The 72,089-nt window shown below is 36.8% G+C and overlaps 7 protein-coding genes and 1 pseudogene across 7 annotated transcripts in view; 5 read left to right on the top strand and 3 right to left on the bottom strand.

Annotated features, from left to right (window-relative positions):
• The window catches only part of LOC141684663 (putative aspartic proteinase GIP2), a 1,757-nt gene extending 1,510 nt beyond the window's left edge, over positions 1-247 (bottom strand). The window contains exon 1 of the mRNA XM_074489737.1: positions 1-247. This exon is cut by the window's left edge and continues 1,510 nt beyond it. The gene's annotated coding sequence lies outside the window, so the exon portion shown is untranslated.
• Positions 248-14,262: 14,015 nt separating this feature from the next.
• LOC141687370 (uncharacterized) lies at positions 14,263-15,606 on the top strand. Its single transcript, XM_074492614.1, has 2 exons — positions 14,263-14,730; positions 14,822-15,606. Exons 1-2 carry the CDS (start codon positions 14,287-14,289, stop codon positions 15,302-15,304), a joined length of 927 nt encoding a protein of 308 aa, XP_074348715.1. The 5' UTR covers positions 14,263-14,286; the 3' UTR covers positions 15,305-15,606.
• Positions 15,607-17,880: 2,274 nt separating this feature from the next.
• LOC141686973 (putative aspartic proteinase GIP2) lies at positions 17,881-19,270 on the bottom strand. The gene has a single exon (XM_074492090.1). The coding sequence runs from the start codon at positions 19,229-19,231 to the stop codon at positions 17,909-17,911; it is 1,323 nt and encodes a 440-aa protein (XP_074348191.1). The 5' UTR covers positions 19,232-19,270; the 3' UTR covers positions 17,881-17,908.
• A 4,089-nt stretch (positions 19,271-23,359) lies between these two features.
• LOC141686006 (uncharacterized) lies at positions 23,360-26,068 on the top strand. The gene is made up of 3 exons (XM_074491073.1): positions 23,360-24,262; positions 24,437-25,000; positions 25,220-26,068. Exons 1-3 carry the CDS (start codon positions 23,360-23,362, stop codon positions 26,066-26,068), a joined length of 2,316 nt encoding a protein of 771 aa, XP_074347174.1.
• A 2,488-nt stretch (positions 26,069-28,556) lies between these two features.
• Positions 28,557-30,468, top strand: LOC141686007 (protein FAR1-RELATED SEQUENCE 5-like). Its single transcript, XM_074491074.1, has 4 exons — positions 28,557-28,596; positions 29,062-29,899; positions 29,997-30,273; positions 30,400-30,468. The coding sequence occupies exons 1-4, from the start codon at positions 28,557-28,559 to the stop codon at positions 30,466-30,468; spliced, it is 1,224 nt and encodes a 407-aa protein (XP_074347175.1).
• A 119-nt stretch (positions 30,469-30,587) lies between these two features.
• LOC141682815 (protein FAR1-RELATED SEQUENCE 7-like) lies at positions 30,588-31,782 on the top strand. Its single transcript, XM_074487508.1, has 2 exons — positions 30,588-30,958; positions 31,103-31,782. The coding sequence occupies exons 1-2, from the start codon at positions 30,710-30,712 to the stop codon at positions 31,322-31,324; spliced, it is 471 nt and encodes a 156-aa protein (XP_074343609.1). The 5' UTR covers positions 30,588-30,709; the 3' UTR covers positions 31,325-31,782.
• A 7,257-nt stretch (positions 31,783-39,039) lies between these two features.
• LOC141686008 (flotillin-like protein 4) lies at positions 39,040-47,964 on the top strand (annotated as a pseudogene).
• Positions 47,965-52,453: 4,489 nt separating this feature from the next.
• On the bottom strand, positions 52,454-53,989 carry LOC141683120 (putative aspartic proteinase GIP2). The gene has a single exon (XM_074487812.1). The coding sequence runs from the start codon at positions 53,915-53,917 to the stop codon at positions 52,610-52,612; it is 1,308 nt and encodes a 435-aa protein (XP_074343913.1). The 5' UTR covers positions 53,918-53,989; the 3' UTR covers positions 52,454-52,609.
• Between the last annotated feature and the right edge of the window lie 18,100 nt (positions 53,990-72,089).

The following is a 72,089-nucleotide window of genomic DNA, read 5'->3' on the forward strand; positions in this document are numbered from 1 at the left end:
AGTGTTGTTTGTAATTTATATAAATTCTTGGACATGGTTTGGAAGCTGATGGTCATAGATTGATTATAATGGGTCACTTTTACAGAGTCAACAGAAAATTTAGGAAGGAGATATTGAAGGTTCTTTTTAGTGTTGATAGTGTTCGAAGTCTAACTTCTCAGCATACAATGTATAGTATTTAATGGTATTTATCTTATTTCACCAGCAAACTTGCCGGGAAAACCGTATAATATCAGTGGCATTCCACAATAAGAGAATGGAGATATTAGTATAGATGCGAAGACTTTCGTAGCAACTAGCAAGAAGACGTAGGAGTTTGATTTACCTTGCTTGAATCTAGTAGTAAATCACATGCTATTATCGAATGGGTCAGCCATATCTTATCGAACCGAATCGAGTCAAAGCTTTGTGTTGTCTATTGGGGTTGAGCCTATGCATTTAATAACACAGATGATCTGCTATCACTGGAGTTTGAGTTTAATGAGTTGAGGCAAATTTGAGCTGATTTTAGAGATGTAATATCTTTAATATTGAATACTCATTTTTCTTATAAGGGGAGAGAGAGAGTAATAATATATGTTCAAATTTTTTGTTGTTTTCTTTTTAAAGGGAGTCGAGTACATCCGGTTGGACTACAGCCTGCTCCCATAAATTCATGAACGGCCTGTGAGTATTAAACTTTTTTTATACTGTAAATTGGCCTACTACCACATATTTAAAGTTAATGTTGCCATTGATTTTGTTGGATTTGCCATACTTATTTTGGTTAATCCAGTATTTTAATTTTTTTATTTTCATAGACATCAAAACTCTGTTGCTAAGGATTTAAATATGGTTATGTTGTTGTAATTCTGATAAAATGTTACCATATTTTTTTAATAAAAAAATTAATTAGCCTTGTCGAGTTCATAATGATATTAATTTTTTTTTTCAAATTTTAATGTTTGTAATTAAATATTTCACATATAAATGCATCATTCATTATTACTAATTTTATATTTTTTCATAATTAATACATTGTTGTTATTAAAAAAAATATTATTATAATTTTTGTAAATAAATAAAAATATTCAACTATATTACTAATATCATATAAATAATGAATTAAAATTGAAAAAAATTGAAATATTTTTATAAAAGAAAAAATCTTATATTTTATATATATGTTATGTATGTACGTGTAATTGAAATAATTTCAAAAAGATGAAAAATGCGTGAGCGGAAAAATGAAAAATAGTTCCCTTACTCCCATTTCACTTCACTTTAATTTTTTTAGATCCAATTTTCTTTTTCCGTCTTCTCTTTTCCGGTTCTCCTCTGTTCATGTCTGTGTTTGTTGGTCTCCAACACACACAATCTCTCTCTATGCACACACTATACACACACAGACTCTTTCTCTCTATCCACACATTCTTTATACACACTCTCTCTCTACACACACTGTTGTATACAGTTATCTCTATTTTGAAGGCTTCTATTATGGGTTTTTATTTTTGCAATTGATTTAGGCTTTCTTTCTATCTCAGAAATGATTTCGAAATTAGGGTTTTAAATTAGAGTTCCAATTAGGGTTCAATCCGCGTCTTCGCAATCAGAGCTTCAATTCAGGTTCAATTTGGGGTTTCAAGATTAGAATTTGAGGTAATGGGTTCTCTACTCATTGTTTACATATTTTATTTTTGTTTCAATCTGAATGATATTGTTGCCGTTTCTCACGGCTAATTTTGGAATTAGGGTTTCAATTTGGGACTTCAATCATTTTAATTTTTGGCTTTGACTTTAAGGTAATTCTATATCTTGTTTTTTATGCAGGCTTCGATTTTAATACATATGATTTGTGTTTTATGCTTGATGTTCAATCTCTCCCCAATTTTGTTGGGAAGCATAGGATGACTGCAGTTTCTTCAGGTTCATCTTCAATCTTGTTTTAATACTATAATAATATTATTTTTTTTGTCAAATATTATTAATTATTTTTTAGTAATTTAAAGATAAATGAAGTTATATGATACAATGTTTCTTTTCTATACATTTTATAGGATACAATGTTTCTTTTCCCTAAATTGATTTTTTTGTTATATGTAAATAACCCGTTGTTTCAAAATAATTACATTTCCCTTTTCAGTTGTATTCAATCATGACAGCAAATATAGTTCTTACAAATGTGTAATACTTGGTCATTTATTATACTTAAGCCTTAAGCAACATCAGGTTAAGTTTTATAGTTAATGTGGCTGTTCAGACAACTTGTCCTACTCTAGAATTTTCACTATTGAATAGTTTATATGCTTTATAAAGCTTTATTACAATAAATTTGTCACATGGTTGATGATTCCCAGTAACCATTTTGGTATTTTTGTTTTGTCATACTTGTTAGCCGCTAAATAGTGACCTTGGCAGCATTGTTACTATTATATAGGTATTGGTTTCTGTGGTGCATTTCTCATATTTAACTGCACTATTATCTAAAAGCTGAGATCCAAATATCATGAAAATATTCTTCTTTGATTATCCGTGTTTTTCAGGTGACTCAGATATTACTTGTTGCATTTAGTCTTATTGTTCAACATCCCACAGCTGATAATATTGGACAATGCAAATCAAACGGGCCTCCAAAACACCATTTTCTATCTCAAGTCCTTTGCAGACAAAGGTGGTGCCCAACTTTATGTCCCATCCGGTAAGCGGCTCACCGGAAGTTTCAACCTTACCAGCCACTTCACCCTCTTTCTGGAAAAAGAAGCAGTTGTTCTTGGATCATAGGTGATATATTCTACTCATTCGTTGTGAAATATGCATATAATATTGCTACTATATATAACTAATTTCAAGCTCATTTCTGCATTATGAGGTTACTATTGTGTATTTACTGCTTATCTGCTCACACTTTTTAAAATTAAGATGAACTGACGAATGATTGGTTCCACGGTGATGACTCGGTAATGCAGTTATTGTATTGAATAGATTCTGTCATCTGTTACTTAGCATAATTTTCCTTAAAGGGTTAAATATCAAAGTGGTCACTCAACTTAACGCCATATATTGGTTTAATCATCAAAGTTAACGGGGTATCATTTGAATCACTAAAGTCATAATAAATATCATACATATACCTCAAAATATGTGCTCGAGAATTAAAATTTATTTTATGGAGTTCTATATATTTTTCTTGAATCCTATTATAACCAAATGAAAATGTATGAATTCTAGTATTTTCTATAATATAATAAGATTTTTTAAAATTTATCTACTATTTATTTTTAATTTTATAGTCATTTGCTTGATTTAAATAAAAATAATTAGTAGATAATTTTTTAAAATCTCAAAAAATCATCTAAAATACTATGTATTCATAACTTTTCATTTGGTTGTAATAAAATTTTAAAAAAAAGTTTAGAACTCCATAAAATAAATTTTAATTCTCGAGCACATATTTTGAGGTATCTGTTTGATATTTATTATTACTTTAGTGATCCAAATGATACCCCGTTAAGTTTGATGATTAAACTGATATATGACCTTCAGTTGAGTGACCACTTTGATATTTAACCCTTTCCTTAAACTTATACTATGCCTTCTCTTCTTTTGTCGAAATATGAATTTATGATCTTTGGTTCCTCCTATTTGTTATATACAGATTAAGTGCAAGTGTTGTGTCCAAGTCTGATGCTCTGCTTCCTGTGTAAGACAATTTATATTATGTTAATTGTTTATCTCGCCCTTTATCTGCTAGATAAATATTTTATGAATTGATATATTTTACATTTGCACCGCAGTACATACCCCTTAAATAATTTGACATGCAGCCTTGTCAGACTCAGAGGTATATAGAATAATTTTGGCATTACGAGTAACTGTAATGAATTAACTTGTTTTAACAAAGAGAAAAAGATAATTTTACTAATACTAGCAATGGATCCACGAATATTGATAGTTTACTGGGACAGATTCGAGACGCCCAGCCGCCTCCCTATCTCAACTATTACACAAAACAATTCATCAACCAAACCCTAGCTTCTCCCCCCCCTTTTAACTCTCTTCCCCCTTCAATTACTACCTTGCCCTTTGACCCCTTTCTTTTTATCCCACTGTTCACCCAAATTAGTATTTTACTCTTTTGCCCTTCCAGCTTTGTTTTTCCTCCTCGAATACACCATTGGCTGTTTAACGGACACTTGGGGTATCACATTACCTCGCCCCCAAAGATTCACCTTGTCCTCAAGGTGGAAAACAGGAAATTGCAATGCTGTCCGTTCCACATCTTCCCAGGTGGCCTCGAACCTTGGTAATCCCTTCCATTTGATCAGAGCCTCCATCTTTACAATGGGGCCTTGTTGCACTTGCCGCACCTCCAATAATTCTTCAGGTTCGACCATCATCTCCAGTTCTGCATTCAGCTGGTATGGGAGAGTTGGGTTTACTGGGACATGGCCTACAGCTCTTTTAAGTTGCGAGACATGGAAAACTGAATGTATTTTGCTGTCTTGTGGAAGATCTAACCGATAGGCCACTGCTCCTATCTTCAAGATAACTTTGAAAGGCCAAGATAACTTTGAAAGGCCCGTAGTACCGGGCTGCCAACTTCTCAAAAGGCCTTTTTGCCAAGGATTGTTGTCTATATGGCTGGAGTTTGAGAAATACCCAGTCCCCAACCTCAAAACTTTCCTCACGTCTATGTGCATCAACAACTTGCTTCATACGTTGTTGAGACCTGTGCAAATGAAACTGCAAATCATCTAAAATATGGTCCCTTTCGAGAAGCATTTTTTCCACACTATTCACTGTTGCCTGACCTCTGTCGATTCTCAGCACGGGTGGTGCCTCTCTGCCATACAATGCTTTAAAAGGGGTAATTTTAGTGGAGAGATGAGGGGCGGTGTTGTAAGAATATTCTGCCCAGTGAAGCCACTTGGCCCAAGTTTTAGGCTTACCCCCTACGAAACATCGAAGATAAGTTTCCAACCCTTTGTTCACATTTTCGGTTTGCCCATCCGTCTGGGGATGGTAAGCTGTGCTGCGCTTCAATGTCGAGCCCTGTAGCTTAAACAGCTCTTTCCAGAAAGTTGAGATGAAAATACGATCTCGATCCGACACGATTGATCCTGGAAACCCATGCAGTTTCACAATCTCCTTAATGAAAACTTTAGCAACAGAGAAAGCATCAAACGGATGGCGAAGACCCAAAAAATGTGCATATTTGGTTAATCGATCGACAACCACCAATATATCATTGTAGCCCTGGGACATTGGTAGTCCTATAAAATCCATCGTTATATCTTCCCACACCATAGTTGGAATAGGCAGGGGTTGCAATAGCCCTGTTGGTGATTGCTGCGAAACCTTTTGTTGTTGACATGTCATACACTTTTTGACGTAAGCTGTCATATCCTCTCTCATCCCTTTCCAATACCATTCACCAGCTAGCCTCAAATACATTTTTACTTCTCCTGCGTGACCCCCAACAGGTGAGTCGTGGTAAACTTCCAGCAGTTGAGTTACGACCTTTGAAGATCTTGGCACCACTATTCGTCCCTTATACCTTAACTTCCCATCGACCAAGTGGAACTTGCTGGGTTCTGGGTTAGCTTTCTTTAACCCTTGCATGATTAATTGCAGATCTTTATCAGCTGCAATCTCCCTATCTAACTGTTCCCACGAAACCCCATGTATCGACACCATTTCCCTTAACACTACCTCTCCTGTTTTCTTCCTGGATAGAGCGTCGACCACTCGATTTGCCGCCCCAGGTTTAAATTGTATTTCGAAATCAAACCCTAACAACTTAGCAACCCATCTTTGGTAATCTGCTTTAATTTCTCGCTGCTGGGTTAGGAAATGAAGCCTCTGTTGATCAGATCGTACCACAAAGTGCCTTCCCAATAGGTAATACTTCCACTTTTGGACTGCCAACACAATAGCAATAAGTTCTTTTTCGTACACTGATTTTTGCCGCCCTCATGTCCCCAACAATTTGCTAAAAAAATGCTATAGGTCTGTTCTGCTGCATAAGCACCGCACCTACCCCATATCCCGAGGCATCAGCTTCGACAATAAACGATTACAATAAACGGTTGCTTGAAATCCGGTAATAGAAGTACTGGGGCATGGGTCAGGGCTTCCTTGAGGTGGTTAAAGGCTTGCGTTGCAGCCTCACTGCAGCCGAAATTGTCTTTCTTAAGTTGTTCGGTGAGGGGTTGAGCCAACTGGGCATAATGTAATACAAATTTTCGGTAGTAACCGGTCATCCCCAGAAAACTACGCAACTCCCGAAGATTAGTGGGTTGAGGCCAGTCCAGAATTGCAATGATTTTATCTTGATCCACTTCCACTCCTTTGTGTGAGATGACGTGCCCGAGATATCCAATTGACTCTTTACCGAATTCGCATTTCTTTCGATTTGCTACTAGACTGTGGTCCTTCAATTTAGCCAAAATTGTTTCAAGATGGGTGGATTGTTCCTCCTTATTTTTGCTATACACCAAAATATCGTCGAAGAACACCAACACAAACTTCCTTAAAAATGGACGGAACACATCATTCATAAGTGATTGGAAGGTGGCCGGCGCATTCATTAGCCCAAATGGCATCACCAAAAATTCATAATGCCCATCATGTGTTCTAAAAGCCGTCTTATGAGTATCCTCCTCCCGAACCCTTATTTGGTGGTACTTTGCCTTCAAATCTAACTTCGAAAACACGGTTGCTCCATTTAATTCATCAAGTAGCTCATCAATCACCGGAATTGGGTACTTATCCGGAACTGTTTCTTTGTTCAATGCCCTATAATCAACACAAAAATGCCAAGACCCATCCTTCTTTACTAAGAGCACCGGGCTTAAAAAGGACTTATTGATGGTTTTATGATTCCCGCAGCCAACATGTCCTTGATGAGTCTCTCTATTTCATCCTTTTGACTCTGGGGGTATCTATAAGGCCTAACTCCCACTGGACTACTGCCTTCCTTCAATCTTATGGCATGCTCATGAGCTCGTTTTGGTGGCAGACCCTGAGGCTCCTCGAATACTCGGTTATACTGCTGCAGACTTTTCTTCAAAAATTCTGGGACTCCTGATTTTTCCTCAGTTGTCTGGGGAGTACATGTCTCTGTCTGTTGTAACGCAACAGCCTCCATCTGCCGGCATTCTACAACAAATCCCCCACCTAGTTTTTGCATCGATTTAATCATGGCTTTTAGCGAGATCTTTGACCACATAAGGGAGGGGTCCCCTGTTAGAGTCACTGGGTTTCCTTGGATGTTGTAGGTCATCTCCTGCTTCTTCCAATCTGTCATTACCACCCCTAAGGTTTCTAGCCATTGCACCCCTAGAATAATGTTTGAGTTGCCCAATCCTAGAGGTAAGAAATCTGATATCACTTCTACACCCCCTTCCAACTGTAACTTCATCTTGCGGCATATGCCATTTCCTTGAACCGAGTCTCCATTACCCAAACACACGCCAAAGCTTCCCGTTGGTTCCACGGGAAGGCCCAACTCCTTAATCAACTCGAGTGACACGAAATTGTGTGTCGCCCCAGGATCAATTAACACTACCACTTCATAATCACCTATTGTTCCATTTAGCTTCATGGTCTTGGGGTTCGACAAGCCCACCACCTAGTTCAAAGACACTTCTGTGATGACTTGCTCTGGGGTTGAAGGTAGGCTTTCCCCGTCTTCCCTTTCGAATTCACCCTCTTCTTCTATTAGCAATACACTCAACTCCCTTTTTTGGCAACGATGCCCAATGGACCACTTGGCATCACAACGATAGCACAAACCTTTGGCCCTCTTCTCTTGTAGTTCCCTTTCTGTTAGCCTTTTAATTTCTCCTGGCACATTCCTGGATGCGGACTTTTCACTTGGGAACCGGACAGAGGCTTGGGACTCATGAGATCTTACACTCTAAGGTCGAGACACAGGGGGGCTGGTAGGAAAGCCATAGGATTGTTGCGAAGTTGATGACGTTCCTTTAGAAAAATTCATAAATGACCCGGTACGAATAGCACCCAGCCCGGATTTTCTCCCTCCCGCCACACGATTTTTCTCCTCCACCCGCATAGCCACTTCCATTGCCTGCTCTAAACTCACAGGGTTTATCAATCGCAGCTCCATTTTCACTTCTTCTTTCAACCCATTATTGTACTGCCCCAACAAGATATTCTCAGGAACACGATCTAACGGAGACGCCGTCTCAATGAACTTTCGGTTGTATTCACTCACAGTAGTTGTTTGCACGGTGGAGAGCCATTGTTCATATAGTGATCCCCCACTAGCTGAACGAAATTGTCGCAAAATGAAAGTTTTCAAATCAATCCAACGACGAATTGGGTGCCTCTTGTTCTCCCACTGATACCACCTCAAAGCATCACCTTCAAGTGCTACTGCTACCGCATCTAACATCTCCTCTTCTGCTAATTTATAAAACTGGAAATAGCGTTCCACCCTAAGAATTCAACCATCTGGATCACTACCATCAAACACTGGCATATCCAGTTTACGAAACCTCCAATTTCCAGGACCTCCTCCAGAACCATTGCCTTCGTTCCTACCCACACCTCCACCATACCCGTCCCAATGTCGAACACGAAAACCTAATCCATTATCATCAAAACCCAGTAAAGGAGTAGGAATACCTTGGACAGGAGTGTTCACACCCATAATCCCCGAGCCTGGTTGATTTACACTGCCTTCAAGCTTCTCATTTATAGGTACGTGGATAGCTTGAAGTTCCGTCAAAGTGCTGCGTATCTCGATTTGGAAGAGCCCCCAATTTTTTTGTGGCTTGGTTGTGTCCTTCGATTAAAACCTCGATCAACGAATGCTTCATAGCCTCCACCGCCTTTTCCACGGCGTTCGAGACCATCGTCGACACCGTCGTCTCCAGATCTGCTAATTTTCCTTCCATTTCCTCTACTCTTTGGTTCATCGTCGGTGGTCCCATCGGAAAGGTGCTCTGATACCACTTTGTAATGAATTAACTTGTTTTAACAAAGAGAAAAAGATAATTTTACTAATACTAGCAATGGATCCACGAATATTGATAGTTTTCTGGGACAGATTCGAGACGCCCAGCCGCCTCCCTATCTCAACTATTACACAAAACAATTCATCAACCAAACCCTAGCTTCTCCCCCCCTTTTAACTCTCTTCCCCCTTCAATTACTACCTTGCCCTTTGACCCCTTTCTTTTTATCCCACTGTTCATCCAAATTAGTAGTTTACTCTTTTGCCCTTCCAGCTTTGTTTTGTTTTTCCTCCTTGAATACACCATTGGCTGTTTAACGGACACTTGGGGTATCACAATAACATGGAACAGTCAAGAAAATTAGAGTTCAAGAAAATTAGAGTAAGTGAGAATCTTTAATGCTGATTGTGCTTTGGAAAATAGAGTCTTTCTTTTATGAGTGTTCTTAACTATGAAAAGTAGGGACTTGAAAATTTATCCTGGGATGTTCAGTGCTTTTCTTGACATGCATTTTTCTGTCCCGAACTTATTTCCCAGACTTATTTCTGATCTAATAAAGTCAATAAGTAGCTCGATCTCCAGGGCTCTAATGTTGATGCATTGTACTATTTTTCATAAAAGTGTTTTGAAATGATTGGTGATCTTAAAATATTTCATATTAATTACATAGTAAAATTGAATCTCTTTGAATAAAACTATAATTTTTGCAATAAAATTACGCTAGACTAGTTAATTTATAATTACATTTAATATGTTAACATTTGTCATATCAATTTCTATACTTGCAGTAGCTAAACCACAAAAGTGCATGGCCGATGAATAAGTGGAATTTGCTGATCTTGGTGGCCGGTAGAATGTCTCAGAAGTTATTTTAATCTATTTTTGTTCGAAGATACTTTTCATTTAGTAATTCTTTTGTTGTATGTTGGAAATAAATGATTACTGAAAATTAGGTAAAAGTTACTCTTGTAATTAATTAAGTGAATTGGAATCAAGATTGGTTTGGATTATTATACAGTAAATTGTTAATGTGGATTTAGCTTTCTGAAAATCATGCAAATCAATTGTGATTTTTTTTTGTAAAATAAAAATATTTCATTGCTCTTGTAGTGTTGAATGATTGCCCCACATATGCTGTTGTGGCAAAGGTGGACCCCAAATGTGCTAATGTGTCACATGTGACAGGGCACAGTTGATAGCTTACGTGTCATGTGGGACCCACTAACTTTTTCAGGGTAATTCAATTCAAAGGCAACATATAACTATGTTGGTATTGGATACCAATATTGTTGTTGTTGCTCTCTGTTTTAACATAAAAATATATGTTGGCATAGAAATTTGTGGTGTTGCTATTGACCCAAAGGTAACATCGAAAAAATCAGCACCAGAATAGTGTTGTCTTTGAATATTTTGGGCCTATAGCAACATATTTTGGACCTATAGCAACATTAATTTTAGTTGTAATAGGCTGTTTATGGTGTAGTGTCAACCTCAATGAAATCATGAAAACAGGTTCTAAACATAACTACCACATGGGTGACGGAAGAGGGATGAGGAACTGAAATCTAGTCTTGAATCTTGATGCTGCAAGATCAACTGCAACAAATTGTCCTCAATTTGATGCCCACCTATCACAGGTCCTAGGATTCACATATCTGTCACTATCCCTAGACAAATCATATCATTGGTCACTTGCACTATTAAATTTGCACCAAATACCCTCGAATACACACTCCGCCTCTGCAAAACAAAGATCAATCGGAGGCACAGCTGGTCCAACATGTGTGTTATCCCTGTTCACTGAGCTGAAACATGTGCCAAAAAAGCTCCACTGATGCAACTCTTTTGACACTAGAAAGCTCTTCGACAAAGCATTATACATTGAAGTGTCTAAGATGATGTACAGGTCAACACTGCTAATTTTGCTTTTACCATTTCCTTCTTTTTCATCAGAAGTAGCTTTAATTTATTGACAAGTTTTTGATTGATCATGATGAAATTTACCCCAATAAAGTTATCAGACGTAAGGGTTGCCTGTAAAAAAGATGCCTTGGTTGATAACTCTGGTGAGCGGGCGGCTCCGTCCGGCGGCGTTCCTGGACCTTCTGTGCGGGGGTGAGGTGTAGCTGCTGGTTGGGCGCCTGCAAAACAACACCGGAAGGGGGGTTTGGCTCCCACGGCGCCTCCGGTGTGAGAATGAGAACAGGCTTGGAGAAGATGAAGGGATATATGTTTATGTAATTTAGAGGCTGCTGTGTATGTGAGTTTATATGTGATGGCTGCTGTGTGTTTTTGAGTGTATGAGAGTGTGTGAGTGCAAGAGTAAAAATGTTTTCCAACCCCTAAACATAGACCCGGGCCTGGGCTTCTATGTTTGATTGGCCTGGGAGAGGGGGGTCTTAGCAGGTCGGTTGAGCCTGACCCCTTTAGTCCAGGTTGACTCCTGCCCGGGTCTCTTATGCCCTATCATTTGCCCCCCACTCCCTTATGCAGATTTTCTGTTTGAGGGAGTAGAGTAGGGTTGTATATTTCGCTTAGTAAAGAAAAATTCCTGCTCCTGTTGCCCCCCAATCCGGATCTGGTGTAATGAATACCAATCCGGATTAAGGTAGAATAATTGCTTCAGAAAAATTCCTGCTCCTGGTTGCCCCCCAATCCGGATCTGGTGTAATGGATGCCAATCCGGATTAAGGTAGAATAGTTCAGAAAAATTCCTGCTCCTGGTTGCCCCCCAATCCGGATCTTGTGTAATGGATGCCAATCCGGATTAAGGTAGAATAGTAGAATAATCCTGGTTGACAATGATCCGGATTTATATTATTGATCCGGGTATTGGGCTGTGGAATTTGAAAAGTTTGAGATTTGTAACGTCTTTTAGTTTATTCCCTCCCACGAATTTGAATTTTTGGGCAGTTATTTCCTAAAAACTCGGCCCATAATCATTATGGGTTTAATTTGCATTTATATGTGTGTAATTACACATATATATGTATAAATTTTTTTTTTGTAACTGCTTCTGGAACCAGTAGGATCCTGCCACGTGGCAGGGGAGTTACTCTTTCCTGGGCCTATAAAAGGCTGCCTCCCCTCTTCCATTTCATTTTTTATTTTCACAAAAGAAGCTCAACAGTCCTTTGTTTTTCTCTTCTCTCTCTCGGTTTTCTGCAAATCACCGTGTTTGTGGTTGATTCTTCCGCCGTGTCTCGCCGGTCTTGCCATTAATCCTCCATTAACTTGTAAGATCTTCACTTGCTTTTTTTTTGCTTTATTCCTCTGTTTTTCTTTTCGATTTTGTTTTCATTTCCTCCGAGTTTTTGTATGCCTTGATTTTGCTTTTTCATCCGCGCATAAGTAGTAGGAATCATGATTTTTGGCTTAGTTTTTGTTGCTCGTTGGTGCTCGTTTCGTGTGTTTATGCTTAGATCTGTAGGTTTTCCTTGTGTTTTGGTTTGATTTTTAGTTTTTGGGCTCGATTTTTCTGGGTTTTCTATGTTTGTTCTTCGTGTTCTTGGCTAAAATATATGTGTGTATAGGTAAAAAGGGTAGATTTTGCTGTTTGATTCTTGGGTTGACTGTTTGTGGGTTAGGGTTTTGATTTTGATCCGGGTTGAGGTGTAGGGTCCGGATTTGGGGGAGGTTTATGGTAGGATTGTATTACTTAGGTTTTTTGATCTGTTCTTGGTTGCTTTTGATCCGGGCGTGGTTGTTTGTCATTGGGATCCAGGTATACGGGCTTTGCTTTAAGTTTTTTGTTGTTAAGGATCCGGATCTGGGTATTTGCCATCAAGATCCGGGTCCATGGTGGTTTGCTTTTGTGGATTGTAGTTAACATGATCCGGATCGTTGATGTTTTTCCGGGTTGGACTTGCATTGGTGGTCCGAATCATTAGGTTATGCTAAAACTAACATAACGCACCTGATCTGGACCGCCTAGTAAGACAAATAAAATCTGTAGGGTCCATACTAACAGACCTTCATTTTAATAGGTATATGGTCCGGATCAAAGAGCGAGCAAGAAAAGTATACAACTGTTATCCCAACTTTTCTGACGAGGAGAGTGATCCGGATTCGACTGGTAGAGAACAGATCCGGGGCGAGATGGTTAGAAAGGGGTCCGGGTCCGTGGGAACAATTACGAGCTTCCGGTTCAAGAGGCTTCCAGAGAACTCTGTTATTTTCACCCCGGATGGCCGCTGGTCCGATATTAAATATCACTTTGTTTGAAAGCCACCCGGGTTTGAAGATAGCATATACTATACCCGAGTCAGATATGAGAGGCACGAGGATGGCCACCCGGGCGTTTATGATCAGGGCGCCCTAGAGGCAGCTTTTGCTTCATTTGGGATCAGCCGGGATCATTACCAGCTGAAGGATTTTTATGCTGAAGCTGACCCGGGTGATATGGACAAGGCAATTCGGGCTGCTTTTCAATTGACAGCCGATATCGCTTGGAGGTGGCCCTAGCCGTATGAGAGGATCTTCCATCGTCCTGCGGATGGTTTTGTTCCGGTCTGACTGGAGCATTTAAGGTCCGGGTGGAGCCCACGCTGCCATATTTTTCTCAAGCACCTGTACAAGTATGTCTATAGGATATCCCCCATGCAGATAACCCCAAATGGAATAAAGTCTATGACTTGGTTCATAGCTTGCTGCAACAAGGCCGAGCTCATGCCGACCTTCAAGTTGTTCCACCAGATATTCTATCTTTCTAGGTCAAGCCAGAAACCTTTTTACGAGCTGAGATTTCGGGCAACAGAGTGCGGATTTGGCCCGGGTAGGTCCAAACCGGTTATGCACCAGACTTCTTTGAAACATTGGAATGGGGAGATATTGATGTTGAAGGGATACGATTTGGAGTATCTTCCATATTTCACAGCTGGGGAGGTTAAGACGAAGTTCAACCCGGAGGTCTTAGAGGGGGAGGCTGTAGATCAGATTAGAAAATTTTGCGGTAGTCTCGGGTTCCAGCCAACCCGGGATACGTTTATGAACCATAAACTCCTGTTCCAACTTGGCTGTAAGTTTTCTTTAATCTATTCTGTTAGTGATCAGGGTTCCCGTCCATATTCGGAAATCCGGATTGCGTATATTTTGATATTTGATCCGGGTCTCTCTGCTTTCCCTGATGATCCGGATCATCGTATATTTTGCTTTTTTACTTGTCGCTTATTTGCATAAATCGTCTTCCCATGACCCGGGCATGCTGCAGTGTTTTACTCCTGGATTTGGTAGTATTTGTATTTTTATCAATCCTGTGCTTATAGTTTTCCTTTTCCATTTTTCAGGTTTGCCGCATTACAACCCTGCATCCCGGGCCATAATGTCCTCTTCAGCTTATGCAGCAGCTTTTAACTCGTTGGGGTTGGCATACAAGACAACCAAGGGGGCGCCTGGTACCGGATCCGGATCTGCTGATATAGAAGGCGGTGCCGAATCTTCTGCTCCCCGGAATGTTGCTGATCCGGGTAATGCTCCCCTGGCTAAGGACCCTGACGTCCAGGAAATCTCTGATGAGGAACCTCCTTCGAAGAAGAGGAAATCCGCCCCGGAAAAGCCTCCTCGCGGAAAAACTGTTGTTGCTGACCGGGTCATATGCGACTCGGAGGGGAAGGGACCGAATGGGGAGGCCGTGAAGATAGGAACCAAAACTCTAATCGACCTAGCCGGGTTCATGTCCAGTATCCCCTCCGAGGAAGATTGGGAGGAGGTTGAGGGTTATAATATGACTGCTGCCTTGAAGAGGGTCACAGGTCAATGGGGGCAGGTAACTTCTGAATTTTTATGCCCATAGTTCCGGATTATGCCCCCCAATCCACTTTTTGCTTGTAATAATGTTCTTTTTTTTTGTTTCTCAGCTCGGGAGTGCGATATCTGTCTGCTCCGATGTTGCCTTCACTGAGCTCAAGGAGGCAAACAACCGGACTAAAGCGGAGAAGATGCTTTCTGATTCCCTGAGGGGTAAGCTGGAGGAGGCCCGAGAGGGGTTCCGGGTTGTGGAGGCCGGGTTGAACGAGAAACTGAAGAATTCGGAGACCCGGGCTGAGGGGCTGGCCCAGGAAGTTGATAGGCTCAAGGCCGAGCTTGCTGCTAAAGAGAATCTGAACAAGGAGGCCATCATTGCTGAGTTTAAGGCTAGCGATGTTTATGACTTCGAGGTTGCTCAGGCCGGGGTTCCCGAGGTACGCAGGTCCTGGATTGTTGCCGAGCGCCATATAAAGACTGACCCCTTTGCTTCCTGGGAGAGCTTTATTCAAGAGTTCCTTGCTGCAAAGGCTGCAGTTGAGCAGGGTCAAGGGGAGCGGGAACCCTATGATGGTCCGAGCCCCAGCTTCCTCTAGAGCCGGACCAGCTTTGCAAAGCTTCTCGGGCCCAGCCCATGTAATTTTATTTCTAGGATTTCTTGATTTCGTACTTTGATTTGAACTATATGTAATATTTGGATTTGTTCCGGATTAATGTCAATCCGGATCCTGTTTTGAAATTTTCTTCCGTCGTAGAAAATGTTTGTTTTTCTTTTACCTGTTGTTTTTCCTTTTTGAGCAATCCGGATTTGATCAGGATCTCTTTCTTCCAGATTGATGATCCGGATCAACGTATAGTTTGCTTGTAGAATATAGTTTGTTGTCTCTGATCCGGATCTCTTTCACCCGTCTTGATGATCCGGATCATGCTTCTTGCTTTTAATTTTGCTTTCAATCCGGGTACGTTGAACCCGAATTGATTTTTGCTTTTTTGCTTTAGGTACTTGGAAAATTTAAGTTTAAGTACATAATGGTTGTTTGCAACCCGGATTTGAATGCTAATCCGGGTTGTTTTTTACTTTTAAATTTGCTTTCAATCCGGGTATGTCTAACCCGGATTGGTGATTGCTCCATTTACTTAGAATTTTTCTAAGCAAATAGTGGTTGCTTTCATTTTTTGCTTCTAACCCGGGTATGAGAAGGTACCCGGGTTGTTTTTTGCTTCCATAACTGGTAATTTAGAAGTGATAACTTTTAAGAAAGGAAAATTCTTTTCATTGATTTGCAAATTTTTTCATACAAAATATAGGATCATAGATTGGTTGCTTGCCATAGGCTACAGGTTTTGGTTACTTTTGGTTGTTTTTTCTACTGGTAAAACTTTCTGAGCCTGAGTCCATGCCATGTATTCGGTACTTCAGACTCATCCATGTTCATGAGCTTGTATATTCCTGGCCTTAGAACTTCCTTGACTTTGTATGGGCCTTCCCACTTTGGCATTAGCTTTCCAGTGTTGGTGGGGTCTGAAACTTCCGTGTCTCGAAGTACCAGGTCTCCAATCTGAAAGTTTTTGACCCGGGACTTCTTGCTGAAGTGCTCTCTTATTTTCTGCTTATATTTTTCCATTCTTGCCACTGCCTGGTCTCGGACTTCATCAATTAGCTCAATATTCGTTCTTAGCCCCTCCTCATTTGCTATCTCATCAAAGTTGATTGCTCGATGGGAGGGGGATCCTACTTCAATTGGTAGCATGGCTTCAGTTCCATAAGCCAGCTTGAATGGGGTTTCTCCTGTGCTTGTTCTGGGGCTTGTTCTGTATGCCCAAAGTACGTTAGGCAATTCTTCTGGCCATTTGGTTTTGCTTTCCCTGAGTCTCTTCTCTATCCCCCTGAGAAGTATTCGATTAGTTACCTCAACTTGGACATTTCCTTGAGGGTAGGCTACAGATGACTTCTTGTGTCGGATGCCCCTTTCTTGAAGGTAGGATTCGAATTCTGAACCGAACGAACTGTGGACCATTATGTGAGACAAGTATTCTCGGGATCCCAAACCTCATCAATATGTTGTCCATGAACTTGATGCAGTCTTGTTGGTTTATTGTTCTCATTGCCTTTGCCTCTACCCATTTTGTCATATAGTCAATTGAGACTAGTAAGTATCTGAGGTCTCCTCTGGCTCTGGGAAAGGGTCCCATGATATCAATTCCCCATACAGCAAATGGGATAGCTGGAGACAATATACTTTCATCTTCTCCAAAACCTGTTCTCATTCTCACACCGGAGGCGCCGTGGGAGCCAAACCCCCCTTCCGGTGTTGTTTTGCAGGCGCCCAACCAGCAGCTACACCTCACCCCCGCACAGAAGGTCCACGAACGCCGCCGGACGGAGCCACCCGCTCACCGGAGTTATCATTGGTACTTGAAGAATTTCAATGAAGTAGGGCGTAAACCAAACTATCAACGAGTTTGAAACATCAACATTTGGAAGGAATACATAACGTCCATCCTCGAAACTCACAGCACCTTTTCCTGATGTTCAAGAACTCAAGAAAATTAAGAATTCTCTACGGAATCTAAAAGCAACTGAGAACTGAGAAGGGAGTGAAATTCGAGCCCTTCCCAGGCCTGCCATTCCCTTATCACCATTAGCAAGTTAGTCCAACAAATATTCTGAACCCAAACAAAAAGCAACCGAGACACTGAAACTAATGTACTAGGGTCCTTCTCATTACTTGAGTGAATTGTGATCACATCTGAACATCTCTCCCACGGGTGGAACTAGAGGGACCTAAGTGAGCCCCGGTCTGCCAACTGTCAAAATTCACCAATTTTTTTGTGTAAATTGGGTTGGACCGTCTTCTAGATAATGACTTTGGACTTGGAGCTAGTTTAGTATCTTTAAATATAAATTTAAAACTTTCTCTATTTATCGAGAAAACAAGCTTATACTTTATAATCAGAGAAATCTAAATAAATGAAGTGTAAATAACATGCATCAAGTGATCAAGACTTATAATTATTTAATTAAATCTGGCATCTAGAAAATTTGGAAAAAAAAATTGTCGAATTTACTTGCTCAAATCTTTATTCGCAAGTATGAACGACTAATGATTCAAGAGAACTATAATGTTGACAAGGAGACATAAATAAAGCTTCGATCTCTTATTATCTTTGCCATTTAAGCGTGTTTGGACTGGATATCATTAAGCATTGGAAGTAAGCCTATAATTTGAGCATGTTGTTTGCCTAAACAAAAGTGAAGAACTAAACCCAAGCCTTGATTTATCTATATCAAATGTCAATAAATTATCTTCAATTTGATGTCCTCCGATCACTATAGAATTGATATAAGTAGGTTCACCTCCATCCACAAATCCTAAACATAAGACATCCTTGTTTACTCTAACCATTGTGTTTGCACCATACATCCTCCAAACCACACCATTCTCTTCCATCACAAGATCTATATTTGGCACAGCCGGACCAACTCGAGTATTGCGTATATTTTTGGAGCTAAAGCATGCTCCGAAAGGCGCCACAGACGGAACTCTAGTCACATTTTTAAGTTCATTGACAAAAGCTTTAATCACCGCATTATAGATGGAAGTTTCCAGGACGGTGTATGGATTTACAGTACTAATCTTCGTTCCTCCGAATCCTATTTTGTTAATCTGCAATAATGTGGTGTTCAGTTTGACAGTTCTGTTCCGAATCTTTATTGACTTGACTCCAATGAAGTATTCCGCTGAAGCTTCACCTTTAAGGACCCGAAGTTCGGTGTTCACTTTGTTGATAATAAGTGATGTGTATGTAAGAAAGCTAGAGTTGTTCCAAGTAGTAGGGAAATTATACGGTCCATTACCGAAGATAACGACACCGTTTGATGTTGTTGAAGAGCTCAAACAGAGTCCGAATTTTCTTTTGAGCTTTAAAGCAGTGGCTAACTGAACTGGAAATGATATTTTAGTCCTGCCAAGACCAGCCATACCGGTGACTCCCTTAGCAAGACCGTCCGTAATTGTAGACAATGCACAGAAGAAGAGAAATTGAGGCAAAGCAACGACATTTCCTTGGCTTTTTCCGTCTGTGGAATTAATTGTGATAATATCCGAAGCTAGCTCACCACCAGAAGCGTAATGTGTTACGGTGTTCTCAGGAAATCTCCAACATGTAGGAGCGTTAGTGCATCCGGGCCCAACTGGGAATTCGGGGTTACACGGTTCACAGCTTTTAGATGCCTGAGCCAGGCGGCATTGAATCGTGCCGCATCCGCCTGGGCGAATGCTAGTGGAAACGTAACCGTGTTCACAGTCGGTCCATAAGGATCGGCCTCCGAGATCAACGGTTAAGTGAACGGGGACAAGGGGAGTTCTCTGTTTAATTTGAGTGAGGTATTGAAGTGTAGAGGCATCTTTGTAGATTGGGAGGACTATTTGCTTGGGCTTGGTTTTTGATTTTGCTAGGGAGGAGGACGTAGATAGAAACAAGCAGAGAAGAAATAAAAGCAAAGAGGTAGGGAAAGCCATGAGAGATTGATCAATGTTATTGAGGTGTTGTTTTTGGGGAGTGTTGTTTGTAATTTATATAAATTCTTGGACATGGTTTGGAAGCTGATGGTAATAGATTGATTATAATGGGTCACTTTTACAGAGTCAACAGAAAACTTAGGAAGGAGAGATTGAAGGTTCTTTTTAGTTTTGATAGTATTAGAAGTCTACAGTTTTTGATGGTATCTTATTTCACCATCAAATTTGCCGGGAAATCCATGTAATATTAGTGGTTTTAGACATGAAGAGAATGGAGTCAACCATATCTTATGGAACCGAATCAAGTGAAAAGCTTCGTGTTGCCTATTGCCTAAATATGTTGAGCTTATGCATTAAACAACTTAAATGACCTGCTATAAGTCCAATTTGAGTTTAATGAGTTGTTCATAAAATCTTTGAATCGGCTCTCTAAGTTTACCAAATAATAATTTTTTTGTTCAAACTTGTCTTGTTTTTCTTACTAAAGCGAGTCAAGTTTATCTAGTTCGAATAGAGCCTGTTCGGATTAGTTCAGTTCATGTAAGACAGGAGTTGGCAGTGATTGTGTTGAAATACTACAGGCATCATTGTGCTCGTTATAGTAAATATATATGTGTTATGTCCGCTTTCGGCCATGGGCCCTAAACAGGTCCCTATAGGTGTATTGAGAAGCTGAACTCTCGTGTGTGGGCTAGAATCATGGATTAATAAAACTTGGGCTAGCACATGTGGGCTGGGCTCGTGACGTGCGAGCTGGGCTCGTGACATGCGAGCTGGGCTCGTGACATACGAGCTGGGCTCACGTGACCACATGCGGGCTGGGCTCACGTGACCACATGCGAGCTGGGCTCATGACAAGTGAGCTGGGCTCATGACAAGTGAGCTGGGCTCACATTTGCCATCTGGGCTCTCATATGCGAGGTGCGCTCAGATGACTTCACGCGAGCTGGGCTCGGTTTCCCACACGCGAGCTGAGCTCGGTTGCCCACACGCGGGCTGGGCTCATGTGCCTACACGCGGGCTGGGTCCATGAGCCCACATCTTATGAAATCAAAGTTAACATTGTATTTATTGGTTAAAAAAGAAGGCGGTGCGGGCCGAGGCCGCCAGGCCGACCCGCATTAGAGGACTTTGTGTTTGACATGGAAAGTGGCTTATAGATGACTGAATTGCTCGTAAATTTCGGGGCCGACACGGGTTATTGCTATAATTATGGGAAGAAATACGGAGATGCCGTGAGATTATAGGAAGCGTGTGGAGTCAGTCGAGATTTACGTGACTAATTGGCTGAAGGCCTGACTTTATCGTGGGCTTGGGCTGCACGGGTTGGAGAACCCTAACCCTAGCCTACGTGACTTGTTCCCCAAGAACTACGTGAGGCTTGATCCCTATAAATAGGGTACGTAGGCACTTGTATGAGACATGAGTCGACACTTGACAGAGAATAACAAACCCTATTCTTTCTTAAGGAGTCCACATACAAGCTCAGCCACCACCAAACAACCTTCCTCCGCCTTCAAACACCGTCCTTGATCTTTGTTCCACCCATTAACCTCCACAACATTGTTATACGAAATTCTCCCTATAACATTTGGCGCTAGAAGGAGGGGCTCGTTCATCTTAGGGAGAAACATGACCAAAGAAAGCAAGCAAGCGGCGACACCAGGGAGCGGAGGCAAGAAGGACCCTACTTTCGAACACACGCCCCCAGAGAATCAAGCGCCACCTCCACCAATTGCAACCGTGGACGGGCAGGCTGTGATGACGTATCTCGAAGGGCTGGCCGATCAGATGAATCAGATCAACGCCCGAATGTCAAAGGTAGAAAGAAGCTCAGTCCGGAACGCCAAGCGTAAGGCGCGCCGCCTCAAGGTCTAACAACATAGCTGGAAGGGCAAAGGCCCTCAGAAGAAGCTGATCCACGATTTTGATGACGTGGCAACCGAGACCAAGCAGAAGAAAGAAACATCACGCGAAAAGGAAGATATACCCCGAGGCCATGATGAGCGGGGCAGCCAGATCTCTACGAGATCGGGGCCGAAGCCAGCTTCATCTGAGGCAAGGTCAACTAGCGTGCTAGACCGAGTGGGTAAAAAACTAAGCGAGCATGACCTCAGGCTCAAATTGGAGAATTGTAAGAAGGAGAGAGAAGAGAAAGAGCCCGTGGATCAGAGAGGCTCGAAAAGGGAACGGGCAACGACCCCTCCGGAAAGACGTCAAAACACCTCACCCAGGAGGGAGGAGTGACGTAGATGCAGAGACAATCGTGAAGAGGAGTCGCAGGCGCGAGCTGGAGGAGGGGGACGCCGCGAACGACCTCAGTGCTCACACCATTCGAGTAGTGCGGGTGGTGACAGAGAAGGAGAAGTTGTTAGAGTAAGGGACCTGAGAAGGATCTTAGATGAGATGGAGCGAGAGAAGAGAGGGCCCCCTGCCTCGGCTGCCCCCTCTCCGTTTACGGCTGCTATCCGATCATCCCCCCTACCTCGGGTGTTTAGGCACAACCCCGACCTTCTATTCAACGGCGAAGCCGACCCGACGGAGTACCTTATTCAATTTAACACTGAGATGGAAGTCTATCAGGTGCCGGAGATGACCCGCTACAGACTCTTCGCGGCATCACTCAGAGGTAGTGCCCAACAATGGTTCTCCAAGTTGGGACCGGCTAGTATAAGAACGTGGAGGCAATTGGAGGACTTGTTCGTCAGACAATTTCAGTCGACCCTCCACTATTCGCCTCCTGTGGCCACGTTAGCCAACATCAAGCAAAGGGAGGGGGAGCCCTTGGCAGAATACTTTTGTCGGTTCAACGCCGAGGTCCCCAAGGTGAGAGGAGCCAGTGAGGAGACCATCAAAAATTTCTTGATAGCAGGGCTGAAAGAAGGATCGAAATTTTGGAAGAGCCTCCAAGCGAGTGAGCCGAGGACCTTGGCCGAGTTCTATGAGCAAGCCGAACCCTTCAAGAGGGTAGAGAAATCGATGAGAGAGCTGAAAATTAGCGAAAGCTATCGAGACAAGAGGGACCGATCCTCAAGCCCTGACGAAAGGAGGAAGACGTATCGGCGTAGTTCGAGCCCGAAAAAGTCTGCCCGTGGCAAAGAGACCACTAAAGATTCGGGAAGGCCTTATACAAGCAAATGGCAGACACACGTAGCCTCTATCGACCACATATATGCTACATATGTAGGGAAGGGGGTATTCAGGAAGGCAACTCCTCTCACAGACTACAATAAAAGAGACACTTCGAAGTATTGTGCATACCATGAGGCCACCGGACACGATACAGCTGATTATAGACAACTAAAGGATGAGATCGAGACTTTGATTAGACAAGGGAAGCTTACGGAGTGGGTTGTCAAGGAGGTTCGAAGACACAGGACGGATTATCATACCGTCCCTCCTCCACCCCCAGAAGACAAAGAAAGGGTCCCTCGGGCTGGTAGTATTCATATTATTCTAGGCGGGTCTCACATTGGTGGAGACAGCCAGAAGGCGATGGACAGATATGCCCGGGAAGCAAAGGACAAGCCGCTCACCAACGTCAATCATCTAAGCCAAAGGCCCCCGGAGCTCTTTGAAAGGGAGGCCGATGATATCGTGTTTAAGGAGAACGATGCAAAATGGGTGCATTACCCTCATACCGATGCCCTAGTCATAAAAATGAAGATTGGGATGGTGAATGTTCACCGAGCAATGGTGGACACCGGGAGCTCGGCTGATGTTTTGACTTATGATGCCTACAAAAAACTGGGATTATTGGATAGAGAATTAACCTCAACAGGTGGGCACCTGTACGGGTTCACGGGAAACTCGATCGGAGTGAAAGGGACAATTCGGCTCCCGGTGACCATAGGAGAGGAGCCTCATGTGGCCACCCAGATCGCTATATTTACAGTTGTAGACCAGCCTTGTGCCTACAATGTTATAGTGGGCAGACCCCTTATGAGGGCGATGAGGATGGTGACCTCGATCCATCATATGACGATAAAATTCCCAACCCCCACGGGGGTAGGCATCTTGAAGAGCTGTCAATACGAATCCAGGGTCTGCTACAACCAGGCACTCAAGGCGGCCGAGTCAAGAAATGCCTCAAGGGAGATAGCTGAAGCAGGTGAGTGCGACATCCCCATGGAAGAGGCAGAGGGAAGGAAAAGAATACGTCCCGAGGGCCACGAGATTTGTAATTTGATTTCAATTGAGGAGTTGCCCGAGAACTACTTCGAGCACATGGGAATTCATGTGGAACCACGCCCAGGGGCCTTACTAATAGAAGCCTCTCAGCCCATCATATTGATACAAGAGGGGATTGTAGAGGAAGCAAGTGATGAAGAAGAGAGCCCAGAACAAATCGCTGCAAGACTTAGGAGAGGGAAGTGGGCACACAAAGAAACAACAATCACTATGGACCCACCCGACGGAATCACTCGAACTGTAACTGCAACCTCTGAACGCTTGATAAATCCGGCCCAAGCTCACCAGACCGAGCTCAAGGATGCGGAAGGTTTGGCAATCACGGAAATGGAAAAAATTAGCGAGGCTCGAGCAGATTTAGACCCGAGAATGCCCCCAATGGTCGAGAGGGCCGGGGCCGCAGAGGACACAATCCCGATCTTGATAGACCCAAATGATCCCTCCAAGGTACTCAGAATAGGCTCTAACCTAAGTCCTGACTTGAGAGAGGATCTAGCCCGCTTCCTAAGGGAGAATTTGGATGTCTTTACATGGTCACACTCCGATATGATAGGGATTGACCCAAATGTCATGTGCCACCGGCTCAACTTGGACCCGAAAAAGAAGGGGGTTAGGAAAAAGAGATGGCCGATTAGTAGAGAGAGGGCAGAGGCCCTCAGAGAAGAAGTGGATAGATTAATGGAGGCAGGACTTGTGAGAGAAGCCTTCTACCCCGTGTGGCTGTCCAACCCCGTGCTTGTCAAGAAGCCCAATGGCAAGTGGAGGACATCTGTAGACTTCACCGACCTGAACAAAGCTTGCCCGAAGGACAGCTTTCCTCTACCCCGAATCGACCAGCTGGTTGATTCCACGGCTGGGCACGCATTGCTTAGTTTTATGGATGCTTATTCGGGATATAACCAAATCCCCATGTAAGGGCCAGATCAGGAGCACACCTCCTTTATTACCGATCGGGGCCTTTACTGTTACATCGGGATGCCCTTCGGGCTCCTTAATGCGGGGGCAACCTATCAGAGGCTGGTGAATAAGATGTTCAAACATCAATTGGGGAAGACTATGGAGGCCTATGTAGACGACATGCTGGTGAAATCAAAAGAAGCGAGGGATCATGTCCGCCACCTGGCAGAAATGTTCCAGATCCTAAGGGAGTACAGAATGAAGCTCAACCCCCAGAAATGTGTGTTTGGGATTGAATCAGGGAAGTTTTTGGGATTTATTGTCAACCATAGAGGCATTGAGGCCAACCCAACCAAGATACAAGCCCTACTCGAGATGAGATCCCCTCGACGGGTGAAGGATGTTCAAAGCTTAACGGGACGAGTGGCTGCCTTGAACCGCTTCGTCTCAAAATCCTCCGATAAATGCCAAGAGTTCTTCAAAGCAATCAAAGGAGTGGGGAGGAACTTTAAGTGGACCGAAGAATGTGAGGAAGCCTTTCAGAACATAAAGAAGCATCTCAGTAGCCCTCCAATGTTGTCCAACCCAAAGGCAGGAGAAACTTTGATCCTATACTTGGCCGTCTCCGACTTTGGAATAAGTGCAGTATTAGTCCGAGATGAGGATGGTGTCCAGCTCCCGGTATATTATGTGAGTAAAAGGCTAGCCGATGCCGAGACTCGATACACAAGCCTCGAAAAGCTAGCGTATGCTCTGATTCTGGCCTCCCGAAAACTCAGACCCTATTTTCAGGCACATAAGATAGAAGTGCGAACCTCCTACCCCCTCAGACAAGTGATGCATAGACCAGAGTCTTCTGGTCGAATGTTGAAGTGGACGGTTGAGCTCGGCCAATTCGAGGTGGATTATAAGCCAAGGACTGCGATCAAAGGTCAAGCCTTGGCCGATTTTGTGCTAGAATTTCCCCCACATCAAGAAGTGGAGCCGGGAGCCCTTGTTGTTATACCTAGCGCAGAAGAAGTTGGACTGGAGAGACAAAATAGTGCCCCATGGTGGAGTCTATTTGTGGATGGTGCCGCTAACGGTGATGGAGCAGGAGCTGGAATCGAGCTAATCAGCCCAGAGGCGCACAAGATCAGACGTGCGACCCATCTGGCCTTTCATGCAACCAACAATGATGCTGAGTATGAGGCCCTAATCAACGGCCTCAAGCTAGCTCTGGAAATGAAGGTCGAGAATTTGAGTGTGTTTAGTGACTCCATGATTGTGGTCTATCAGATAAACGGGGGGTATCAAGCTAAGGGGCCGAGAACAGAGCTTTACCTGAAGTGCGCACAGAGGATAATCGCAAGATTCAACGAGGTGAGGCTGGAACTAATCCCGCGTGGGCAGAATGAAGGCACGGACGAGCTAGCTAAGCTCGGCTCACGCCGCGAGAGCACTTTGCTAGGGACCGTGCCCCTTGATATACAGAGGCAACCTAGTGTGCCCGAGCACGAGGTGGGCAGCCTCAGTAATGAGCTCGGCCCCACGTGGATGACATCTATTCTAGCATACATAAGAGAAGGTTCATTTCCGGACGAAAAGAACGAGGCAAGGAGGATAAAATACAAAGCAGCCCGCTATGTGATATACGACGGGATTCTATACAGAAGAAGGTTCAGTGTTCCTCTCCTCAAATGCATAGATGGGGATGAATGCAACTACATCCTAAGGGAAGTACACGATGGCTGGGCTCATGACAAGTGAGCTGGGCTCACACATGCGAGCTGGGCTCACATTTGCCATCTGGGCTCTCATATGCGAGGTGCGCTCAGATGACTTCACGCGAGCTGGGCTCGGTTTCCCACACGCGAGCTGGGCTCGGTTGCCCACACGCGGGCTGGGCTCAGGTGCCCACACGCGGGCTGGGTCCATGAGCCCACATCTTATGAAATCAAAGTTAACATTGTATTTATTGGTTAAAAAGGAAGGCGGTGCGGGCCGAGGCCGCCAGGCCGGCCCGCATTAGAGGACTTTGTGTTCGACATGGAAAGTGGCTTATAGATGACTGAGTTGCTCGTAAATTTCGGGGCCGACACGGGTTATTGCTATAATTATGGGAAGAAATACGGAGATGCCGTGAGATTATAGGAAGCGTGTGGAGTCGGTCGAGATTTACGTGACTAATTGGTTGAAGGCCTGACTTTATCGTGGGCTTGGGCTACACGGGTTGGAGAACCCTAACCCTAGCCTACGTGACTTGTTCCCCAAGAACTACGTGAGGCTTGATCCCTATAAATAGGGTACGTAGGCACTTGTATGAGACATGAGTCGACACTTGACAGAGAATAACAAACCCTATTCTTTCTTAAGGAGTCCACATACAAGCTCAGCCACCACCAAACAACCTTCCTCCGCCCTCAAACACCGTCCTTGATCTTTGTTCCGCCCATTAACCTCCACAACATTGTTATACGAAATTCTCCCTATAACAATATGTAAATTTTGAATTGTTCAATAAGAAATCGTATGGTACAAAAATTTATAACCCAATATCAAGTATCTAGACACTTAACACTGTAACAAGCACCTCTATTTTATGAAGATGTTGTAAAGTAAAATTACCACATGTTGTTTGACGGAAGAGGAGTGGGGAACTGAAACCTAGTCTTGATGCTGCAAATTAGTAAAATCAAACTGCAACAAATTGTTCTCAATTTGTTGCCCACCTATCATGAATGAAGTCCTAGGATTCACATCTCCGTCCCACTATGCCTAGACACATCACATCATTGGTGACTTGCACCAAATATCCTCCAATTCACACCACCTTTTCTAGATCTTGAAGAACTCAAGAAAATTGAGGAATCTCTACGAAGTTTAAAAAGCATCTGAGAACTGAGAGAGCGAAATTTGAGCCCTTCCAAGGCCTGCCATTCCCTTAACACCGTTAGCCAGATAGTCAAACAGATATTCTGAACCAAAAACAAAGAGCAACTGAGATACTGAAACTAATGTACTGTGGTTCTTCCCATTTGTTGACTGGATTCCGACCAAATCTGCACTAACATCTCCGTTGGTGGCATATAGGCCACCGAGTTGCTAGGTAGGATGCCACATGTGTTGTTTTATTGCACCCAGAGTACACAATGGAGTCACATTCTTAAACACAGTTACTTGCCTTAGCTAGAGAGTATTTAGCTGAGCCAAACTGAGCAGCGATAGCTTGAGGAGACAGTTTCTGTCAGGGGCGTATCCACGCAGTGCCGAGGGTACTCGACCAAGTACGGGGTGCAAAATTTTCAATGTAACACCCCAGTCCCACATCGAGGAGATTTGAGATTTTTGTTCAGTTTATAAGCCAAAATACTACTCCCTCTGTCCCATTGAATTTTATACATTACTTTTCGGCAGACTTTTCAATACTCCTTTAAAACATAACTCCATAATATTTTTTTAATTTTTTTTTTCTGATTATTCAAAAAAAAATTAAAAAAACATTATGAAACTATACTTTATAGAAGCCTCAAAATATGCGCAAATAGTGAACGTAGAGAATCTGGTGGGACGGAGGTAGTACTACTATGTGCACCCACAAATCATGATCACTAAGTTGACTGCACTCGGGATAGCATGCTTCGGCTTATTTCAAACTCATAATCAGGACTTTGACCCGGTTTTCGAAAAAAAGTCTCGGGATTTGACCCGGATTGTCACAGTCAAATATTAATATAACTAGTTGGTAACCACTAAGAAGTACGGGCCCAAAATTAAAATAATAGTATCACAATCCGTGCAAAATATAGATCTAAATATAATATATAAAATGTTGTTAAAATATGTATTTAAAAAATCGAAGTTAAGTATAACTCTAAAATTTCACTATAATTCTAGTTATGCATGCACCTAATTACTTATATAGGCTTTTGCTCAAATGAGAACCCTTTTTAATATGAGATATGAGATCAGATCTCAGCCATTGAAATTTAGTGCAATCCTTAAATCTCATCCATCCAATTATTAAATATATATTATTATACATTAACTATTATTAGACAAAGATTACACTCATTAACTCTGCCTAACCGTTTTTTTCTCTCTCATCTCCTCCTTCTCTCTCTCTAACTTCATCATTGATCACTGAGCTCCATCAAACTTTCTATTAAACTGATATTCATCGAAAATTCTTAACGTCGATATCATTGAGGTCATCATTTTCAGTTTCAGTTTCGATTCGCGGGGTTATGCTTTAGTCATGATTTCTGAGGATTTATTGAAGATTAGCTCAAATCAAGGTAAATTGAAGCTTCTGCATTCACTTCATATTGATGTTTTGATGCAACTACCTTTCTGTAGTTGTATCTATCTTCTCATTATCTGATTTCTAGAAATCTTAGTGATTTTCTGTTTTTTTATAGTTTTTGGTGATTATTAGTTGTGATTATGTTATTTTCATGTTGATATATTGATTTTCTGATATTTGTTTTTAAATTGTTATAATTTAGTGATTTTTCATTTACATCGGTGCTTTTTTGTGTTTTAGACTTAGGATTCTGTTCTATTGTATATGATAAGTGATTATGTTATTTTATTTTTAAAATTCAATAATTTTTTAACAAGATTTAAATTTTATAATTGTTCATTGATTTTATCCTTATATCGGTGATTTTATATGTCTTACCTTTAAGTTTAGATTATTAGTCTTAATTATTATGTAGATTATTAGTGATTTTAATATGTTTGTACATTATTTATTGCAGCGGTCAGTTTTGTTGATAATACTTCTGACATTAGTCATAGTATTGAAGGTAATGAAAATGGAGAAGTTGATTCTGGTTTTTCTGTTAGTCCCGGTGGACATAAGTATTATGTTCCTTTTTCTGTTGAGGATGATACGAAACCGTTTGTGAACAAAGTGTTTGAAAGTTTGGAATCTGGTATTGAATTTTATAAGGTGTATGTAAATTTATGTGGATTTGAAGTTCGTCGTAGTGCTGAGAAAACTGATGATGATGATACTGTAATAAGTAAGTATTTGCTTTGCAACAAATCTGGTTTTAATGAAAATAATAGCAAATCAGTTAAGAAGAGGAGGACTAAGTCTTCCAGATGCGGTTGTGATGCTAAAATGGTGCTAAAATTTATGCCTGGAAAGAGGTATTATGTCTCCAATTTTGTTGAAGTACATAATCATCCATCTGTTCCCAAAGATTGTAGCCATTTCTTGAAAAGTAATCATCAAATGTCTACATTCTCAATGAACTTTGTGTTTGATGCTAGTAAAGTGAATATTGGTAAAAGTAAATCCTTTAGATTCATGAAGGAGTTGGTTGGGGGTTATGAAAATGTTGGAGCTACGTTAAAGGATTTCAGTAATTTTGATCGAGATTTAAAATCTTATGTTGGTCCTTATGATGGTCAAATGTTAATTGAGAAATTCAAGGTAAAAAAAGAAACAGATCCTTCTTTTTTTTATGACTATGAAGTCGATTCTGTTGGCCATATTACCAAACTGTTTTGGGCTGATTCGACGTCAATAAGGAATTATGAGCTTTACGGTGATGCGGTCTCATTTGATCCAACATTCAATACAAACAAGTAAGAACCAAGTTTAAATTATGATTAGGGCTGCAAGTTTAGTAGTGATTTATTATTGTTTTTCTATTAACTGTCATTTTATTACTGTTATTGCTAGGTACAACATGGTTTTTGCTCCATTTACAGGTGTTGATAAACACAATAAGTGTGTTACGTTTGCATCTACTCTTCTTTCAAAAGAAGATGTAACACATTTCACTTGGGCATTTAAAACATTTTTAAAGGCTATGGGTCGTAATCCAATTTGTTTAGTCATTGATCAATGTCCAGCTATGAAGCAGGCCATACCAGCTGTTTTTAAAGCAACCGATGATCTTCCTGCTACCAGGCACCGCTTGTGTATGTGGCATATAACTGAAAAGTTCCCTGCTAAGGTATATTTATTTTGCTTTGTTTGTATTTTTTATGAGAGTGGTGATTTAGTTGTTTAATGTGATGTGGCTGTCCTTCTTAGTTGTTTATTTGTTTGATCTTTGTATTTTTAAAAATTTTGTGGCTAGGCAACTTCTTGTGCAAAGAAACTGATTTCATGGAAAAGATTAAAAAGGTTATATGGTCCACAAGTATAGATATTGATGAGTTTGAAGAAGGTTGGAAAGCAATTATGAAAGAATTCAAGTTAGAAGATCATGTTTGGTTGTCTGATATATATGATATGAGAGAGTCATGGATCCCTGCATATTTTCGTGATAAGCCAATACATGGTTTAATTCGGACGATGTCTAGATCTGAAACTGAGAATTATTATTTAGTCATTTTCATCAAAATGGCAGTACATTATCAGAGTTCTATATTCGCTTTGAATGTTCCATGGATAAGCAACGTAACGAAACAAAAAGATTGAATCATGAATCTACATCTGGTAAACCAACTACTGTTATTAAATTCTTCCTTGAGGATGATGCCGCGGAATTATACACGCGTGAAATTTTTTACAAAGTGCAAGATGAAATTGTGGCAGCTCGTGATTATATGCGAATTCAAACTATTGGCCCGGAGATAAATGGCATTAAGTGTTATGAAATGAGAGATGTCAAAATGAAAGACATGATTTTTAAGGTAATTTTTTAGTTCATGTTATTTTTGTGATTAATCTGTATCCAGTCAATTTTTTTTCTCTTATCAGTGATTAATCCATTGCTTTTGGTGATTTTTTTATGATTTGTTTAGTTTTGCATTGTAACTCTTTGTTTTGTGTTTTAGGTTGAAGTCAGTAAGACACATGCTAATTGTTCTTGTAAGAAGTTCCTTTTGTGCGGCATTTTATGCAGACACGCGTTTTGTGCTCTTAATCATTTTGAAGTGTTCAAGATACCTAGGCGACTTCTTCTTAATCGCAGGATGAAAAATGCTGAAAGTAAGCCTTCGTCAAAAGTTGTTGTTTCAAATGAAATTCTAATATGGAGATTGTATCTGCGGAAGTGACAAATATATGATTTAATTTCCATAAGTGTGTGAGTAAAGCAGGGAGTGATCTTACTAAACTCGAGCTAGTTAGAAAAATAATCACAGATTTACATTCTTCTCTGGGTGATGATGATTATGTTTCTACCAAAAAAGATTTTTTGGCAACTTTGATAGGTAAGCAGCCAGATGGAGAAATTACTATCCATCCACCTCTCCAGTGTAAAAATAAAGGTTCCAGTCTAAAGAGGCTTCTTAGCGAAAGGGAAAAAGCCATAGTGAAAGCCAAGAAGAGGAAGAGGCAGTGCTCATTATATCTTTCGTATGTGCATGATAAAAGAGGTTGTCCAAAAAGGGAGCAATTTGTGGCTTGTCCCAAAAAGAAGAAACGCCTGGCTGTTTGATTGGAGCAACGTTGACCTATTAATATACATTTTTAGATATCAATTATTTTCATTTTTTCGTAAGATGTTTTTGTGGATTGTAAGTGTTTCGTTTATGTAAATGACTTCATCGATATTAAATAGGTATATTAAAAAAAATTCTAACAGAAGGTTTTTGTGAAGTATATTTCTTTTTTTGCTATATATAGTTTTCTGAATTTGCAGAACATTTTTGTAATTTGTCACTTATATAAATGACATCTTTCTATTTTGACATTTAATACAGGTTTTTAGTACATTGTAATATTGGTGATTATTTCAGTTCTTTGTGGTGATTTTATGGAGTTATGTCTAATTTTTCATAATCAACAATACCAAAATGACATGCATTATTAAAAGTTTAAAAATCTTTGTGGTGAACTTGCACAGTATGGTATCAACTGAACCAAAATAAAATGGTATCACAGTATAGTAAAAGAGATTATATTTTGTTGCATTTCAGTTTTAGTATCCAAGTGTTACAGTGGCATTCCATGAGAGAATGTTTTAAGTTTTCTCTTTGTACCTTTCCTATAATTTAAGCATATCATGTTCCAGTATTTTATACATGATAAGATATATATGACCAGAAGTCCTATTATTAGAACTCCTCTAACATGAACATATGAGAGCTTTTTATCTTATGAGGCTAAAGTGAAATGAACCTTTCTCCTGGTGATTGGGGATCCTATCTCAGTACCAACTCAAGATATGCTTATTGGATGCCTGATTTTCCTGTACGAGCGAGATTCATCAGGCATCCTTTTAATTCCTCCAGACAAAATGATCACAAAAATTAAGTCAATATAAATTTTGATTTTGATTTCATAGTTATAGAAAATGTCAACATCTCAGATGATGAATTTTATTTCTCAATCTTTAAACCAGGTCAATATTGAAGTAGTTTTAATGATATGAAATTGATTCACATTTCAGGTGTGTCTTCTTCTGGGGTGTCGTCATCTTGGAACAAAACCTTGCCTTTAATATCTTTCCTTCCGTGGATAGTTGCAATTTTGCCTTCACTTGCTACAAGCACTATGCTCATCACTTTCTCTGATGCCTTTTTGTTGTATAAAATTTTTGCTTCATCCAATACGTGGTTTCTTTTTTCGTTGAGAGAAGATGCTAGAATGGCGTGACAATACTTTGGACGAAGCTTTAACATTTGCGCTGATTGGGCAACCTGTTTAAAGAGTAAAACCAGAAAAAAGCATTTCAGTTTAAAGAAAGAAAATACGACATTTCTCACAGTGATTATGTGTTTCTGTAAGAAAACGTGCTTACACTTTCAACTTTTAAATCAGTTATCCAGGTTTTTGGATCCCCTTTGTATGTTTCCATATGCCTGATCAAGAATATTCCACAATCCATGTAATTGCCTAGTGTTTGCCAGGGCATTACCATGTACTTAGGCGTGACCTTTTTCAATGAATGTGCAATGTACTCAAGCTTATTTTCCATCAAGTAATTCACAAAGTGTCGGAGCTGCATTTTATAATTAATGTTACACTTTCGATTTTAAGATTAGTAAAATTAAAGAGTTGATTTAAATAACAATCTAGTTTGACTTCAACTTATCAACATTTTAGGCTTTTGACCATACTGCTTTGAAGCAGTTCTCCCTCGCCTAATATTGTCAATTACTTCAAATGCTGGTTTATTTAAATTGAAGCTGATCAAGTACATGTGTTCATATGCAAGCACCGGGAAAAATATCTGCATATTTTTTTGTATTAAACAGTTAAGTCTGTAGTTCCAAAATAAAAGTTCCAAAATAAAGAATATATTTTTATGCATCAGAGACATACCAAATCAGCATTTTCTATGCTTCTGCTTGGGTATCTTTCAAAATAATGCTTCATATCATTTTTAAAAAGTTCATATTGTGCTTCTCTAGTCTTTGTTTCATCCAAAGGTGCAATCTGGATATTTTGAGATTATCAAGTTGATACATTAATATAATTATCACAGAAGCTCTCAAAAAAATAACAATAATACACAAATGCTTACCGAAAGACCAATATCCATATAGAGACGCATTGGTGATTCTGTGGATTTATAATTTTCTCTAGCATTCATCAAAATTGACCATATATCGATAATAGCACATGACAACTTTTCTTTTGGCTTTAGTGTCTTGAGCACATCTGCGAAACATGTGTAATCCCCAGAGACAAAAACTTTCGCTCTGTAAATAATAAAATAATTAATATTGTTCGTTTAGGTGATTAATGTCTAACATGTGGCGCTTTAGTTAATTTTGTGTAAGTGATTAGTGTATTCCAGTAGGTGATTAATGTCTAACATGTAGTGCTTTACTTAATAATATATCTCATTATTAACTAGGACATATATTTTTCTCAGTGAAAATAATGAGCAAGAAAATATAATCTCCGCCTACTAAAAGTACTCATTTATAAACTAAAAGTAATTCCATGTCCTGGTGTGGCACTGATGAATTGATAATTAGGTGAGACACCTCTGTGGTGCACTTATAAGTAAATTAGTTGTGAAATCTTGGAGATTAAGATAAAATACTTTTAACTTAGCAGACAAGGAGGAAAATTGTGGAAGAAAAGAAGAATTTTAATCATTTAAAAAGACTGTTTAATACAACAATTAGCAGTATTAAGATGGGCTCCTGAGTGTAAGAGTCACTTAATGTCACCTAAAATTGACATGCAGCTAGTATGAACCATTTATTTAGTGGAATTTAATAACGACCACTTTTAAGAGCTAGGATTTGAATATACTACTGATTATACTAGTTAGGTGCCATTAAGATATTATTTCATTGAAGAATATCAGGAGACTCGATGTACTAACTGTTAAACACTATCGTTTAAGAGATGTCGGTTAACATTATAACAGCCAGATTTGTCATTGTCATTAATTGCATCGTTACATAATTAAAATAAATTTTGTTTAAGTGATTAGTGTTGTTATTTTAGGTGATTAATGTCTAACATGTGGTGCTTTAGCTAATTTTGTGTAAGTGATTAGTATAATACAGTAGGTGATTATTATAATACAGGTAGTGATTTGTAGAGACTTACGTGTCATCCATATTTTCATCAATCATCCACCTGTAGACGGCAATTTCTTGCCTAGAGTAACTTGAATTGATATCAATGTTTCTCTGTATGTATGGTGACCGGAAAGCTGTCCCACCTTGATCTCTCTTTTTGTCTTTTTGTCCAGTTCTTTTGGTGGCATTGGGTTTTTGTTTTCAATGTTGCTTCCATGTTCTTCCATCACTTCTTTGCAGACTTGACTTATTCCAAGAGAGGATGACGGACAAAATTGATCTTCATAATCTTTTTCAATCTCCAACATCCCTTCGGGAGATTTTAACCAATCTATAATGTCCAGATAGTCATCATGATCTGGTGGTAATTCACCTTTTTCAACTTCAGTAAATGTATCAATGGGAGCTTGCTCTTCTTGACTTGGAAATATTGGAATGATGTCATTTTTATAAAAATCATCTTCATAACTCTCACTATCCATCCATTTATTTGCTTTGAACAAGCCTTTAATATTCATCTCGATTTCATCAATTTTCTCGTCATTTGGATGTAATTGTTTTGCTTTTTCCAATTCAGATTCATATTGACTCTTGGCTTCAATTAGTTCCATATTTGCCTCTATCAATAAAGTTTCCTTCATACTTAGTGTGTTCCACCACTCTTGAAGAACAAATTACATTGTTATATATGGTGAAATCTATTGTGTGTGGTAGTTAGTTTGACAATGCTATGATAGTATTTAAATAAAAAAATGAACTGATTTACCTCATGTGCTTCGTTCTGTCCATTAACATCTTCTACATCGTCTTTTCCCATTTGGGCCACTCGCGTCTCAATTTCTGAAATACCATTTTCCTAAACGAAGATGTTAAAAGTTAGCCATATATAAACCTATATGGTTAATTATCTGTCTTATGGTAGTTAAGTGTGTTTGTGGTGGTTTTGTGTGACATTGTGATGATCAATTAAAAAAAAGAATTAAATGCATGAATATACCTCATTTGGCTTGTCATTTATGTTCAATCTATTATTGAATCCTGTATCTTCGTTTTCATTTTCAGGAACTTCTTCCTCATTTTCTGTATAAGCTTTTCTCTAAACATGCAAAAAAAATTGTTAGAAACAAATTACATTGGATAATACACAAATATGTGTACTGTACTTACCTTCCAAAATAATCTCTCATTTTCTTCCAATTCTTCTATTGTTGCTAAATTTAAAATTACTCCAGAACCAAATGCATTGTCTTCAGCTTCCATCACTTCCCTTTCCTTCAATTTCTCTTTTGTCCATCCTCTAAAAGCTGGATAAAGTCTTAGGACAAGTTTTTTGCCTTGAAAACATACTCGATCAACGTACATTATCTGTCAAAAATGAACAAGTGGTCAAATAATTTTTGTAAAAGTTCAAATTCTATCTACTTACATATAAACAGAACTTACGAGCAAAACAATCATTGGTCCGGTATAAAATAATGAAGAAGTCCGCAGCCACCTTTTTTTTGTGATCACTAAACTTTTTATCAAATATGCTGCCCAGTTATAATTGGCGCATTTGTCAAGGTTATCTTTGAAAAAACAGAATCGTTTGGCTCACAAAATTATTAGTGTTTGATCGTATCAACACGTTTGTCATCACCACCAGAAAGTTCATCTTAAAAATTTCGTTGACCTCCCCTGTTTGTTTAATGCGATCAAACACTTCACAAGCTTTTACCAAACTCTGGCCTTCAGTGACCGGGAACTGTGATCTCCAATTATCAATTCTTTCACTAATCATTTAATCATTTCCAAACTCAATGTCTGCTCCTCTACATGGCAGTCCAATTACATCGTGCACAGCTTGCTCAGTGATTTCTATATCCCCCCTTTTCAGTATTAATGTGCAACTTCTGTCATCAAATGCTTCAAGAACCTTATAAGCTAGCCTCTGGGGGATTTCCACCAACTCAAAATTTAAGAGACTCTCAAAACCGGCATCTCTAACCCATTGTTGTTGTTCATCTGACAGTGCATATATCATGTCAGTCAGCAACCTAGGGGAGTTGCGAATTTTTGCAATGTCATCATCCTGCACAACGTAAAAAGTTACGTTTCTACATGTGGTAATATATAGTGCTGATTTTAATGTGTATTCAATTAAAAAGGTTCTCAAAATGGATACTGATCGTACCTTCTTTGCAATCTCAGTTCTTTGCTCAATTTTTTCTTTCGCTATTCTTCTTTCAGGTTTCCCTTTTACATTCCCCTTGAAACACATTTACAAGTATTAAACATATTAATACTTTTTTCATCCGATTTTATATATTTTAAAATTTATCAAATTTGTAAGAAAATTATAATATAAAATTATTTACACTCATTTAGATTCACAACTATTTTTCTCTACACTAATTTTATATAAAAAATATTAAATATTTCCATCACTTTATTCACATTTCTTCATTTTTCTTGTATCATTTCATTTTTTTAATGTCTCGTATCTAAAACAGATGTACACATGATACCAAAGGAGTAGTCTTACACTCATGTACTAGCCTACCTATAAACACAGCACTTTCACAGTTTCATTCATGTAAAATCTCACCATAAGTCTCTTAAATAATCACTTCTCTCTCAAAAATATGAAGACCCCAAGAACAAAAAAGTACAGTGAGGTGGGTAAGCTAGCAAGATACATAGCGCATCACAGATACGCACCTGTAACTCATTCCTAAAATTTTAAATGCTACAAATTACCTTTTTCAGATTTCTCATCTTTCCCTTCATTTCTGCTTCGTTGTTTACAATTTTTTGTTGTCCGAGAACGTCTTCATCAGTTTCCCAAACAAAATATGAAGTATAAATTCAATGGTGAAATGTTTTTTACTATTAAATAATCTCTGCAAATCTAAGGTGATTTATGTACCTCATCTATGATTCTTAGCTTCTTTTTTTCTTTATCATTCCCGCAATTTCCTCTTTGTTTTTTTCTTTGCTTTTCATCATTTTTCCCCTACAAAATTAGACAATTAGTTAACTGGTTAATACCCAATAGATTATATGATTTTACCTTAACTGCAAGTCTTTTGTTGACTTTTTTTTTATTCACAGACATCATTTTTCTTTTTCGACCACGGTGCTGGATTTACAAAATCATCATCCGAATTATAAACAACAACTTCCCCTACAGAAAGCAATATTTTAAGGCAATTCAGCAGTTTAGCACTAATATTATAACAAAATATTAGAGGATGATTTTATAAAATAATGAAGCAAATACCTCCTGCTGGAACATCTATTTGTACATTGATAATCATCTGCTCAGCATCATTTTCTATTTCAGGTTCTGTAACAAAATTAAGTAACACGACGGAATAAACCACACTCCACTTTTAATATCAAAAATATCACTAAACTCTTCAAATTTATGACACTTGTACTGCCAAACATCAAACCACTGTAATAGAAGACAAGTACTAATATTATGGATGAATTTATAATACAATAATTTTATACAAGAAGAAATAAGGAAATACCTCTTGCTGGTTCATCAGTTTGTATATTGCTAATCTCCTTATCAACATCATTTTCTATCTCTTATTCTACAGCTATATTATCTTCTACATTATTGCCTCCCGCGTCAATAATTTCAACTTCGACTTCTTCCAAATTAATGTGAATTGGGCCAGCAACTGGTCTGCGTAGTTTATGTAGTATAAGGCGTGCGCTCCATCTTATACTACCTGCAAATATCATAATCCAAGCATCATATGAGTCTCAATATATCCAAAAAAGATACATAAAAACATTTTTGCGTAATTCTAAGCCTATATGTAAAACAAAAGATTATCAATAATCAGAACTAATCATTACAGAATTGTAAGAATAACAAAAAATCATTTGCATAATCACCACCTCATTCTAAAAGTCATAACTACTCATACTAACAAAATCATTACTAAATCACCAAAATCCTAATCATAACATCAATAAATCACCACCTCTAATAACATTATCAAGGTGCTTATATGCAACGTGACCGATTCGTGATAACATTCTCAGTGAAAGGCGAATGGAAAAAATCAAATATGAGGAGGCCATAAGGCTGTAAATCATAAATATCTTTTCTAAGTAACATCTTACACATAAAACATACAGGAAAGAAATTAAGAGCGATGATTAGACACTTTCTTAGCACTCGTAAAGCCCGGTTAGATAGATATGTCCAAATGTCTCTTCAGTTTCCTTGTAATTTCATAAATGGAAAATCATAAATAAACGTAAAGTCAGAATACCTAGTCATGCATGGCTTAGGAATCACCGACATAAAATTTTTGAAAAAAGCATGGATTCTCCTTGCTGTCTTCACCATTGGCCCGCGCCTCGACAATGACAACCTTTTGAAGTATGCCAAGCTCATTTCTCCCCATGACAAGCTCTCAAACCATATCAAAGAGCTTGTTCAGGGTATTATTGACAAGCTCCCAAACCATGTCAAAATTGATGCAGAGACAAAGATTATTTCGACACAAAGGCAGGGGCAGGGGAGGAAGGAGGAGATAAGAGTAAAGGCGGAGGTGAAGGTTTTTGAGAATGAGAGGGAGGCTGAAGTAGCTGGCGAAGAGGAAGGCAGGGTGGGCAAAAAACGCACATGTGGCTGAGGTGGAGGTAAAGAAGGCAATGGCACTACGGGAGGCAGATTTGCAGAAAGAGGTGGAGATAATGAATTGTTAGGTCCCAATGTGTTTGTAGAAGGGGGGGTTGAATACAAACAACACCGAATAATCGAATTAAATGCGGAATAAAAAATGTGAAACAAAATTCAAGTTAAATAAAAATATTATTAAACTTGAAAGATGTTACAACAACTGTATCGATTACAAGGTATTAATCTCAAATCAATTATCACAAATCTAGAATAAATTCGACATGAACTTTTTCTATTTTTGTAATAATTAGAATCAAATGCTAAACGCGATTTGAGATTAAGTTCTAGGGATTTTGATCCGCTAGATTGTTAAACAAGAACAAGAGAATGATTTCTAGTTGATTGGATTTAACTTTACAAGCTAGAAATTTGATCTTTGAATTAGCAGATAAGATGAAATATTTGGCTGCTTTTTCTCTCTGTATGTTCTTGACTTCTTTTCTCTGGATGGATAATTGAACTGCTGCTTGTCTGCTTCTTTTTTAATCAACAGAATAGAATTGAACTGGCAAGACAATCCTAAGCTCAGCAAGACAATCGGTAGGACAATGGATTGAACTAGCAAGACAATCTGAATGAACTAGCATGACAATCAGAATGAACTAGCATGACAATCAGAATGAACTAGCAAGACAATCCTCCTCCTAGTGTAACTTTCGGTGAGACTATTGAAAATGGCCTAGCATGACAATCGGTATGACAATCCTGATTGTCATGCTAGTTCATTTTCAATTGTCTTGTTGATTTAATGCAGATTTTAATCCAATTTAAATTCTGAAAATTCCTAAAATTAATTCAGAATTAATTAATCAATTAATTCAATTAATAAATAAATTATTCTTCGCAGATATAATTTATTTTCTTAATTAAATTAGATGACTTAATTAATTAATAGAGAATTAATTCTAGTCTTCAACAACACCCATCCTTCTGCAGATCTTCTGAAAATCACTGAAAATTATGAATCAATTCCACCACTTCAATGTTGACACTCGATGTACTGTCTGGTTCATGAGTGACTAACTTCCATGACGTTTCTTCATGTCTTGACTTTGACGCTTTGATTTTCTTCAGATTAAATCCTTGTAATTAATGATACTCTGACGAGATCTCTGTCATTTGATTAAATCCACGATCTTGATTTATATCACTGAGGCATGATCAAATTCTTGAACTTCTTCCAGTGAATTAACTCCTCAAGTCTGTAGATGAACCTTGTTCTGAATCCTTTAACAGATATTACTTTGCGAGATCTCTTTGACGGTCGATCCACTATTTACTTATTACATTCTTATTTGAGTTGAGTTGAATCCTCGAATATACAAATAGGCCTATGACATATGACTTACAATCTCCCCCTATTTGTTTGTTAGACAATAACACACAAATACCTAGAGGATAACTCAACTAACAAATAAGAAAAAGATATAAACAGAAATGCAAAGTAAATAGTAGAAAAGTTCTGGACTAGATTTAACATTTTCCAGATTCCAAGTAGATGTTCCTCTAGACTGAACATATCTTCAAGTAGTTCCATCTTCATTTGTACAACCACATTTCCTGTTGAGAAGCCCATATATCTCTTGCTTCTCCCCCTATGAGAATCAACTGATTAAAGAAGATCACCTTCGTTTACCACCTCTCCCGTACAATAGGATCCGCAGATAAAACCAATGGTACTCCCTTAACAGCTTCTTCCCTTATCAGAAAATCACCTTGTGTTTACCACCTCTCCCGTACAATAGGATCCGTAGTTACAAACAACAATGGTGTGGTGTAGTGTACATATGATCTTTTTCTTCCTCCCTGCTATTTCTCCCCCTTAGTTGAGGAATCCTCCAAACTATTACTTAAGCTTTTATCTCCCCCTTAAAGAAGGAATGTATGCCGTCGTCTGAAGGAGTTCTCATATTTCACTTGGTTGGAAAAGAAATAACAAGTAGTTTCTCTTTCTTCCTCACTGTGAGTGTGTGATTCTGTTTAGTGTACCTCACATGTATTTCACTCTTCTCTCCACTCGTGTTTACACTCATTCTCACAAGTGTATCACTCTTCTCTCATAGCTCCATAATCCAGCTGTACCTGCAAGGAAAATCACCTTAGCCATCCTTAAGGAGGTCACAGGTGGTGCAATGGGAGTTCACAAATCCCCATCCTTGTTAAACTCGTCAGATAAATCTGAGTCATAATCTACAAGTTGCTAGTTTCCCTTTTAGGGTTCCAGATTTGAATTCTGGGAAGGTAAACAATGATCCAACGATTTTAGCATAAAGATCAAAGTTCCCTTCTAATGTCTGTGAAGACACTTCCTTGTGACTTATCAGGTAATATCTGAATCATTGTCAACAAGTTGCCGATCTGCACCTATGTCAGATCCACTATCCGCAGATGCATCCAGGGGATTTAAGCCTGGGGAGGTAAACACTAACCACTGATATATGGCTTTTGGATCAGTATCCTCTCCTAAATCCTGTAAAGGCAATTGGTCCACTAACGAACCTTGAACAATCAAATCTGACCTTAAAATGGTCGAAACTCTTGTTTCCGTCAACTCATCCTTTGTGTGTGTAACCTCTCCTTGTGCATCAAGAATTGTTTATTTTTGAAGTGGTGACACTACATCGGATACCTTGGCCAACAGGCAAAATTCAATAGACTCACCCTGTTGAGAGAATGAATCTAGTAACTGTTTTTGTGCCTTTTCAGCCATTACATCTTTTTGAGAAGATGTATGGGGGCTAGCAGTTGTCTCGGTTTAAATACTACTCATCTATGTATGAGACAGAGCTACTGGGTTGACTACAGAACCTTCCTTATGTGGTGCACTAGGCACTATCTCCCTCACGCTCATTCATACTACTTTTTAGTGGTAAAAGAGTGTTGGTTGGTTCTGTTTTTGTGTTTGTCTTTACAGTCTGGGATAGACGTTGTGGGTTTTCAACCTCATGACTGTCAATGAAAGAAAGTCATTGGAGACTGAACTTGTAACACAGAATATATGGTAAATAGAGAGAAAATGATTTACAATAGTGATTTCAAAAGATTTTACATGACATAAGAAATCACTAATGTAGAAAGAAGTTTGATTTTGTTTTTCAATATGAATGAGTTTTTGATAAAACATTGATCACTTAGGGTAAAGTCTAAGTAATTCTCATTCATGTCAAAAGCTTACAAATATCTGCAACATAATGTTAACAAGATATCATTGACCGATACTTGTCAAGTACTTTAGATACTAATTGTTATGTTGCATAAACAATATACCACTGCACACATAAAATAATATAATTGTGCTTAGTGATAAGATAGTTATTAATATGACGACTCTACTTATTCATATAAAATTATAACTTCTGTTAGAGTGTCATACCATGTCCTTGACGATTGCTTGAGCAGTATACTAGTTCATACCAACCTGAAGTGAGATTGTGAAGAAGAAATTGCATAGTCCAATAGATCTGCAGCTGCAAAGTCCATGAACTGTGGTGCATTGACTTCCTCTTTTGACTTACCAACCAGGAGTACACTTGTACACATCTTACTAGAGTACAATTCCAAGTGTAATGTGCAGCAGGTGTCTGATATGTCGTAATATTCTCAAGTCTCGTCACTGGTGCTATATGTTAGATAATGCTTCCTGATAATAACCTAGCACAATATACAAAATTACAATGATAACATTCCCAGCTTGCAAACAGCCATATCCCTCAGATAAACCTTTGCTGTTATCTCCAAAGGTAACCAGGGGGCCAGCTTTCTCAATCCTCATTTGATAGCAGGGCTCTATCTCCGGTCATATGTCTTGATGATCCACTGTCAAGAATCCACACTACCGGTTACACCTGTATACTGCCCTGCACTTCAAATGGATTAGACCTTCTTCGGAACCCAAACTTGGTTGGGCCCGGCATACTTGTAGAACTGTCCTTTGTCAGGCAAAACAACATTTTTAATTTTAAAGGTCTCAACTTTCTCAATGACTGAACATTTGACCTTGTAAACAGCGTTAACAAATTTCTGTTTAAGCTTAGGCACAAATGTCTCCTTTCTAGCCTTAGAAGGACTAGCAGTCTTAGACCTATCATGCTTCTTGTTATTCACATGCTGACGAGGAGTAGTCTTATCATTAGACACATGCTTACCATTAAAATAAGCATACATCATATTAAAAGCACAAGACATACAATTAGAAACACCACATGCTTTATGAGAGTGATTAACAGCAGGCAATTTATGCATGGTAGACATGGCATTATTGTTATCCAACTCATGTGTGTCTGAGTTAGTCTCAGTTGCTTTCACAACTTTGACTGGAACTTTCGACTCACTTGACTTGGAAACAATCTTCTCATTAGCATGATCCTCAGCACGTATTTCTTCTTGAATAACAGAAGAGGTCGCATCAAATGGTTCAGCAATTGATGCTTTATAGAGGGGTTCATCAACACCCTTAAGCACATGTGGTACTTCCCTCCCTTTAGCACAGACATGAGGAGGGGAGTTTATGCCTAATTCTCCAATAGCAGCATTGTAATCATAACCTATTCCAGATGTTTGATTAACAGCTTGCTTACTGTAGAACTCTTTAGCCTTCGAACAAGAATTGAAGTAGGCTCTAACCTTAGTCTCAAGACCGGTGATCTTGTCTTTGAGAATAGTTTCGAGTTTTCTATAACAGTCAACTCTATTCTCTAGAAAAGATACCTGTTCTTTTAATTTGTCTTGATTAATGTGCACAAGTCTTAATTCATTGACCTCTTTCTCAAGGTCTGTGATCTGTAAACTTAACAGTTCATTATCACGACGTGCACAATCTAAGTTACCTCTTAGATGATAAACCATTTCAGCATCAGAAAGTTTTACCTCTATTCTTGATGATGAAGCTTTTCCATCAACAGCCATAAGAGCAAGATTTCCTTCATCTTCATCTTCACTGTCAGTATCATCCCAGCTTCTTCCCTTTGCCAGATAAGCCCTTTCAGAGTTCTTTCTTACTTGCTTTGGCTTCCTACATTCTGTGGCAAAGTGTCCCAACTCATTGCAGTTATAGCATCTAATGGTGCTTCGATCAACCATCCCTGTTTTGTACCCACCACTGCTGGTGTTAGAGGATGAAGATCCACCTTTCTGGAATTTGTTGTAGTTGGACTTGTACTTAAGCTTGGGATTCCTCCTGAATCTGACATGGGAGAATCTCTTGACAATTTGGGCCATTGATTCATCTTCCAATTGCTCCAGCTCTTCCAAGGAATAAAAATCATCACTTGATTGATTTGTAGTAGGAGGATCATATTCTGCTACTAACTCATTTTCCTCACCCTTGGAAAACTGTACCATTCTTTCTAACTGTTGAGATTGTTGTTGTTGTTGACCTTCAGCTACAAGTGCAGTAGATGTGCTAGCCATTCTATCCTTCCCGTAGACTTCCTTCTATTGAATCTGCTCCAACTCATAGGTTTTTAACACTCCATAGAGCCTGTCCAAAGAAATCTCACTCAGATCTCTAGCTTCTCTAATGGCAGTGATTCTATGTTCAAGATGAGCTGGCAGTGTTAAAAGGAACTTTTTGTTGACCTCCCTGATTGAATAATACTTTCCATTGATGTTCAGATTGTTGATCAACGCATTGTACCTCTCAAACACTTCAGTAATTCCTTCTCCTGGATTTGATTTGAAATGTTCATATTTAGAGGTTAGGATTTCCAACTTGTTCTCCCTAACTTCCTCTGTGCCTTCATTAATCACCTCAATAGTTTCCCACATGTGTTTGGAATTTTTACAGTTCATCACATGTCTGTTCATCAAGGGATCAAGGGAATCAATTAATATTAATTGAAGGCTGGCATCCAAGGAGGCTTCTTCCTTCTCAGCAGGAGTAAAATCTTCAGGCTCTTTTGGATAGGTTCTAGCTTCAGTAGTCACCACACCATCTATTATTACCTCCGGTTCAATAACCATCGGAGTTTTTATACCCTTCTTTAACAAGTTTGAATATTTGGGATTTGCAACTTGTAAGAATAATAGCATCTTCTTCTTCCACATGATATAATTCTCTTTATCACATTGTGGAATTTTAACGGTTCCAACTTTATGTGAAGTCATTATGAATTTTTGAATAAATAAAAATTCAAGGAGTTGAAAAATCACAAAAGTCTAGGATCTTGATTTGTTCGTTAATCAGAAGGCTCTGATACCAATTGTTAGGTCCCAATGTGTTTGTAGAAGGGGGGTTGAATACAAACAGCACCGAATAATCGAATTAAATGCGGAATAAAAAATGTGAAACAAAATTCAAGTTAAATAAAAATATTATTAAACTTGAAAGGTGTTACAACAACTGTATCGATTACAAGGTATTAATCTCAAATCAATTATCACAAATCTAGAATAAATTCGACATGAACTTTTTCTATTTTTGCAATAATTAGAATCAAATGCTAAACGCGATTTGAGATTAAGTTCTAGGGATTTTGATCCGCTAGATTGTTAAACAAGAACAAGAGAATGATTTCTAGTTGATTGGATTTAACTTTACAAGCTAGAAATTTGATCTTTGAATTAGCAGATAAGATGAAATATTTGGCTGCTTTTTCTCTCTGTATGTTCTTGACTTCTTTTCTCTGGATGGATAATTGAACTGCTGCTTGTCTGCTTCTTTTTTAATCAACAGAATAGAATTGAACTGGCAAGACAATCCTAAGCTCAGCAAGACAATCGGTAGGATAATGGATTGAACTAGCAAGACAATCTGAATGAACTAGCATGACAATCAGAATGAACTAGCATGACAATCAGAATGAACTAGCAAGACAATCCTCCTCCTAGTGTAACTTTCGGTGAGACTATTGAAAATGGCCTAGCATGACAATCGGTATGACAATCCTGATTGTCATGCTAGTTCATTGTCAATTGTCTTGTTGATTTAATGCAGATTTTAATCCAATTTAAATTCTGAAAATTCCTAAAATTAATTCAGAATTAATTAATCAATTAATTCAATTAATAAATAAATTATTCTTCGCAGATATAATTTATTTTCTTAATTAAATTAGATGACTTAATTAATTAATAGAGAATTAATTCTAGTCTTCAACAACACCCATCCTTCTACAGATCTTCTGAAAATCACTGAAAATTATGAATCAATTCCACCACTTCAATGTTGACACTCAATGTACTGTCTGGTTCATGAGTGACTAACTTCCGTGACGTTTCTTCATGTCTTGACTTTGACGCTTTGATTTTCTTCAGATTAAATCCTTGTAATTAATGATATTCTGACGAGATCTCTGTCATTTGATTAAATCCACGATCTTGATTTATATCACTGAGGCATGATCAAATTCTTGAACTTCTTCCAGTGAATTAACTCCTCAAGTCTGTAGATGAACCTTGTTCTGAATCCTTTGACAGATATTACTTTGCGAGATCTCTTTGACGGTCGATCCACTATTTACTTATTACATTCTTATTTGAGTTGAGTTGAATCCTCGAATATACAAATAGGCCTATGACATATGACTTACATGAATGCATTGACTCAGACGGAGAAGCTCAAGGCTGAGTTCTTGAGCAATGCTAGTGTTGAATATAAAACCAAGGTGATCAATATTGAACTTTTAAAAACTTGCATGACATACATATTAACCCCTTGTTATAACACCCTAATTTTAAGAGCCTAAAATTGTAGAAAATTTAACTACTTCGCACATAATCACTTTGTCAATCTAACAATTAACGTCGTTTCCTACCTTTTACACCTCCGAACTTTAATGTAGAAAATTCACAATACCTTTTTCTTCTAGTCCTTTCTATTTTCCCCAACACTCTTTTGTCTTTTAAATACATTCACAATTCCTTATCATACATTTTTTTTACATTTTCTTTCTGCAAAAGAACAAATTAGTGATCGATTTTCAGTAGTATCACTCTCAATCTATAATTAGATATTTATCACTGTAATTTCCACTTGCCATTTAATTGAAACACAGGTACAAGAAGCAAACTAGGAGTTGTACAAGAAATAAAAGGAGGCAGAAGCAATTCTATACCAAGAGGAAAAGGAAGCAGAAGCTCAAAAAGCCATAGCCGATGCAACATTTTATACCCTACAACAAGTTGCGAATTATATGCAAAACAAAAGGAAGCCCAAGGACTAGTCGCGCTATCACAAGCACAAGGCACATATGTAAGCACACTTTTGAAAGCCGTAGGAGGCAATTACAGTGAATTAAGAGATTACTTGATGATTAATGGGGGAATGTACCAAGAAATCGCAAAGGTTAACATCGAAGCAGTGAGAGGATTGCAGCCTAAGATTAGCATTTGGTCTAATGGAAAAAATAGAGGAGATGGGAATAGTATAAAAGGAATTGGGGAAGTTTATAAGATACTGCCACCTTTGTTTAAAATGGTTCATGAACAATATTATTCTAAAAATCATCTGCATAATCACCACATCATTCTTAAAACCGTAACTACTCATACTAACAAAATCATCAATAAATCACCATAAGAATAAATTACAACAATACTAAATCACCACAAACCTGATTATATGACTGTCAATACAACAAAAAATCACCACATTAATCTAAAAATCTTCTGCGTAATCATATACAACAAAAAATCACCACATTAATTTAAAATTAGTCAATGAATTTGGTCCATAACAAATATTAAAACCAAATCAGACAGTTCAGCCAAGACCATATGATGTGCTACAGAGGTGACATTGCAAACAAAGAAGCTGATCTCGACCCGTAAAATACATAGCACATTCAAAGTTCATGTTAAATACAAAATGTAAATTAACCATACAAATCTGTATTTTTAGAAATGCTATAAAAGGTTAAAGCGGCTACAATTATCAGTTTAAGTACATAAGAGCAAGAATCAGAAAACGAAGATGTCCTTTATATTCACTTTAATCCTGCGGTACATACATGATCCATTTTAGAAATTACACAATAATTCATCATAATACATGCGAAAAATAGAACATAAAGTGTTTTAAATACCAAACTAAACATAATACAGCTTCTCTGGAACCCAATTTGAAGACTCACAACTCTCATGACTCATTACACTATCTGCAAAAATCTATTCCTAATTCTTTGTTAAATAAGCCCTATTACAGCTGCTCCACAAAACAAAAAAAATAATAAGAAACATCAGAATTTTTTTAAACATCCTAAATCACCACAAACCTGATTATATGACTGTCAATACAACAAAAAATCACCACATTAATCTAATAATCTCCTGCGTAATCATATACTAACAAAATCATTACTAAATCTCCACAACACTGTGTAAGCCTATATTATAAGCAAAAAATAATCTATAATCAGATCTAATCATCATACAAGTGTCAGTCAAACAAAAAATCAAGGCATTACTCTTAAATAATATTTGTAATCCTAAATAATAAAATCACCAATAAATCTGGAAAAAAGCATCTATAAGCAGGGATAATTATCATAAGAGTGCCAATCTCACAAAAAATCAACAAAAAAAAGTACTTTACTTTAAAAATCAAAAATATCAACATGCATATTGAAAAACAGGTATAATAATAAAAAAATAAGTTAAAGTTAATTTTTACATACCTCCAGGAAATTCATCCATAATTTTCTAAAAATGACTTAGAAACGGGTCGATTTCTGAAAATAAAGAGTATAAGTACCGAATTAGATTATTAAACTTGAAGGAAAATCAGAAAATCACTTAAAATGTGTCGATTCTTACCTTTATTCGGAGTGCATCGTCGATGATTTAACAAAGAGAAGAGGGGAGAGAGTGAGAGGGAGAGAGAGAGATTAGTGAGAGATGCCGTTAATGGTGTGTGTATTTGTGTATCGGTTTGTTAGGCAGTAAATACGTGTGTTCAAGTGTGTCTATATGCGCGCTGTTTTAAATCTAAATGTTAGAAACTGCCACTGGTTTTTGATTTATTTACAAAAAAACCACCAAATTTGTACTGTATTTTTTGCTCAGATGGACGGCTGTGATGAGATCTCATATCTCACCAAAAAAAGGTTCTCAATGGAGCGCGACCCTACTTATATAAATTTGACATGTTAATTTACTAATACGACAAATAAAAATTGAAGGAAAATAAAACTTACAGAAGGTAAAAGTTAATTTTTGTCAGTTGAGATTTTATGACATAAAATTTTAAAAATAGTTGTATAATTTTCGAGTGAGTACCAAGATTTGAGATGCTTATTAGTATAGATAGTTGATAACCCGTGCGAAAAACGGGCCCGAGACTAAAAATATCGAATTAATATTTGTAGAGAATTATTCATAATCCGTGCGAAATAAGAATTAAAATTAATATATTAATATCAAATTTTAAATTGTTACTTGCAAAAAATAGTTATGTGGTTAAAAATGATTGAATGAGTTATGAAATTTTTCACTATAATTCTAGTTTTGCGTTGTTTTACTTGATATAGAAATCTAACATATTAGTTTTATTTTTGTGAAACGAATTATATCTCTATCTTATTAACCAAATATTTGTTCTTTAGATAATTTAATATAATTAGTATAATTTGATAATTATCTTATAATTAGCCTTTTTCAATATAGTTTATTTAATATTACTTAATTATCGATAAAAATTAATTTACAAATTAAAAGTAAATAGATGTTATTAAACTTAATTTAATATTACTTAATACAATCCAAATACAACCCATAAATCTGTTACTGTTAAAATATATTTTTTAATTTAAAGTAAATAAACGCTGTGATGAACAGTAACAAATACGATCGTTAAATCAATAATTTTTATTTTAAAAGTTAATAAATGTTACTAAAGTCATTTGCTATTACTTAATTATTTTTAAAATAATGCTATAGAAAAAAAAGTTTGCAAGGGATAGAAATCAATTCGTGTTAATAGTTTACTTTGTAGTTACTAGTTTTTCAAAATAAAAGTATATATATGTTATTTTACTTAATTTAACATAATCTAATAAATTTTTTAATATAATTTATAAATAAATAAAGTTTGCAGAGAACATAAGTCAATTCGTGTTAGTAGTTTACCCAGTATTTTGTAATTTTTCTAAAATTAAAAATAAATATAAGTTATTTTACTTAATTTAACATAACTTAATATAAATTTTTAATATAATATAATTTATAAATCATTTAAAAAATATTTTTATTTTATGAAGTAAATAGACCATTGGATGAATACTAACTAAAATGAAAATAAAATTTACAAAGAATCGATTTGTGTTAAAAAAACAAGAGAAAAGAAGTCAGATTTTCACTCTTTTTATGAATTGGTTAAGCCGGGCCTGGGTCAGGTAATTTGGTACTTTAGTATTTTTAGTATCAAATTATACATTCGTTTATTAATAAAGAATATAGATTTTAAGTTTTTAACACCCCTAGCAGTGAAGATATACTGCAGAGGAATGATCATGATCATGATCAAGATATAGTGAATGCTATGAATCTAGTTAATGCAACTAAGAGATTATTCGAGAAGATGAAAGAAACTGGTTGGGAGTCATTATTAAATGAAGTTGTTTTAAACATAATGTTGATTTAATTAACATGAGCCAAAAGTATGTTAATCCTGGGAAAATATTGTGGATGATAGAAGAATTGACAAATGGTCATCACTATCGTGTTGACAAGTTTATTGCTATCTTAGAGAGACAAATAAGAGAGTTAGATTACCGTTTTAGAGAAATTGGCACAGAACTTCTTTTGAGTATGTCTTCGCTTGATTCGAAAAATTAATTTGAAGCATTTGATCAAGAAAAACTTGTAAGATTTGCCAGGTTTTATCTAAATTAATTTTCTGAGGTTAATTTTATGGAACTTGAATGGTCTCTGCATACTTATTTTGAAGAAACTTGGAGGCATTTCAAGACTTGCAAAGAAAATAGTGGAAACCGGAAAGGATTTATTTCATCCAACAATATATAAACTTTTGAAGCTTGCTATGCTATTACCTGTAGCTTCGGCTGGAGTCGAAAGATCATTCTATGTAATGAATATAGTTAAAACTCGGCTGCGTAATCAAATAGGAGATGAGTGGTTGAATGATTTTTTAGTCACTTATATTGAAAGAAATATCTTTCTGACCGTAAATAATGAAGAAATCATCAAACGGTTCCAAAATATGAAATCGAGGAGAGGTGTACTTCATCTTTGAAAATTAATATATATTTTCGCTCCCCTGAAACTAAATCCTAGATTCGCCACTGGGTGTCGTTCCATTGAACCCCTCCTAAGAACTGGCCTCCAAGATCTTGTGTCAAACTGATAGGAACTCATGGGGTTCTTTGTTTAAGTGGGGTAACGTATTGGAGTGTTGAGGCGTCTTTGGTGACGGGAGGACTATAGAGCCTTTGGGCCGAAAGACGTTTTAGTTCTAGATAAGGAAATTAAGAGGATAAGAACAAAGAGCATGACTAATAGTATTGATAAGCCATGAAGGAATTGTTAATGCTTTGAGATGTACAGATCTTGATCATATTCAAAAGGTTTGCAAAATAACTATATATAACTATCTACGGCTAGGATTTTGATTAAAACTGTACATTGTTTACATTAGACATAAGCTTTGAGAGAATTCAAGCTAATTAAAAATATGATATAGTCATACTTCTAATGTATCTTCACCTCTTTATTTTCTATATTTTTTTTCCTAACAAGAACAAATTTACTTGTGACTTCTGTTAGCTTTGTTAACAAAGAGAATGTTAAAGTTTTCATTGGTAATTTTTTTTCTTCATCCGGTGAAAAAGGTGGTTCATTTGTCGACAGACTTCTGCAATATCTATGTATAAATATAAATTTCAGATGAAAATGTAGATTGAGTTTACATTAATTTCTGATTTTGAATACAGAATATCGATTACTTGGTTTGAATATGAACCGGTGTTGTGGTTTTTCTTCTAATCAATGCATGCAGGTATTCAGAACATGTAATCCATTTTTCTGTTAATGAACTTGCAACTATGTGAATAGAATCAATCAGGAGAGTGTTTTATATAAATCGAGGCATAATGGCTTGTTGGTTTGACATAGCACAAGTAATGGTTACATGAACTGGTTCAATATATAAAAAGCCATTTATTTATAGTATGGCTGCCTGTGGACTGCAGTTCAACAACAACCTTGTTTTAAGCAGAAGTTGTAAAGTTGAAATTTCCACATGTTGTTTGACGGAAGAGGAGCGAAGAGCTGAATCCTAGTTTTGATGCTGCGAGATCAAATTGCAACAGATTGTCCTCAATTTGATGTCCGCCTATCACAATTGAAGTCCTAGGATTTACACCTCCATCCACAAAGCCTAGACACATTACATCATTGCTCACTTGCACCATTGAATTTGCACCAAATATCCTCCAAAACACACTTTGGCTCTGCAGAACTAGATCAATCTGAGGCACAGCAGGACCCACACGTGTGCTACCAATGTTTTTAGACCTAAAACATGCACTAAAAGGCGCCACGGACGCAACTCTTGGGACACTAGAAATCTCCTTCACAAAGGCGTTGGTAACAGCCTCGTATATTGAAGTTTCTAAGACAGTGTAGGGGTTGATGCTGCTTATTTTTGTTCCTCCATATCCTTCTTTGTTTATAGAAAGCAGTGTTGAATTTATGGGGACAAGTTTTTCGTTAATCCTTATAGATTTCACTCCAATGAAATATTCAGTTGAAGGGTCACCTACGAAGTAAGATGATGCAGTACTCACAGGGTTTATGAAAAGTGGTGTATAGATGAGAGAGCTTGAAGCATCCACATTTGGAAGGAACATATACGGCTCATTTCCAAAAATGACAACACCTTTTGCTGATGCGGAAGAGCTCAAGCAAACTGCGAATTTTCTATTGAAACTAAAAGCAGCTGAGAACTGAGAAGGGAGTGAAATTCGAGCCCTTCCCAGGCCTGCCATTCCCTTAACACCGTTAGCAAGGCCACCTAAGAGAAATTCTGAGCCACAAACAAAGAGCAGCCGAGGGACCGTTACAAATGGGCCAGGGTTCTTGCCGTTTGTTGATTGGATTGAGACAACATCCGAACCAACATCCCCGAAGGTCGCAAGTTGTCCTATAGGGTTGCCTGGAAGGAGACCACATGTGTTGTTGTTGCACCCTGGTGAAGGTGGAGAATTACACTCCGTGACACAACTTGTTGCCCTGGCAAGGGAGCATTGAGCCGAGCGACAACGAGCAGGGCGATATGTCGAGGATACGTAGCTGGTGTAGCATTCAACCCACAAGAATTGGCCTCCAAGATCAAGGGTCAAGCTGATGGGAACCAGGGGAGTTCTTTGGTTGATTGAAGTAAGGTATTGGAGTGTTGCAGGGTCTTTACTGACTGGGAGAATCAGAGCTTTCGGACGAAAAGATGGCTGTGCTTTAGCTGAGCTGATCAGGAGAATAATACCAAATATAATGACATGACAGTATTGAGAAGCCATGGATAAAATTTGTGAACTAGTATATGTCAAGATATGCAAATCTGATTGTGTTTATATACATGTGAATAATGAAATAGGATTAGGATGGATTACATACATCTTACACACGGGACCGGCCTTGAAATATATATATAAAAACTCTTCCCAATTTTAGTTTTGTTCCCTATAATAAATTAAAAGAAAATATAAGAAATGAGATATGGATAATATTTATGTCAGTACAATTAAGAGTGAGAAAGATATCTCTTTTTTTTAATCTTTTTTAGAACAAAAATTTAAAATATGTGCCTCTAAAATATATTCTGTATTGATATTTTTTAATTTTTTTCTTTTATCAATTATTTATAGAATTTCTTAGCTTTCGGGCGTGTTTTGATCTTACAACCTATAAAGATTTGACTTTTAGAAGTTTTTTAAGTATTGGTCATTGGTATAGTTGGCGCATAAGATTGTACAAGATCAAAATGTATTCCAACTAAAATTAAACAGACAGCTAGTATATAAATAAAAAAGGCTCTGAATCAGACCTATTTAAGCAACTTGTAGAGCTTGTACTTTTTATTTTTATTTTTTTAAAAAAGATATAGTTGAAGATAAAGTTATTAAAGCATGATACTATCTATATTATTGACTCGGTAGTATTTATATAAGTCTACTCTTCAAAGTCCCCCTTCTAAACCTAATGGAGTATAATCTCTGCATTTCTATTGTAAAAAAAAGTAAAAAAATCTCTCCATTTCAAATAGAATATCAGAACACAGATTTTGACTTTCAACAATGCATCCACCAATTTGAATCACATCGCACCTTTGGAGCCCCTGTCCGGTCCGACTCTTTGAGATAAATGAGCTTCCAGGAGCATCACCTGTAGTCTCCTAAATTTTTATATTTTATTTAGAGTTTAGAGATTATTAGAGATCTTATTAAATAAATAAGTAGATATCAGTGTCAACTTCAATAATACTCTTTATCTTGACTTATAAATTATTAAATATTTCACATTTCATCCTAACAAATATTTGAACCGAAAAAAAGGCAAGTGGATATTTTATTAATAAAAATTGGTTAGAGCATCTCTAATAGCATACTTATGACTTATAATTGCTCTTAAATTAAAATTTGAATATGATACTAGTTTTATTTGCTCCAACATTTCCTTAGTTATTTTTAAATTCACTAAATTTCTTTTCTCTCTCCTCAATCCTAAATACTATCGGTCACTCTTAACTAATATTATAAAATAGGGATATTCTCTATGACACCATTATAGAAATGATTTTTTCCCATTGTTATCATCAATTATTAGCTTCTATTAGTGATAATCGTGTACATTTGATTTTTCACTCGGATACCCTCGTGTAAAGTAAAATATAGTAAAATTGATTTTGGTTTGGAAAACAAATTGTATATTTAAATTATTTGTGAAAAAATACATAAAATAGATTCTTAAATCATGTAAAATGGATTAATACGAGTGAAAGGTCCATTTCATATATTTTTTTTGCAAAAATTTCAAATATACAATTTATTTTCCTATACGAAATCAATCCTATTACATTTTCCTTAGCATGGAGGTACCAAGTGAAAAACCAAATGTGCAGGCTGATCACGGGTAGAATTAAATAAATTGATGGTATTTGTGAAAAAAAATCAATTCTACAGCGATACCATAGAGAATATCCGTATAAATAAATTTGCAAGCAAATAGTCTCTCTCCATTCACTTTCCTTTGTACTTTTATGTACATAACTTACTTTTAACAATATAACAGAAAATAAGAAGTGAATATAAGAAGTATTGTTGGAATTGAATCTACATTAAATCACTGAGAGTCATTATATTATAGGATTAGGAGAAAATTAACGATTTTTAATACTATAATGACAACAATGACAATCGCCGGGGGATGTGATTAAAAATAACGGATCGGATACACAATTAATATTTGGGTTGATAGGTTATACGCATTTGGTGATTGGGTAATGGGTAGTCAGCCAGCTAATACGCATAAACTGTTGGGGTATTGCTTGATCACTTTATTTTAAAAAAATTAAATACGCAAAGGCAGGTTGGGTAACATGTTACTGATACACATTTGTGATTTTAGTACTTTCGAGATCCCCATATCTAAAATGTGTGTCTTTCCTTTAAAATAAAGACCCTTGTTTCCATCATCACGAGCACGAGTATAGATGCAATCCATGTATGTATAAGTATATATAAATATGTATAGTGTTACTTTAAAACAAATTAAATTAAAAAACAAACTAAAAACCGTCTCCACACCCAAATCAATTACACCCTTCCACACACAATTTCACCTAATTCTCTTCATTTTTTATTAAATTTTTCCGTCAATTGGTGAAACTTTTTTAAAATCTAATTTCACTATATTTTTCTACATTCTCCAACAATCAGTATGAATATCATATTTGATATATTTCGGCGATAAATCACTATTTATTCCTACAATAATCATCAAACTCTATTGATTTCTCGAATAGTACTAATTTCAGCTTAGTGATTCGGGTAAGTTTAAATACCGATTTTCGCCGTAATATAGCAAATATACTATGCAAATTGATGAGTGGGAGATGTAAAAAAATACGGTGAAATTATTATATTAAAAGTTAACCAACTAACGGGAAAAAACGAAAGAAAAAATATATACATGAATATATAGTGCACATGGAGGTGAGAGAAAGAGATTAAACATGTGGTTGTTATTGGTTTGTAGTTTGTATTCTAATATTGGTTTGTATTTGAGTATTTTCCTATATATATATAGGGTCTACTCTACTAGAAACCATTTTAAAATAAAAACTAGAAACCCGGTCATATTTGACAGATTAAAAAGCAGGCCCAAGTTCCAACCCAATACAAAATAGGTACTGCTTTATCTCATGGCTTCTTCTTTACCCACATCCGCGTATTCACGCCAAACTAGTATGTATTCGTGGAAATTTTTCATGGTTGTCACTGAAATCATCGCTGAATTCTCTTATATCTTTTTCATATTTATCTCACCATCTCTATATCACTGCTTTTAATCAAAGCAAGAACATCATATGATCACTATTTCCGACTATCTCCGTCACATGCACTTCCGAGCTAATTTCGATGACCACTAAACTACCAAACATTTCATACATCACCAGTACAACCATCTTCGATCACCACCTAACACCTCGTCACTATATTACTGAGCTATGTTCTCTAGATGCACTAACCATTACAATTACTGCATAAATCATTAATTTATACCACGAGAATCACTGATTTATCCACGTAAATCACTAATTCGTACTAGGACAATCACCAGTTATGTATAGTAAATCATCACTATTTTAGCTAATTTCATAACTCTGACCGATGATTTGTTGATTACGTGCACCAATCACAAAGTCGTCGAAAAAAGGTATCGTATTCAGTCAAGAAACAGATCATTTTTTGCCATAGGAGAGATCATAAATATAAAAGTATAAGTGGTGTTGATAGCTAGTAGTTGGACCCAACATATCAGAGGTGAATAAATTTAAAAAAGAGCATACGAGAGTTGGTGAAAAAAAATAAAGAAAAAGAGGAAAGTGATCTAATGTATGTGTGTGTAAACGTAGAAAGAGAAATTTAAAGTCAGGAAAGATGATCCATAGTTACATACAATACTGAATAAAAGAAGTGGGTCACGTGTAGATAAATGAGGGGTTCATATTAGTTTCTAGTTTTTATTTTAAGTTTGGTTTCTATTTGATCAATTGCATATATATATATATATATAGGGAGATGATCAAATAGAAACTAAAATTAAAATAGAAACTAGAAACTAATTTTAAGGCATTAGATCAACCTAATCTAATGGTCCCCCTTAGATCACCCCACCCAGCACCCTCCCACATCCAATTTCAGTTTTTTCCCTCCATTTTTAATTTGATTTTTCCCGTCAAACTATAAATTTTTTTAAAATCCGATTTCACTGTATTTTTCTACATCTCTCAACGATCGATTTGCATACCAAATGTGGTATATTTCGAATTAATTTTTTAAAAAAATATTTGATTTTTAATTTCTATTCTAAATTGGTTTCCATTGGAGTAACCCCCTATATATATATAAGGGGGCTACTCTAATATAAATCAAATTAAAATAGAAACTAGAAATCTACCTAAATATTTGTAAATATACACAGGTTATATAATATCAGTGAGCAATGAGCATCTCCCGATTGATTTTGGTCGCACTTTCCACCACCATTAATTTCGGCCACACCCCAACCATCATTAATTCCTACTGCTCATCATGTACTCCATTTCGATCTATACTTATTTCTACTCTACAAATTCGATTTTCACTTACCAACACCTATAAGAATAATGAAATCTCATGAAAATAATCAAATCTGAAAATTTAAGCACTGCATATGAACATGAATACCAGATCGATCTCGCTGAATTTATTATTTTATATTATACAAATCACTGAAATACCAGAACGACTCTGAATCGCTAATTTATCTTACATAAATCAATAATCTGTTAAAGAAAAATCATTAATTTATAATACAGAAATCACTAAAAACCGACATGTTTGTATCCACCATTAAATTACAATCTCATGCCTTATCATCTTCAATCTCATATCTATTTCAACCCATCATCATCACCACCGTCGTATCACCACTTACTCTTTTTCTATGCAATTAAAACATCTATCTCTCATGTGACGCCCCCAAATCCGGGGTCAGGAATGGGTGTCCCGACACAAATTTAAATAATAATAAAACCTGTATATTAAAATAAATATACAGATCACCCCTCATATTCAGGATCGCTTACAGGTTATAGTATGAAACAAAAATCTAACCTTCTAAAGTTACATTGTCTAGATACAATTTCATTACCTCATTACTAATGTCCTTGTATTGATCACTCTGACATCTCCAAATTTTTTCAGCTGGAATCTCACCACTTTCACTGTCTATTAAAAGCTATTCAATTTGCCCTCATTTGATACTGAAAGAAATAAGAGTTGACAAAGCAAGAGTGAGCCAAAAATGCCCAGCAAGTATCATAAATGGTTTCCAGGTATCATATCAGAAAACTCCTGAAAAGATGGTTGAATGATTTTAAAAACGTTTTTACATATTTAAATAGTTGAGCGAACAAAATATTGGCCCTCATTGGACTTTAATCATAAATCACATTTTTTGAAAAAGGGACAATAATCGTTTTAGTATTTCATCCTTTTGAATTAATCTTGGTGTGAGTTTGTAGTTATGAATTACTCGGAAAAGAATGCCGTTAATGGCGATCAATAATAAATTAGACTGGACACTAGAAACCAACATATGCACTATAACCTGCTGATCAGTCAGGATACAGTGCGGATCTATACCCAACTGCATAGACCCAACCAACATATGGGGCACCCAGGCAACTATGGCCTAAAGGGTCCGGTCCATCCCTGACCCATAGGATCCAGCTTATCACTGGTCCTAATAGTAACCGTCCAGCCCGTAGAGTATTTTGATATCAAATCATTTTGATTTCAAAACATCCCAAATTAGGGTTCGCAAATAACCCGAACGAATGGGTATTTGCTCAAGAGAGCAATCGAAATATAGGAACGATAATGAAAAGAACTGGCATAATAAGAGTAATTGTAGCGAAATATAAAATAGTTAACTATTCTGAACTTATAATAGGAGCGAATAAATATTTACAGTATTTTAGGAGAAAGGTTAGGAATACTTGCCTCAATTGATAATCCGCCGATCTTTAACTAGCTGCCATATCACTCAGTCCTGTCACATCTGTATTACCCTTGACGGGCTACTTGACCTTCCTTATCATTTACCCTCTTAGGTTTATCTTTATTCTGAATTCACTCGTTTCAGTACTACTCGCAATAAGGCTTTACTTCTACAATATCTATCTGGCTTTGAACGTCTCGCACTATGCGCATCTATCACAAATAATACTATTCAATGATCTGTAATATATAATTGACTAGTCTATACACTTATCTCTATCATCTACCCGCCCGATAATAATAGATAAGAATCACATCTTAATCAGATAACGTTTAAAAGACACGCTGACTCATTATTCACATAATACGTACACATAGGGCATGTAATCATATTATCCACATAACACATAATCACGTAATTCATGTAGCACATAAGTTAAATCGCCAAAAGATAGGTCTCGATATGTTTATAATTGAAATTGGGTGAAAAAGAGTATTTTATTGATCAATAACCGACTCAGAATGATCCATAAAATAAACGTCCTTTGGATACAAAGGAATTTAGGTCTCGACAATATTTTTAATAGAAGCAAAATATTTTTCTGATTCTAGAGGCGTTCGTTTCGTTTTAATAATTAAATAATAGGGTCTCCGAACGATTGATTTATTATGAATTTTTGAATATTTCTTGGAATTAAAACGGTCTCCGAATCATTTAATAATTAAATAATAGGGTTCGAATACTCGAATATGACTTTAAAATAATTTTATAATAATTATCGAGCCTTAAAAATAATTTAAAATAATATTTTAAAGCTTGAAATTATTTTTCAGGATTTTTAAATCAATATAAATAATTAAATCTAATTATTAAATCAAATAAAATCAATTAATAATTAATTAAATTAATATTTCAATTAATATTAAATTAATCTATTAATTAAAATAATTAAAATTAATTAATAAAATAAATCAGATTTATTTTAGAATTAATAAATAACTAAAAATGAATTTTGGAAATTAAAACTGAATTTTGAATTAAATAAAAAAATGCAGAAACAGTTTATGTGGATTGGAATTGGGGCTAATTAGATCGAAACTGGGTCGCCCAAGAATTCACCCGGGTCGGGACGGACACCAACCGGATCCTGGGCTTAAATCTAGTTTCCGGCGGAAAGCACCGACACCGGCGAGTCTTCTTTCCGGCGAAACGCGTACGGTTGTGCCCCGATTTCTGTCAAACAATAACTGCAGCAACAACAGAACTCCGTTTATGCCAACAACGTCGACCACCAGCTGCTCGAGCATCAATCCCGGCGAAAACGCCATGGATTCCGACGAACATCGTCAAAAACCGGCGAAACAACAACTTGACTGATTCTTAACCAAATTCGATGTTCTATGGATGAAATCGAAGCTCAGGATAAATATAATTCATTCAAGTTAATTCAAACAGCAACAAATATGTCTATAATCCAAAAAAAAAATAAAATTAAAAACAGATAAAATGAAAAACTAAAACACGATCTAATCGATTTAGCAATCGTTTAGTGTAATTAATTATATGAATCGATTGCTATTAATTTCAGGAAGCTATTAAAACCATCAAAATCATTCAATAACCCTCAGAGCAAAGAGCCCCAAATCTCAACTCGAGAACATTCAAGAACCCTAATTTTTAATTTTCAGAAAAATCAAACCTCAATTTCTATATGTTATTGAACTCGGTTTTTGACATATAATATATCAAATTCACCAGAAAAATAATATCTACACGATGGAATCATCAAATCATATCAACAACATCAAGAACAAATTTTCATAATTTAATCATCAAATAATTCGAATATAAATAAACAAATAAGAAAATTACCTTAATTGCTGCACTAAAATGGTTGATTGATTCAGAAAGTACTTTTCGAGAGCTTCGTTTTGATATATTACATGCTTAAATCGGAGTTCGGTAACGCCTTCGTTCGTGCGTTTGATTCTAAGGAACATATCAGTTTCTAGGGTTTTTCTCTGTAATTACTATATTTTTTACTGGTTGTAAATGAATAAACGAATAAAATAAAGTAAGAAATATGCTATTTATATTTACGGAATATTGGTTCATTCTGGATCATTTTGGATCGTTAAATTAGTTGCTTAGCCGCTAAGTAACTACAATAACGATCCGATTTGATATCAGTTTTGGATAATTATCCCAACCGGGCTTTTTATAAAACACTTTGTACGGAAATAATGTAATAATATCCCCTCTTTCGAGAATACGGGTTTTGTTGATTCACCGAAATGATTATCGTATCGAAAATTTTGCGCCGGGTCGCGCACAGGTTAAACCGTAATCCGGATCGAAAAAGTCAAAACACGGAAAATGTCCGGAATTACCAGATTAGGTTAGGAAGGAGTTTTCGGAGAAGTTTCGGGTTGTAAAAACGTAAATACGGTTGAAGGCGGACGATTCCCGGCTTTAAAAAATAATTTTGTAATTATTCAGAAAATAATTAATAATTCATAATTTATTATAAAATCACCTAACACTCCAAAAATTACGAGAAAAATACCTTAATTATCTATATTTTATGCTGGACATATTAAAATTAACATACTCACATTTTATTATATACAAACATCCAAATATTATAGTCAATCATCAGATAATTCACCAAAAATTCATATAATATTCACATAATAATCATATATTGATACAATTGATTATACGATATTTCCCGAATGTTACATCCTTCCCCCCTTAAAAGGATTATGTCCTCAGAATCACGCTAAGGAATAATACTGATACTTTTCAAGTATATCACTTTCATTTTCTCAGGTTAATCTCTCAACCTTATATTTTTTTCATAACTTTAACGTATAATATCAATCTTTTCTTACTAGTCTCTCGCTAATAACATATTCTGTTTGTTGCTTATATAACTCAATTCAAATCTCCAACTTTTATATATAATGGAGCTAACTTACTCTTTCTGCTATACGGGTAGCGGTGAAGCCAACTCACTTCTATTTATCTTGTCTATTTTACTATCTAGGAGGGACCAGCATAACACATCTTAATTCTCTTTTTCTTTCTAATTCTAGTAACTCGTGCTTAAGTGCGTTTCCAATTGTTACTCAGTGTTGAATCTCGTCCTCATATGTTTCTTCGTTCAAATAACCTAATTTGTAATCGCTTCTCATCGCATTCGAGGCTCTTTAACCGTTCCTGTAATCTTCTTCTTCATTTGTAAATGATGCACTGAGACGAGGGACTATTTTCTTTCTGACGTTGACTATGATATTTCCCAAGTTTCTTTCCTATAATTCCTCGGTCTCATCACTTTAATTATAAGTCAATGGTCTCTCACCGACATTAAATTTGTCAGTTACTCACGTAATCTGAATCAACCTTCATTTTATACGTAGAGAGCTAAATTACCTTTCTTAGCCATATACATTTAAACATTTTATGAACTAATTACGCCTGTAACAACCGGGTCAACCTATTCGTAATCGTTCTATCTATCTCATTATCTCGATGGACCAACTTAATTTATACTAATCTGATTTTCTTTCTAATTTTAATAATTTGCGATTATGCACCTTCCATTTTTCTCTGACTGTTTTACTTTACTTCTCGCGTCTCCTTTTGTTTGGTTAGTCTGGCCTATAATCGTTTTTAATCGTATTCGAGAACCTTTAGCTGGTCTCTTGTACTTTCCATCCGTGTGCGCCTGATATACTGAGCTTATGGCGTCTGATGCTTCGAAATGTCCTAAATCTATTCAAAACTAAAAATTAAAAGAAAATCTTGACATTTGCATTTAACTCATCACTCCGTAGTATTCTTCAATTTCTTTTCAATCACTAACAAGTATATTCATCGAGCGAAATATTTTACTATCTGAAAGGAAATATTAATTTGGAATGGAATGAATCATAACTTTATTCAGAACCGAACTCTTGGTACTAATACTAATTTTGTTGTCATATCAAATTAGATATCAATATGAACTTTGATGCTCACAACATTCCATACTGAAGTCAACATCAATCATCTATATTAATACCACCTTTGATATCTAACAACAAAGTAAGTATCAGTATAATCCAGAAGTTGGATCAAAACCTGTTCTCAATTCTTAACTTTTACAATTCCTTTATTCACTCTCCAACGATCTTAGTGATATTCACTCTTTCTTTTCTACTCAAGATATCTGTCTCTGAATGAATCTTGCTTGGTTGGTAATTAACCATACTTCCGTAGCTCATAATTAATTATAACCAGAGTTCATACTTTGTAGCTTAGAACGCAGTTGCTAATCTTTCACCCTTCGCATGCATACCTCCAGGTTTTCAACTTGGTCTTCCTTAGTTCTTGAATGGGCGAGAATGTTATGAATACAATTACACTATCCAATTACTTCTTATACATTATGTTCATTTAATCTTCAGACTTACAATTTCTGATAACCGATGCGTGACTTCCTATCTCCCTTCTCTTTTCTCCATGATCACCTTTGTGTATAGCGTGAAGTACTCTTTATTTTATTATTCTTTCATTCCACATTTCTGAAGTTTTTCCTTCACTCAATATCTCGTTTCTACTGGGTTATACGATACAGGGCTTTTGACACCAGCCTGACTCTGTGCAGTAACCAATGAGAAATTTTTACCTCATTTCCCGAGGTAACCTTGGTAAACCATTCGTTAGAACCTTCGGGGTTTTGCTTTAATTCTAAAGAATTCCGATATGAGATTTATTATAACGTTCTTCCTTAACAGTTCACCACTAATACTGTTGTTTAATCTTCCCTGTTTACGCGCATTCTTTGAATGAAATTCTTGTCTTCAATTGCCGGTGTTTACTTCATTCCCCTATTGGTTCTGGCATATCTGATGTTCACAACTTATATCCTGAATTATTTTATAACATTTCTTTATCATCCTTTTGATTCCACTTCTTTTCTTATTTAGTTCTTCATTCTCATTACTCATTAACTCTTTTAACATAAAGAATGTCTTGGTAATATTAATATATGCATTATTAGCTAAGCCATTTCTGAAGGTAATAAAAGGCTTTTATTTATAATATTTAAGTTCTTATTGACAAAATTATCAAATTTATCGATGGTTACTTTCTTAACCTCACTTAAATCATCATCGATCGCATATTTGACTTTTTCCAATTGATCAACATTTCTTCTTCCCAAGTTCACATGTGTACTTTGTTAGTCTTCGTCTTACATCGGATACTTGGACTTGCGAGCTTTCGAGAACTTTTATTCAATCGCCAATCGATGTGGGTATACTTTCAAGTCCTTCCTGGAATGCTATTACAGATGATAGAATCTCTTTGCTTTATCTTGAATCTTCAGTTCTTGAAAATTTTCTTCTTACTAGCATGTAACAATTACTTTATGTTCCTCTTGTTTATCGAAAAGAGCGTATTCATCTAGATAAAGTCTCGCACATGTCTGTGGTAGCATCATGCTAATTCTACTAAACTTTCGAATCCTGCTAATGTCATCACTTCCTTCAACTTGCTAACCGCTTTGATTTTGGATTTGAAAATCATGTTAGAGCTTGACTCAATCTAATTGGAATCGATCTCCATTTAACTAACCATTAGTTGGTAAAGTTGATCAATTAACTCTTTTAACCGATCACTTAAACCAAGTAAAGACTAGCTAACTAGAATCAAAGACCAATTACATAAAGTCAGTTTGATCATAACATTCTTTCTCAAGAACCGAAATCACAACCATTTGGAGTACAACTGGGAGTGAGAATATACTCATTTATCCTTACATGTAGAGTAATTTCTAAAAATTTGGACAGCACCTCCCCTATACCATCGACTACCAGTCGGACTCAAGCCGACACCATCAATCTACCACATCATCTACAATCACATCTATCCATTTCCATCAACCAAATTCATCTATCCACCATAGCTCGAACCATATCATTCTGATTAGTATAGGTATGATTAACTGGCATAACATTTATCTTTTAAAATGAGACTTAAGGTCTTAAATCAACAAGGATTAATATAACCACTCCCTTCCCAGCTCTTTCAGAATATTACAAAGTTTTATCAGTAAGCTATAAAATTTATCTCGTGTCTCAAAATTTTATTTCGTGAGTATTTTGTCTTATTTATTGTCGTTACTAATTGTGTATAGTTACTTATAAAAATTATGCCGCATCCAATACTCCCTCTTTAACAATACACACTCAATTTCATTAGTGAGTTTGTTTATCTTTCAATAACCACGCAGGGTCTTAATTATCATCGTCACAATCGGGTGAAAACTCCATCATCAGTTCGTTATTTCTTAAAAGATCTCGTAGGCGAATCACCATTACTTTATCTCCACTTATGTTCCCGTATCGATCTTTCGTCACCGACCCGGTTATGGGTATTCAATTCACCGTAACTTATTTACTCAAGGTAGAGAACTTCACAATTTCTTGAAGAACACGTTCAAAATTTGTTTGCAATTAAGATTTCTTTAATCTTGAATCTTCACGACAAATGTCGTTCCGCGATGAGAGAATGCTTCACATATTAATTCCCTGTTTGATTCAGTGTTTAAAATTCCCTTGATCTACGATTGTTGTCCCGACAATCATTCGCTTGCATACAGCCTTAGTAATTTATTCATTACAGATCGCTAATCATTCATTTCACGTCGAAATCCTCTAATTTGATGCGCGTCATGTTACCGCAATCTATCGTACTGATGAGATCCTCATAACACGAACAACGGTCTAACTTGATGTCTTCACCACATCCATATTACTGATGAATTTCTTCTTCCTTACCTATAGATGTCCACCATTTATCGGTTTGCAGTCATATCTATGTTTGTTGTATGATTCCACGTGCCACACTATTTCATTTCTTTTGAAATTGTCAAAGAACAAACTTTACATAAAAGGAGAGTTTGCGAATATGATTCTGATTGAAAACTGAATAAGGAATAACATTGCCACAAACGATTGGGAGAATTTGTAATTTAGTAAAGTGAAGCAAGAAGAATGAGTAAAGATTTAGATGTGAATGAGACAATCATATTCATACTCAAGATGGCCAGTCTTTCGTACTATATGGCATACAACACATGATTATGTGGCGTCCCACCCGACTGTTCATCATTTCGACAAAGTGTCATACCACAACACTGTTTGTCTCAATCAAGAATTAGTAATATGAAAAGAGAAACGATTTAGAAGGAATACAATAAATTTTCTTTCATCTTTGCTTTATATGATTTATCCACAGAAGAAACTCATACGTATTCAAGAAAGAAGTACATATGCTATCGTACTAAGAGAAGGAATATCGAGGTTGATCACCTTCCACGCTTCACCTATGTATGCCTTCAAAAACCAGTCAGATGAGAGATTTAGGTCACAATATATCTTCGAAATGTCGTTTAGAAATGCCTCCTCACTAAATGCTTTAATAATTTGGGCGTAATCGCGTTCCTACGAACTTTATAATTATTAATTCCATTTTCCTTTATACCACGTAGGGTAACAGTCGATCCCGCAACGTCTCAACTCCGTCGATAGGAATACTATTTTTCTCCAATTATCTGGAAGATTCTTCCATTTCCTTCAGTCACCCGTTGTTCGTTCAAATTATGAATCTCGCTAAATTTTAACAATTTCATGAATTGGGGAAATAATTTTTTAACAAGTTGATTTAATCATTAATATTAAACAAAATTTATGTTCGTCTTTCACGAAAAACTTTAAACTTTCTTCCTGCTAGGGGGGATCCACTTAGTCCTTCAAACACTGAGTCTATATCCATTCTTCTTTTTAGGTCATTTTCTGTTTATAATAACAAGAACTTTAATAGTAATTCGACAACCAAATTGTAAAATTCACTTCATACAAAAATCTTTTGAACGTTGATTAAGGAAATCTTCTCCGAAATCTCATTTTAAAATTTTGAAAATCAATATTTAGCCGTCATTACTATATAAGTTACTTGCTATTCTCTTGAGCCGTTAATGAAATATCTAATTGAAAGAATGCCCATATAGGGGTCTCTCCATTTTGGTACATCTTCTATACTTCCTTGGATTCTGCTCGCACTTCTTAATCGACGAAGTTCCATTTACAATTTTATATTATTCACTCTCAATTCCACCGCAATACTGCCATCTAGTAATATCTTTGTACATTCTTGCCTTCGTTTTGACGCTATGCTTACAACCACGCATGCGGTTTGACGTTCTGTCTGTAGATAGGGTCGTACCTCCTTGCTAGACTTACCTATACCTAGTAAGATAGATATCATTCTTCACGCATCGCCCGATATGTTGTAAGAATCTTATCACGACGGTGATGCCTTTGCAGCTTGCAACCTTGGCCTTTCATCGGCTTCCATCAACTCGTTACCTCCGGCGTGGAGCTCATCCTACTATCTAATTCTAAGTTAAATCGTACCCAAAACTCACCTAACCTCTCTTATGCGAAGTTCTCACAAGACTCAATCGCATCTTCTTCAAAACTGCATGAAATGTAAGGTAGCATATCCAGTCTCCGCCGATCTATCGATTCCTCATTACTGTAGGATCGGAGAACTCAATATACCTATAGCGTTGCGATATTCGCCGTACACTCTTGGATTACCAATTCCGTATCGGACCTGCTAGTCCTCATTCGCACTCAATTCAAACTAAAAATGAGTATGCCTAGGATCTTTCCTATCTCATATGACCTATCACTCCTATCTTACCCTCACCTATTCTTATTTCAGTGACCAATAACCTGTAGCTCTGATACCAACTGTGACGCCCCCAAATCCGGGGTCAGGATTGGGTGTCACTACACAAATTTAAATAATAATAAAACCTGTATATTAAAATAAATATACAGATAACCCCTCATATTCAGGATCGCTTGCAGGTTATAGTATTAAACAAGAATCTAACCTTCTAAAGTTACATTGTCTAGATACAATTTTATTACCTCATTACTAATGTCCCTGTATTGATCACTCTGACATCTCCAAATTTCTTCAGCTGGAATCTCACCACTTTCGCTGTCTATTAAAAGCTATTCACTTTGCCCTCATTTGATACTGAAAGAAATAAGAGTTGATAAAGCAAGAGTGAGCCAAAAATGCCCAGCAAGTATCATAAATGGTTTCCAGGTATCAGATCAGAAAACTACTGGAAACGATGGTTGAATGATTTTAAAAACATTTTTACATATTTAAATAGTTGAGCGAACAAAACATTGGCCCTCATTGGCCTTTAATCACAAATCACATTTTTCCGAAAAGGGACAGTAATCGTTTTAGTATTTCATCCTTTTGAATTAATCTTGGTGTGAGTTTTTAGTTATGAACTACTCGGAAAGGAATGCCGTTAATGGCGATCAACAATAAATTAGACTGGATACTAGAAACCAACATATGCACTATAACCTGCTGATTAGTCAGGATACAGTGCAAATCTATACCCAACTGCATAGACCCAACCAACATATGGGGCACCTACGAAACTGTGGCCTAAAGGGTCCGGTCCATCCCTGACCCATAGGATCCAGCTTATCACTGGTCCTAATAGTAACCGTCCAGCCCGTAGAGTATTTTGATATCAAATCATTTTGATTTCAAAACATCCCAAATTAGGGTTCGCAAATAACCCGAACGACTGGGTATTTGCTCAAGAGAGCAATCGAAATATAGGAACAATAATGAAAAGAACTGGCATAATAAGAGTAATTGCAGCGAAATATAAAACAGTTTACTATTCTGAACTTAGAATAGGAGCGAATAAATATTTGCAGTATTTTAGGAGAAAGGTTAGGAATACTTGCCTCAATTGATAATCCTCCGATCTTTAACTAGCTGCCATATCACTCAGTCCTGTCGCATCTATATTACCCTTGACAGGCTACTTGACCTTCCTTATCTTTTACCCTCTTAGGTTTATCTTTATTCTGAATTCACTCGTTTCAGTACTACTCGCAATCAGGCTTTACTTCTATAATCTCTATCTGACTTTGAACGTCTCGCACTATGTGCATCTATCACAAATAATACTATTCAATGATCTGACAATATATAATTGACTAGTCCATACACTTATCCCTATCATCTACCTGCCTGATAATAATAGATAAGAATCACATCTTATTAATTTCAGGAAGCTATTAGTACCATCAAAATCAGTCAATAACCCTCAAAGCAAAGAGCCCCAAATCTCAACTCAAGAGCATTCAAGAACCCTAATTTTTAATTTTCAGAAAAATCAAACCTCAATTTCTATATGTTATTGAACTCGGTTTTTGACATATAATATATCAAATTGACCAGAAAAATATTATCTACACGATGGAATCATCAAATCATATCAACAACATCAAGAACAAATTTTCATAATTTAATCATCAAATAATTCGAATATAAATAAATAAATAAAAAAATTACCTTAATTGCTGCACTAAAATGGTTGATTGATTCAGAAAGTACTTTTCGAGAGCTTCGTTTTGATATATTACACGCTTAAATCGGAGTTCGGTAACGCCTTCGTTCGTGCGTTTGATTCTCAGGAACATATCGGTTTCTAGGGTTATTCTCTGTAATTACTATATTTTTTACTGGTTGTAAATGAATAAACGAATAAAATAAAATAAGAAATATGCTATATATATTTACGGAATATTGGTTCATTCTGGATCGTTTTGGATCGTTAAATTAGTTGCTTAGCCGCTAAGTAACTGCAATAACGATCCGATTTGATATCCGTTTTGGATAATTATCTCAACCGGGCTTTTTATAAAACACTTTATATGGAAATAATGTAATAATATCCCGTCTTTTGAGAATACGGGTTTTGTTGATTCACCGAAATGATTATCGTATCGAAAATTTTGCGCCGGGTCGCGTACGGGTCAAACCGTAATCCGGATCGAAAAAGTCAAAACACACAAAATGTCCGGAATTACCATAATAGGTTAGGAAGGAGTTTTCGGAGGAGTTTCGGGTTGTAAAAACGTAAAAATGGTTGAAGTCGGACGATTCCCGGCTTTATAAAATAATTTTATAATTATTCAGAAAATAATTCATAATTCATAATTCATTATAAAATCACCTAACACTCCAAAAATTACCAGAAAAATACCTTAATTATCTATATTTTATTCTGGACATATTAAAATTAACATACTCACATTTTATTATATACAAACATCCAAATATTATTGTCAATTATTAGATAATTCACCAAAAATTCATATAATATTCACATAATAATCATATATTGATACAATTGATTATACGATATTTCCCGAATGTTACATCTCACTTTGAGTATACTTACCGTCTCCATCTTCCATCGACATTTTATTCCATCTTCATCTCTCTTATCATATCCATCACATAAATAATCACCAACCACTTGGTGCCGGAACTTATAAATATTGATGAAGGTAGGTTAAATTGATAGTGGTTAGTACCTATAGGGGTGATGTATATATCCAGATTTATGTATATGTAATTAATGGTGGGTAAATGGAGAAAGAGGGGGAAGTGATTTTCGATTGCTGGAATGTTTTAACGAGGAAGAAGATGAAAAGGGTGGAAAAGATAGACATTAAAATTAAATTAATAATAGGAATATGGATATTCAAATTAGTGGTCAGGATTTAATAAGATTTAAAAAGTGAGTGGTTTAGATTGGTTTCTAGTTTTTATTTTTAAGATTGGTTTCTATTTGATCATTCCCCTATATATATATATATAAGAAATTTGACATAAAATTGTTCTTAGTGTGGCTCCATATACGAATGAGACACCTCCATATATTTAACTCATTTTTATCAATTGAAAATTTATTTCTCTTCTTGTTACCTCTTTTCTCTCCCTTACTTCCATATCTTTTCTAATTAATAATAATAATAAAATAATAATAATAAAAATAAATGGGAGGGGTATAAGGATCGATGTTGGAGTTGAAATTCAAAATGATATCCTAAATCATTAGGATTCCATATTTTATAATAATATAAGAAAACTATTAGCACATTGTTGGACTTGGTCTAAGAAATTACTAGCAAAGATAATGGTTTATTTTGGGCTTTTAATGTAAATCCAATTTTTTTAATAATTATATATATATATATATAAGTTTTTTGTGATTTTTGACATAATTGGAACAATTGTTCTTTAAAAAGGCGAAGAGATACCTATATCCAAGAGGGTTGCTAATACCATCAATTAATAGTAAGTTATATGTTATGCTATTCTGATCACAAACAAGTGTTAGCGCGTACTGTTCTCTTTTCTCGAAAATTCTAAGGGTATGTTTACTTCAAGAAAATTTTTTCATTTTTCTTTTTCCAACTTTTCTAATTTTTGTAAATTCTTTTTCGTAAAAAATTATTGAAAATTGAG

Source organism: Apium graveolens, chromosome 9, assembly GCF_009905375.1.
Source record: "Apium graveolens cultivar Ventura chromosome 9, ASM990537v1, whole genome shotgun sequence".
NCBI classification, from domain to species: Eukaryota; Viridiplantae; Streptophyta; class Magnoliopsida; order Apiales; family Apiaceae; genus Apium; species Apium graveolens.

What these genes read in the sequence shown, in the direction of transcription:
- LOC141683120 (XM_074487812.1), bottom strand. Translation starts at nt 53,917, where the DNA reads ATGGCTTCTCAATACTGTCATGTCATTATATTTGGTATTATTCTCCTG.
- LOC141686007 (XM_074491074.1), top strand. Translation starts at nt 28,557, where the DNA reads ATGATTTCTGAGGATTTATTGAAGATTAGCTCAAATCAAG. An exon ending in GAAGATTAGCTCAAATCAAG is followed by an intron (nt 28,597 to 29,061) that starts GTAAATTGAAGC and finishes TATTTATTGCAG; the next exon opens with CGGTCAGTTTTGTTGATAAT. An exon ending in CTGAAAAGTTCCCTGCTAAG is followed by an intron (nt 30,274 to 30,399) that starts GTATATTTATTT and finishes TTTTGTGGCTAG; the next exon opens with GCAACTTCTTGTGCAAAGAA.
- LOC141687370 (XM_074492614.1), top strand. Translation starts at nt 14,287, where the DNA reads ATGTCCTCTTCAGCTTATGCAGCAGCTTTTAACTCGTTGGGGTTGGCA. An exon ending in TCACAGGTCAATGGGGGCAG is followed by an intron (nt 14,731 to 14,821) that starts GTAACTTCTGAA and finishes TTTGTTTCTCAG; the next exon opens with CTCGGGAGTGCGATATCTGT.
- LOC141686973 (XM_074492090.1), bottom strand. Translation starts at nt 19,231, where the DNA reads ATGGCTTTCCCTACCTCTTTGCTTTTATTTCTTCTCTGCTTGTTTCTA.
- LOC141686006 (XM_074491073.1), top strand. Translation starts at nt 23,360, where the DNA reads ATGGAAGAGGCAGAGGGAAGGAAAAGAATACGTCCCGAGGGCCACGAG. An exon ending in TACCCCGAATCGACCAGCTG is followed by an intron (nt 24,263 to 24,436) that starts GTTGATTCCACG and finishes GCAACCTATCAG; the next exon opens with AGGCTGGTGAATAAGATGTT. An exon ending in AGGATGGTGTCCAGCTCCCG is followed by an intron (nt 25,001 to 25,219) that starts GTATATTATGTG and finishes GGCCAATTCGAG; the next exon opens with GTGGATTATAAGCCAAGGAC.
- LOC141682815 (XM_074487508.1), top strand. Translation starts at nt 30,710, where the DNA reads ATGGATAAGCAACGTAACGAAACAAAAAGATTGAATCATGAATCTACA. An exon ending in TGAAAGACATGATTTTTAAG is followed by an intron (nt 30,959 to 31,102) that starts GTAATTTTTTAG and finishes TTTGTGTTTTAG; the next exon opens with GTTGAAGTCAGTAAGACACA.